General features: G+C 40.6%; 2 protein-coding genes and 1 long non-coding RNA gene across 4 annotated transcripts; 1 reads left to right on the top strand and 2 right to left on the bottom strand.

The window, feature by feature from the left end:
* Positions 1-24,869: 24,869 nt before the first annotated feature.
* LOC122000389 (1,4-dihydroxy-2-naphthoyl-CoA thioesterase 1-like) lies at positions 24,870-25,869 on the bottom strand. Its single transcript, XM_042554800.1, has 3 exons — positions 25,683-25,869; positions 25,391-25,585; positions 24,870-25,181 (listed from the first exon to the last, which is right to left on the bottom strand). Exons 1-3 carry the CDS (start codon positions 25,797-25,799, stop codon positions 25,014-25,016), a joined length of 480 nt encoding a protein of 159 aa, XP_042410734.1. The 5' UTR covers positions 25,800-25,869; the 3' UTR covers positions 24,870-25,013.
* Positions 25,870-26,962: 1,093 nt separating this feature from the next.
* On the bottom strand, positions 26,963-31,136 carry LOC122002085 (hydroxyproline O-galactosyltransferase GALT6-like). 2 transcript variants are annotated; one of them, XR_006117580.1, is made up of 8 exons: positions 30,060-31,136; positions 29,446-29,678; positions 29,063-29,350; positions 28,851-28,979; positions 28,570-28,743; positions 27,759-27,866; positions 27,359-27,625; positions 26,963-27,298 (listed from the first exon to the last, which is right to left on the bottom strand). XR_006117580.1 is itself a non-coding variant. In XM_042557139.1 (8 exons), exons 1-7 carry the CDS (start codon positions 30,937-30,939, stop codon positions 27,419-27,421), a joined length of 2,019 nt encoding a protein of 672 aa, XP_042413073.1. In that variant the 5' UTR covers positions 30,940-31,136; the 3' UTR covers positions 26,963-27,298; positions 27,374-27,418. The 2 variants fall into 2 exon arrangements, 1 of the variants encoding a protein (XP_042413073.1); XM_042557139.1 differs by having other exon boundaries at positions 27,374-27,625.
* A 15,058-nt stretch (positions 31,137-46,194) lies between these two features.
* LOC122000388 lies at positions 46,195-48,773 on the top strand. The gene is made up of 4 exons (XR_006117116.1): positions 46,195-46,678; positions 46,760-46,857; positions 47,348-47,407; positions 48,462-48,773. It is a non-coding gene; the product is annotated as an uncharacterized LOC122000388 (long non-coding RNA).
* Positions 48,774-72,089: the final 23,316 nt, after the last annotated feature.

Here is a 72,089-nt window from a genome sequence, read left to right as displayed (position 1 = left end):
GTGTACATCCGCTCACAAATTTTCTCCGAGAATTCGGGCGAGCGGATGTAGACCTGTCTCAAGGCAGCGACTCGACTCGGCTCGGCATCTTGATATTCTTTGAAAGCCGCCTGGGAGCCAGTGAGGGCCTCGTTCAGATTCTGAAGCTTTTCCGCGTCGGCCGAGCGGCCCGCCCTCTCCCTGTCGAGCTGCTCTGTCAACTCCTCTATCTTCAGCTCCAGGCCCCGAGCCTCCACGTTCTTTTTCTCCAGATCGGAGATAGCTGTATTTTTCTGAGTGGTGGTCAAGGTTATTTTTGTGTCAAGCAACTTGACTTGTCGCTCGGACTCGGCTAGGGCGTGGGCCTGATCGGCTGTCTTCTTCTGCTCGGCCACCAGCAAATTTTGAGTTTTCTTCAGCTCCGTTTGCAGCTCGGAATATGAAGGGCCCTGAGGGCCGGACGGACCAATTGCTGCCTTCAGTTGTCGCAGCTCTTCATCCACCAAGGCTAGGCGGTTGGAGACTGCAATCTCCTCCACCCATCTCTGGCAAAAAATTAGAGTTGTTATCGGCCGATCGGAAAGAATGCATACAAAACTAGAGGAGAGCGAACTTACCCCCGTGGCCTCCCGCATGTGGCTATTGGCCAAGTTTCGGAGAGGGATCAGCGCTGTGCGTGCCCGAGCATCGGCCCACATCTCAGCTCGGGGCCCTTTCAAGGTAATGGTGTGCTCGGGCGCGGTGGGTCGATCGGCCTCTGGCAGCAGCTCTTCAGTCGGGAGATGAAGAGTGACCCGAATCGTGCTGCCATGACCGGGGGTCGTCCGACCGGCAGTAAGAAGGGGATCAGAAGCCGGCGCAGAAAACTGGGAATGAATGGTCGAGCGCTGGACTGAATGACGAGCGGGCAGAAGGGTGCTGATTGGAGTTGCCTCAACTGGAGCAGCTGGCTCGTCCCAGTCAGAAGGCGTCCGGTCGGACGAAATGGTTTCGGCCTCTGGCGCCTTGCCTCGAGCGACTGTAGTGGCCCGGTCGGAGGGTTGGACCGCGGAGGTAGCCGAGCGCAGTGGAGTCTCCACTCGGCGCCTCTTTTGTAGAGGCTGCTCCTCCTCCCGAACGGAACCTTCCTCGGGGGCAGTTGGTTCTCCAGGGGGGTGGCTCCGCTGGCCACGTTTTGCTGAGAAGCTTGAGCGGCCGACGCAGCTTGAGTCCCGCTCTCTCCTTCGTGGGATCCGACCGGCTGGATACCCAACGCTTCCATTTCTCTGGCCGCCACGGCTTCTAGCGCTGCCGCCTTTCTCTTCAAAACGCCGGCCATCACCGAATCCATGACGATATCCACTGCAAGGGAAAGAAAAGAAATCAGTTAGCAATTAAAGCAAATGCCCAAGCAAAGTTCTTACCGAAGCCGGTCAGAAGAGGAGTCCGTATGGGACTCAGGCCGAAGATGTACATCACTCCTTCGTGAAGAAGCTTGTTGATGTCAAGTCGCAGACCGGCTAGTATATTTGCAGCGTGGAGATAGTCCGGTCGGGTCTTGAATTTCTTCAGCTCGGGAGTAGGGGGCAAGTTGACCTGCCACTGGGTTGGGAAGTTGGCCCGATCGGGCATACGGATGTAGAAAAAATAATCCTTCCAATGTTTATTGGAAGTAGGTAGCTTGTTGAAGAAGACTAAGCCGGGTCGAGCTTGGAACATGAAGGTGTCCGGCTCGGCTTGCTTAGGGTAGTAGAAATAAAAGAAGACCTCCGGTCGGAGGGGGATGTTGTGAATCTTGAACAAAACAACAACACCGCAAAGGAGACGAAAGGTGTTGGCACACCGAAATAATTACAAACATCTAGGATGAAAGGATGTACAGGGAACCGCAGACCGGCGGTAAATTGGTCGCGGAAGACACAGAAGGCTCCGCGCGGCGGCCTGTGCGGCAGAGTGGAAGGACCGGCCAAAAGAAGTTCAAAATCTTCGGGGATTTCGAAATTGTCTGTCAGGATATCAGAATCACGCTAGTCGAATCGAGACTGCATGGTGGTGTACCATGGGCCGAGGGACTGGTCTTCAGGGTGTGAAGAGCTAGCCAGGGGCCGATCAAAAGGAATCGAAAAGGCAAAGAGACAAAAGGAGGAAGACAGCGAACGAAAGGATATCCCGAGGATGAAAATATGGAAAAGGAATGTAAGGAAAGCACCGGAAACAAGGAAAGATGGCCTTACGATGAGAAGGAGCGGAAAGAAGGCGCCGGAGGTCGTCGGAAAGCAGAAGCGGAATCGCCGGAGCTCCAAAGCGCTGGAGGCAGGGGTCGAAGTCGTGAAGGCAGATAAGAGAAAGAGAAGAAACGAAGAATTTATAGGGTGGAGGTCGGGCGACCTCCACCGTCGGATCCAGGTCACGGGAATCAAAGCATGCATCGGGCCGTCCATTTCGAATCGCTTCGATCACATCAAAGCACCATGCCACCGCCGCCGTACGATGATGGCATTGCGCCACATGGCATTCGACCATTCGAAGCATTTAATAAACGCATGCTCAGCCTTAATGTCGAAGATTGGCGCAGATTACGAGGAGATCCGATGAAGGCCACTGTTGATTCACTCAAGGCCAACTCTGTAGTAGGCCGATCGGAGGATACTAGCACGAAGGAGCCGCCTGGCCAGACTCGCAGTCCAGTCAGTCGGACTAATCGCCTCCTTCGACTAGACTTGAAGGGGAGGCAAGTGATCCGGCGATAAGAACAGGGGACCCTCGTTGTAAGGGGTCAACGCCACGTGGAAGTCAAAGAGTCGGGCGGTCCATCGAAGAAGGTTGGACCAGCTAGGCCGACCGGGGGAAGGGGTCTGACCGACCGGGCGGTCGCCCAGTGTTTAGCCGATGGCAAAAGGCACCCCTATGGAAGTCGGGGTTCCGACGCTCATTCAGCAAGATCGTAGGGCCGAGTGGACGACACGCTCGGCCGAAGACATGAAGCATACTGCTAACAGTTGTTAGGACCAAAAGTAGCTAGAGGGGGGGTGAATAGCTCGTCGCGTGCTCGTTGCTCGGTGTTGCTTGTTTCTTCAAGAATGCGCAGCGGAAAATACATAAACAAACACAAACACGCTAACACTAGGAGTTTACTTGGTATCCACCTCCAACGGAGATGACTAATCCAAGGATCCACACCACGCACGCACCCTCCACTATGAAAACACTCCTTTTCGGTAACTACCGAGGGCGGAGAAGCCCTACAAGACTCTCAGTACAAGAAGAAGAAAGGGTAGTAAAGAATAAGCAAAAGCTTACAAGAAATGCAGTAAAAACCCTAGCTTCTTCTTCTTCTCGTTGCAACTCGCCTCTTGACTTGGATGAACCTCCAAGAACCTTCAAGAACTGGCGGTGAGGAGCTTAGAGAGTGCTGGGGAGGAGCTGTGTTGAATCTGGAATGAATCGGTGAAGTTCTATCGAAGGAATCGCACGCCAACAGCTATAAACGACGCCAACGGTCGAATCCCAATCGATTGGATTGCTCCCAATCGATCGGAGGTTTGGATCGATCCACGGATCGATCCGGAGCGCCTCTGTCGGGGAAACTTCGGATCGATCCACGGATCGATCCAGCACTGCAGCAGTAGCGTCCCAATCGATCCACCGATCGATTGACCTCTGATCGATCCACGGATCGATCCAAAGGGTTCGGACTCACCGGATCGATCGGTGGATCGATTCAAACCTCTGAATCGATCCACGGATCGATTCAAACTCTCAATCGATCCACGGATCGATTCAAACTCTGGATCAATCCATGGATCAATCCAAACCTGCTGGATCAATCCACGGATCAATCCAAACCTGCTGGATCAATCCACGGATCAATCCAAACCTTGGTTTTTGCCCAAAACCAAGTCCAAAGCCCCCTAAACCAACATCTAGTCAACCATGACTTGTTGGTACATAAGACCTAGCATCCGGTCACCCTTGACCGGCTAGGACTCTCTCACCAAGTGTCTGGTCAATCCCTTTGACCCACTTGGACTTTTCTCTTCTTGCCAAGTATCCGGTCAGTCCCTCTGACCTACTTGGACTTTTCTTTCTCGTGCCAAGTATCCGGTCAATCCCTTTGACCTACTTGGACTCTCACCAGATGTCTGGTCAACCTTGACCCATCTGGATTTCTCATGCCTGGCTTCACTCACCAGGACTTTCCCAATTGCCTAGCTTCACTCACTAGGTCTTTCACCTGGCTTCACTCACCAGGATTTTTCTCCTGCCTAGCTTCACTCACTAGGTCTTTCACCTGGCTTCACTCACCAGGATTTTTCTCCTGGTCAAGTATCCGGTCATCCTTGACCTACTTGACTCTTCTTCAATCCCTTGCATTGTCAAACATCGAAATCCAAACCAAGACTCAAGCTTGGTCAACCAGGTCAACCTTGACCTGAGGAATGTTGCACCAACAATCTCCCCCTTTTTGATGTTTGACAATACCACAATAACACTTACAATCCCACATGTAAGTTAGACTAATCCCATAGCCTTAACCTTCTTCATGCCACTAGGTAATGAATACATAAGTTAAGCCCTTCATTCTCCCCCTAAGAAGGCAAACTCCCTCTAGGTAATGAAAGCCTAACTTACTCCCTTTCATTCTCCCCCTATTGGCACACATCAAACCATCTTTGAGCACACATCAACCCGTGCCTCAATTTTGGGCACTCTTCAACAAATGCCTCACTGTTGAAAACTCTCCCCCTGAAGAGTTGCTCATCGTTGTTCACAACTTCACTCGTTGTGACCAACACGATAATGAAGGTCCCATACCCTTCATTAACCTTAACCCTACATTCTCCCTCAATGTAGGCAAATGCCCATCCTTGAGCATTATCCACTTGAAGCCACTTGACCAATGAGGATATCCACTCCCCATTAAAGTTCAAACGCTCAAACTTGAGCATATTCTTAACGGAAGGTTGACCACCTTCCAAGGTTCATGAAAAATAATTTTCATGTCTTTAAAGAGTCCCTCCCCCTAAAGACATGGTGGTAACTTCTGTCATTGCACCAACAATGACTTGGAATCCCCAAAACTTTAGGAAACCCAATTTTAGAAGTTTTGAGGTTCAAATATTCAAAATTTGAAACAAACCTCAACCTAAACTTCAACTTAGCCTTCCTTAACCAATCCATCCTTGTTTTCACATGAAAACACCCTTTCTATGTATACACATGTATTTTTAGGGGTTTGGAAAGGTTATCTAGACTAAATTAGGTTTAAGGATGCTGAAATCAGGCTTTCCCAGCCAAAATCAGCAACTTGGATCGATTGGAGTTGGGTTCCAATCGATTGAACCTTTCTGAATCGATCCACTGATCGATTCAGTCTTCTTGGATCGATCGGCTGATCGATCCAGCGAGCTTCTGCTCGCGAGAAATGCCTTTTCAATCGATCGGCTGATCGATTGAGGCACTCCAATCGATCCACTGATCGATTGGAGGCCTGAAATTGCTGAAATTCAATTTCAGCCAATTTCAGAAACCCCTAGAGAATTCTACAAAATTCCAAAAATCGTAAAACTTTGTGTAGACATTATTTAGGGTATAATTTATCATGGAAAAATAGTTTTCTATGAAAATACATCATATTTTCAAAGATTTACACAAACTTGAGAACTTGCAAAAACTTTAGTGTTTTCTTCAAGTTTGTGTCTAACTATTCAATGGTGATTACTATCAAAAGATAGCCTTCACCAAGGTTTTCCAAAATTATTTTAAAAACATTTTCAAAACCAATATCCCACCATGTTCCTTGGGCTTAATGCACATGACTTGTACATTAGCTTTCCCAATGATGGAAAAACACATAACTATGTGTTTTGATGAACCTAAAACTCAGAAGAATGCACTAAATCAACATCTTGAGTTTTGTTCATCTTCCTAACATCTCACTTGTATCTAATGTGCACTTAAACACATACAAGTCACCTTATAGTCCTTGTGAGATGTGAGATTTTGGTTTTAACCTATTCTAGGGATCATGCATATCTATATAGGCATTTTAAAGATATTAAACATCCACCTAGGATGTCACTTGTTAATAAGTGATGTTAAATGCCATTTGTCCTTAATTTACAAGGAATTAAACTTAATGCATGATTATGTTATGGCATACATCAAAAGGAAATAATTTTTAAAAGAAAATATCCTATAACTACATGATGTATGTATGGCATGACATGGTATTTTTGTATTTTTCATGATAAGTCATGAATGCAAAATACAAATAAGATAAAATATGATGTCATGGCATATTATGAGCAAACAATCATGGCAAGGTTTAGCATAAATAAAATATACCTAGATTACCTATCTAAGTATCGTTAATCTTAGCTAATCCTAAAACTTAAACCCTAGATTGCCCAAAGTGCTTCAAGAGAGTGCCAAAACCTAAATGGGCATTTCTAATTCTCTTGATTAATTTATGTCAATTGAAATTAAGCTTATCCTCAAATGTTGGCATATTCCATTTTTCCTCAAGAGTAATCACATAAATCAAGGCCGGAGTGCCTTAAAATTTCTAAGAGAATACCAAAATCCCAACTTGGTATTTCTCTAGGTTTTCCCAATTTATGCCTTTTAAGATAAAATCAATTTTCCACCATTAGGCACATTTTACTCTTTCAAGGAGTAAATAATAATTCCATTTCATTTTCAAAGGTTAACAAAAACCTTGAAAATGCTCCTTGAGTGTCAATTTCCTCAAAGTTGGGTTAACTACCCTTCTACTGAGTTGACACTCTCTAACCCATCTATGGGGTAGAGAAGATGCTCCTAGGAACCCAACACCTATTGGTGCTCCTTGGATGCTCTAGGTACTCACTAGGGATAACTTCCCTAGATACCTTCCTAATGACCTTGTTGAGCTTCTTAGAAGCCTTGGTCACATTTTCTAGGTCAACTCTAGGGATAGCCTCTCTTGTGACCTTGTTAGTGACTTTCTTAGACTTCTTAGAAGTCTTAGTCACTTTGGTTGCAAAGATACTTCTAGGGATATCTTCCCTTGTATCTTGGACTTGACCTCTAGACTTAGGGTTTGTTCCATAGCTATATGAAACCCTATGATAACTAGGCACATCCTTTTTAGCTTTGGGTTTGTATCCCAAACCTCTATGACCATTGGATGACCTTTGTGCTCCTAGACCTAGGCTATGCTCATTTTGGCCTAATAGGATATTTTCCATCCTTCTTAGGGTCTTTTCCATTTTATCAAGTCTTGACCTCAAGACTTGATTTTCCATCACTAAGTCCTTAGTTTTTGGTTTTCCATTAAGTCCATGAGCATTTTTGTTTCTAGGCTTGTAGCTACAATCCTTAGAGTTCTTGCCTAGACTTTTACCTACATTCCTAGCCTTAGGTGTAGTAGTTTTGGCATGTAGGGCCACATGCTTCTCCTTAAAGCCCTCATGCTTCCTATTCTTATGGTAAATCGCATTAAAATGATAAAAATTAGAACTATCATGCTTTTTACCATAATGTAAAGGAGTAGGCTCAATAAATGTTACCTTCTTCTTTACCTTGGAGGCTCCCCCTTAACTAATGCCTCCTTGAGCCTTGACCATCTTCTTCCCCTTGAGGCATTGACTCCGGTAATGCCCATTTTGATTGCAAGAGAAGCATATGATATGCTCCTTGCTCTTCTTTGTTCCGGGAATGGTCTCCTCGGGCTTCTCCTTGCCCTTTTGCGTCACTTGACCCTTCTTCTTGGCCAAGTTGGGACACTTGCTCTTGTAGTGCCCACTTTTCCTACACTCAAAACATATTATATGATTTTTATTTTTAATTGAAACATTTATACCTTCTTGTGTAGGGATGGCACTTGCTCCTCCATTTGCTATTTCTTGAATTTCGGAGGTGGCACCATCTTCTTCTTCTTCACTTGACCCGGATGTAGAAGCTTCTCCTTCTTCTTGATCCGGCGTCACCGATTGCTCCCCCTCAATCCTAGAGGTGGAGGCTTCATCATCTTGAACATGAAACAAGGAGTATGCTCCCTCCTTGTTCCCTTCGTTGCATTCCCTTGAGGATGAAGCTTCTTGGATTTCCTCTTCTTCGGAGGTTGAACATCTCTTAACCTCGGAGTCCTCCTCTTGGTCTTGCTCCAAAGAGTCACCCTCTCTGGATTCTTCATGATCTTGTACAGTGGAGGGGATCTCTTCATGAAGCTTGGCCAATTTGCTCCATAGCTCCTTTGCATCTTCAAACTCTCCAATTTTGCAAAGGATGGTGCTTGGCAATAAATTGACCAAAAGCTTGGTCACTTTGTCATTGGCCTCGCACCTTTGGACTTGCTCCGGGCTCCATTTGCTTTTCTTTAGAACTTTGCCCTTTGAATTTCTTGGAGCCTTGAAGCCTTCCATTAGAGCAAACCATTGCTCTATCTCCATCATAAGAAAATTTTCGATTCTTGATTTCCAAGAATCGAAACTCGTAGAAGTGTATGGTGGAGCCACCCTTGTGTCAAATCCAAGCCCATCTTGGAATTGCATCTTGAAGTTGAGCTTGATAAAGTCTTGAACTTGAAGAATTTGCTCCAACTTCTTCACCCTCTAGCTTTTCTTGATATGCTTGACCCTTCCGGCGATGATTCCGGTGAAGAGCGGCCTTGCTCTGATACCACTTGTTAGGACCAAAAGTAGCTAGAGGGGGGTGAATAGCTCGTCGCGTGCTCGTTGCTCGGTGTTGCTTGTTTCTTCAAGAATGCGCAGCGGAAAATACATAAACAAACACAAACACGCTAACACTAGGAGTTTACTTGGTATCCACCTCCAACGGAGATGACTAATCCAAGGATCCACACCACGCACGCACCCTCCACTATGAAAACACTCCTTTTCGGTAACTACCGAGGGCGGAGAAGCCCTACAAGACTCTCAGTACAAGAAGAAGAAAGGGTAGTAAAGAATAAGCAAAAGCTTACAAGAAATGCAGTAAAAACCCTAGCTTCTTCTTCTTCTCGTTGCAACTCGCCTCTTGACTTGGATGAACCTCCAAGAACCTTCAAGAACTGGCGGTGAGGAGCTTAGAGAGTGCTGGGGAGGAGCTGTGTTGAATCTGGAATGAATCGGTGAAGTTCTACCGAAGGAATCGCACGCCAACAGCTATAAACGACGCCAACGGTCGAATCCCAATCGATTGGATTGCTCCCAATCGATCGGGGAGGCTTTGGATCGATCCACGGATCGATCCAGAGCGCCTCTGTGCTCTGGAAACATTTCTGGATCGATCCACGGATCGATCCAGCGCTTATCGCACGAAGTAGCAGCGTCCCAATCGATCCACTGATCGATTGGGACCTCTGGATCGATCCACGGATCGATCCAAAGGGGTTCTGTTCGCGGGGACTCACCGGATCGATCGGTGGATCGATTCAAACCTGCTGAATCGATCCACGGATCGATTCAAACCTGCTAAATCGATCCACGGATCGATTCAAACCTGCTAGATCAATCCATGGATCAATCCAAACCTGCTGGATCAATCCACGGATCAATCCAAACCTGCTGGATCAATCCACGGATCAATCCAAACCTGGTTTTTGCCCAAAACCACGTCCAAAGCTCCCTAAACCAACATCTAGTCAACCATGACTTGTTGGTACATAAGACCTAGCATCCGGTCACCCTTGACCAGCTAGGACTCTCTCACCAAGTGTCTGGTCAATCCCTTTGACCCACTTGGACTTTTCTCTTCTTGCCAAGTATCCGGTCAATCCCTCTGACCTACTTGGACTTTTCTCCAGATGTCAGGTCATCCCTTTGACCTACTTGGACTCTCACCAGATGTCTGGTCAACCTTGACCCATCTGGATTTCTCATGCCTGGCTTCACTCACCAGGACTTTCCCAATTGCCTAGCTTCACTCACTAGGTCTTTCACCTGGCTTCACTCACCAGGATTTTTCTCCTGCCTAGCTTCACTCACTAGGTCTTTCACCTGGCTTCACTCACCAGGATTTTTCTCCTGGTCAAGTATCCGGTCATCCTTGACCTACTTGACTCTTCTTCAATCCCTTGCATTGTCAAACATCGAAATCCAAACCAAGACTCAAGCTTGGTCAACCAGGTCAACCTTGACCTGAGGAATGTTGCACCAACAACAGTCGCCACAAAACACATTACCAATAATTTCCCAAGTGGACCATCATATATGACCGGTCGGACGGAAGGCGGACGTGGGCCGGTCGGATGCCCGGCAGGAGTTCGGGGAAAAAGACAAGTGACATCTTCTGACAGCTGACATGCTTCGTGATATGGTCATACTCCAAATCACGCGACAGGGGGTTCCGCTGTCCCATCGAGGACATGCTTGGACTGTAGCAGTATGGGTCAGGTAAGCTCACTGACAAGCCCTTACTGGGGTATGGGCTACGGACACGTGTACACCTCGATATGTGTGCACTCGCTTCTCCGCTGCCCTATATAAAGGCCCTCATCCTTCGCCGGAGGTACGCGTTGAATACCTTTGGAGCCACTTTTTTCCACTGCTTGCTTGCCTGACTTGAGCGTCAGAGGGTCGCCGCCGGGAACCCCTTCCCGGCCCGACTTCTGTGCAGGTTCCCCGGAGCTTCGTGAGACTAGCCGGAGATCTACATCGGTGACCCGGAGAGCGCCACGTGCCCAGCGTCCGTTGATTCAGCATTCGGACAGGATCACTAAGTATTAAAGAGAATTTTTCTAAAAAAACAAAAAAAAATTCTAAGTTAACAAAAATTATTTTTGAGAAAAAAAATTTTAAGTCTTTGCAAAAATTATTTTAAAAAAAATCCTAACTTAAGATTTTCTAAGTAAGAATTTCACGTAAAAGTATTTTTCTAAGCATAAAAATATTTTGAAAAAAAATGTTTGAAAAACTTTAAAAGCATTAATTAATTCTAATTTTAATGCTTTGATAGAAAGTTAATTAAACATTTATTTCAATATTTTGACTTCCAGGTTGTGGCGATGCACTAGGCCTTCTTAGTTATTACAGCAACAACCACTTCCTTAGACAAACGCTCATAGAGAAATTCATTATTTAATTTTCTCACTGAAAGCGCTAATTTTTATTAATATTTAGACTAGGCAAGATTTAGGAACACAATAAAGGTTCCAGCCTACTGGATTAATTAAAAATTTCTTAGGGACATATTTTCTAGAGATATTCCTAATTTGTCCCTGGTGATATTTATAATACCAATTCAAATTTTTAAATTTTCTAAAATTAGATGAGCATGCATGGTTTTTCAAATTATCTATTTGAATTTTCATATCTTTATTTTCTAATTTTAATTTCTCATTTTCTAATTTTGATTTGTCTAATTCTTCTAAGGGACAAGACTTAGCTAAAATTACTTTTAAATTTTTATTTTTATTTTCTAATTGGCAGCAATCTTTTGTTAAAAGTTTAACGAACTTAAACATTTTGTCAGGAGGAAGAGATTGTACCTGACTTACCTTGTCGATCTCGTTGTCCGTTTCTCCCCCTGAACTGCTGCTTGCTTCCGACGTGGCTCCCCCTTCATCGATGCTCCTGATGCTCATTTCGGAAGAGCTTGATCGCAGTTGTCGTCTTGATGACTTGCCATTATAGCAAATCCAGAGAATGCCTCGACTTCCGACTCCGATGACGTATCGTCCCACGTCTCCTTTAGGGCCTTTCACTTTTGGATAGGCTTCTTACCCTTCTCCTTGTCCTTGTTCTTCAGCTTGGGGCAGTTGTCCTTGACGTGCCCTTCTTTGTCGCAGTGGTAGCAATGGATCGTCCTTTTCTTCTTCCCCTGCGGATGGTTAGTAGATCTAGATTTTCAAAGTTTCTTGAATCTTCTTACCATCATTACCATTTCCTCATCGTCGAGAGAAGATTTCGACTCTGGTTCGTCTCTCGAAGCTTTGAGGGTGACGTTGTTCTTGGGCTCCTTCATTCCTGCACATCTTGACTCATGCACTTCAAATGTTGAAAAGAATTCTTCTAACGAAATTTTTTCTAAATCTTTAGAAATGTAAAAGGCATCTACTAATGATGCCCATTTGGTATTTCTAGGAAAGGAATTCAGTGCGTACCTGAGTGAATTTCGGTTACTTACCTTTTCTCCGAGATTCGAAAGTCCGGTAATAATTTCTTTTATTCTTGAGTGCAGATGCGCGACTGCCTCGTCTTCCCCAAGTCGCAGGCTGGTGAGCTGATTGCGAAACAGATCTCTTCTGGCGAGCTTGGCTTCGGACGTCCCTTCGTGCAGCTCGAGGAACTTCTCCCAAAGTTTCTTTGCCGAGTCGTAGTGCCCGATCCTGTTGACTTCTTGAGGTGGAAGAACGCTTAGCAGATGGTATTCTGCTTTGTCGTTCGCCATGTATTTAGCCTGCTCCTTTTTTGTCTGTTGACATTTTTCCTTACCTTCTGGAGCTACAAAGCCAGATTCCATTGTTAAAACTAATTCAAAATCTGTTGTAAAAAATACATGCATCAATTTTTCCAGGTGGCGAAGTCCCCTTCATATTTCGACGGGTGGATGCTTGGTCCGACCATCTCGTTGCTTCGTTCGGCGGTTAGTCCTCCTGAAATGCCTCGGCTCTGATACCACTTGTAGGACCGTTGTGGCCGGCTAGAAGGGGGATTGAATAGCCCTGTAAAACAAAAACACCCTTCTCGAACTCTTAAACTAACACTTGTAAATTAAAGTAAGCAAAGCAGTAAATTAAAAGTAGAAACGAAGAGGCACAACTATTTACTTGGTTACAACCGATGTGGTTGTTAATCCAAGGAAGATGAAGCACTATCAATCCCCTTTAGGCGGAGAAGCCTCTTTTACAACAGTGTAGGCACAAAAAGAAAGAAGTTAATCTAAACAGTGGAAGCGCACAAGTGTTGTTTACAATTTCTGAGTTAATTGAAAAGCTTCTGGACCAAGGCTATATTTATAGCCTTGGTTGGGGCGCCTGGAAGGGTTCCGGGCACCCTGACGGGGATAAATTTTATCTCCAATGTTCAGATCAAGATAAATCTCGATCTGGTCAACATTCAAGGTTCAAGCGCCCGAAAGCATTCTGGGCGCCCCGGACTGCTCGGGGCGCCCCGGAGCCCAAAGTCAACAGAAGTTGGCTTTTTCATCCAGAACCTCTTCTCCAGTTCAGTCCCGCCTCGGTCTGGTTCTTCTGCTCCGGATCCGCTTGCTTAGGTGATCTCTGTCATCCGGAAAAGGGCTCACCCGAACCCAACTTCCGGTCTTCTCGAGCGAGCTTCCCTCCGGCTTCTCGTCCCTCGGAATCGCCACGTGTTTCCTTCTCGTCCATCGGTGTACTAATCTGCAGTCTTTGTCCCTCGGACGCACCGCGTGCCATCCTTCTTGCTAGCTGCGTCTCTTGCTCCTTGAGCAGTCTTTCGCTCTGGCTTTCGTCCCTCAGAACCACCGCACGCTTCCTTCTCGTCCGCCGGTGTACTCTTCCGCAGCGCCTCGTCCCTCGGACGCATCGCGTGCCGTCCTTCTCGCTAGCTGCGTCTTCCATTCGACTACCTGTGCTCTAAGCTCCTACACACTTAGACACAAGGTTAGAAACATATAGGACCTAACTTAACTTGTTGATCACACCAAAACAACCTTGGGATTCCAACAGTTGTTGGTTCCACTTGTTGATATATTTTGTAGCTCATCCGAGCAGGTGTTTGAAGTCCGTCGAAGGCTTTCTAACGAGGGATCGAAAGAAATCATTATCTGTAAGTCCTTGTGAAAAGACACTTACCATAATTTCCTGTATGGCTGACGGGTCGTCCATGGCCACTTGGTTGAATCTTTTGATGAAGATTTGTAATGCCTCCTTAGGTCCTTGCTTAAGTGAGAACAAATTTACAGTCGTCTTCAGATAGCAACAACTGCTTGCTAAATGTTGGAGGAATGCCTCTCGGAAATCTTTGAAGCTACAAATAGATTCGGTCAGTAGTTATTTGAACCATCTCTATGTCGAGCTAGACAATATAGTGAGAAACACTCGGCATTTGACTCCATCAATGAACTGATGAAGTGCGGCTATATTGTCAAACTTATGTAAATGATCCTCGGGATCAGTTGATCCTCCATACTCTCCAATCGACAAGGGTTGAAAGTGAGTGGGCAGCTTGTCATCCAGGATTTGTTGGAAAAACTGTAGATTTACCCGCTTAGGAGAATCGTCAATTCAGGGTGCTTTTCCATTACGAGCATCCCAAGCAGGCGCCTTCTCAGAGGATGATCCTTGTGTCATTTCCGCTTGGCCATGCTCTTTTTAAGGTGTTCTGAATAGTGCTATGTGGTACGGGATCAGTGCATTGGGCACATGTGGCAAGCTAGCAACAAAACAGGTGTTTGATGGAAAGCGCCTATCGAATGGTTGTTCGGCTGATGTCTGGCGGGGCCTTCCACTCGGGTCCCATGATCAGCGTGTTGGCCCATAGCCGATACAACTGGATCGTTCAGCGTTCGACAGTCAGTTGTTGCTTGTTGTTGTTCCACCTGTAGGACCGTTAGATTCGATAGAGGGGGGTGAATATCGATTCGAAAATACAAAGTATAAGCGTAGCGGAAAAGTAAATGAACACAGTTGTTTTTACTTCGTTCGGAGCCTGTGACGACTCCTACTCGAAGGCCCGTGGTCCTTGACCACTTTCGTTGGGCAATCACTAGCAATTCGAATATAATTACAAGATGAATACAGGAAATGCTAATGAAACAAAGTAATACCGACAAGGAATTTAACTAAAAACCGAAGGAGCACTTTGTCGGAGCTTTGTTGGCGTCGCAGTAGAGCAGCAGGACCAGCAGTAGAAGAGTTCTCAGATTGATGATTGATGCATTGAAGCTCCTGCCTGGGGCTTCTTTTATATGTTGTTCCGGGCGCCTGGATTCCTTCCGGGCGCCTGGATTCCTTCCGGGCGCCTGGAATGTGACGTAGCTGCTCAAACCGTGATGTTCCACGTGGCGACGACTTGGCTGGATATAATTTGCCTTCCGGGCGCCCGGACCACTTTCTTCCAGAAAACTCCCTTTTCCTGCAAAATAAAGTTAGTCCGAGGCAATATATAACCTGCAACATAGATTGTTAGCACATTTTATAATAGTATGAATTAGCACAAATAGTATGACTTAGATTCCGTCTTTCCGAGACCGGAATCTAGTCACGATCTCGACTTAGATATCCGAAATGGATCTAAGTCGGATCGACGCCTAATATTCCCTTCCCGGGAACGCGTCCTCGCAGTCACTCCCCTCCAGTGACTTACCTTACTTACCTGCCAGACGTCCGGTCAGCCCGTCGACCCGTCTGGACTTCTCGCCAGCTATCCGGTCAGCCCGTCGACCTAGCTGGACTTCTCGCCAAGCATCCGGTCAGCCCGTCGACCCGCTTGGACTTCTCGCCAGCTATCCGGTCAGCCCGTCGACCTAGCTGGACTTCGTGCCAGACATCCGGTCAGCCCGTCGACCTGTCTGGACTTCTCCTACACACTCGATCAAAGTGTCAGATAATAACAAAACTAACTTAACCTATTTGTCATTCATCAAAACCTAGGTTAGACCGTTAGTGCTACCCGCACCAACAATCTCCCCCTTTTTGATGGAATGACAACCTGGTTAAGTTAGTGAAAGAACACAAAAAACAGGTACATCGGTTTTAAAGTTGGTTTTAGTGTTTTCAATTTGGTTTATCTAACTTAACCGCCTAACCCTCCCCCTTTGGCATTCATAAAAAAAACAAGGGTAAGCAAAGTGTAGAGTTACTATAAAACAGCTGATCTTGAAAAATATCTGAGTTTGGTTCAACATTCAAAGTAAAAAATCAAAGTAAGTAAAAAAAATCAAGTTGACTTGGGGGAGACAAGTTGAATTTTGAAAAGTATAAATTTAAAGTTGATCAAGTTTTAACTTTTCAAGCGTGTAAAATTTTAAATCAGGTTTTTCAACTTTTCAAAAAAAAATTTTCGGTTTAAGTAACATTTACTTTTCAAAAGGTAAATTTTCAACTTCAATTTTTCAAAACAAAGCAAAAATTAAGTAAGATTAATTTTGCCAAAATAAATTTTTAAGGCTAATTTGATAAAAGCTAAATTTGAAAAGTTTAATTTTCAATAGTCAACTCTTTAAATCAGGTTTGAAAATTAGGTGGAATTAAACTTCCACATTTTTCAAACACTTAGTTAAATTTAACTTTTTGTAAACTAATGTTCAAACATAGATTAATTTTAAAAAGCATTTTTTAAACACACAAAGTTTTAATTAATTTCTCCCCCTGAACTTGATACTTAAATTTAACCAGCTGTCTAACCAATTAGGTACTAACTAACTATCAGAAGATAGTAGCTTTCACTTGGTTAGTCAGATTAAGTTGATTATAATTAGTCAGTGTTTGACTTGACTGATGAACTTAATCTGATTAATATCTGAGTTGTATTTAACGTCCAGACTTATGCTGATGCACTGAAATAAGCATCTTAAGTCCAGACAATTGGCCTATGCATCTCACCCCTTTCTATGTTTGTCAAACACAAGCAAGGTAAACCTGAGGTGTTGGTGAGATGCTCAAAAACTAGTCCTATGGATACATGTTTTCTAAGGATTCAAAACTAGTCTAAGGCCAAAACTGTTTTTGAAAATCTAAAAATGGAAGGTTTTGAAAACAAACAAGTTTAACTTATAATTTGAAAGAATTATTTTTGAAAACAATTTTGAAATTTAAAATTCCTAGTCTATTGAGCACATCCCTAATTTTCGACGTAAGTTGCTAAACTCACTTTCAGGGAGTGATTTTGTGAAAATGTCTGCTAAATTTGATTTGGACTCAATGTATTTGAGTTCAATATCACCTTTAGTAACATGATCCCTGATAAAGTGGTGCCTAATTTCAATATGTTTGGTTCTTGAATGATGCACAGGGTTCTTGGTTAAGTTAATTGAACTTATATTGTCAATTAATACTTTTACATTTGTGATATTTAAGTTGAAATCTTTTAGAGTATGCATCATCCATAATAATTGTGCAACACATTCACCTATAGCTATGTATTCTGACTCAGTTGTAGATAGAGCTACACAATGTTGCTTTCTACTAAACCAGCTAACAAGTGATGAACCTAATAATTGGCATCCACCACTTGTGCTTTTGCGGTCTAATTTACATCCAGCATAATCTGAGTCAGAATACCCTACTAGTTCAAAATTATTGGTCCTAGGATACTAAATTCCTACATTTGTTGTTCCTTTAAGATATCTAAAAATACTTTTAACTCGTGTCAAATGGGATTCCTTAGCACAAGTTTGGTATCTAGCACACATACTAACTGCAAATAAAATATCAGGTCAGCTTGCAGTTAAGTACAGTAGGCTACCTATTGCACTCCTATAATATTTTAAGTCAACTGATTTTCCATTTGGGTCATTATCTAAGATTGTGTTTACTACCATAGGTGTTTTTATTTCTTTTATATTTTCCATTCCGAATTTTTTAAGTAATTCTTTAGTGTATTTGTGTTGATAAATATAATTTCTTTCATTTGTTTGTTTGATTTGTAATCCTAAGAAATAAGTTAATTTTCCTACTAGGCTCATTTCAAATTCTTTTTCCATTAGATTAATAAATTCCTCTAAAAAATCTGAATTCGTTGAACCAAATATTATATCATCTACATATATTTGTGAAATAAATATGCCTGTATTTAATGATTTAACAAACAAGGTTGGGTCAATTTGACCTTGGTTGAATCCTTTAGATGTTAAGTAGGATGTTAGCCTTTCATACCATGCCCTGGGTGCTTGTTTAAGTCCATATAACGCTTTCTTTAACTTAAATACATAATCAGGGTGTTCTAGACTTTCAAACCTAGGAGGTTGACCTACATAAACTTCTTCTTTAATTAGTCCATTAAGAAAGGCAGACTTAACATCCATTTGGTATAGTTTGAATCCCTTATGGGCTGCATAACTTAGTAACATTCTAATGGATTCTAATCTGGCTACTGGGGCATAGGTCTCATCATAGTCAAGTCCTTCAACCTGACTAAACCCTTTGGCAACTAGTCTAGCTTTATTTCTAGTAATTTCCCCAGTTTCACTTAATTTGTTTCTAAATACCCATTTTGTTTCTATTATTTTCTTATTCTTAGGTGGTGGTACTAGGTCCCAAACTTCATTACGCTCAAATTGGGCTAGTTCTTCTTGCATGGCTATAATCCAGTCTGGGTCTAGTAGGGATTCATCCACAGTTTTGGGTTCTATTTTTGAAATTAGGGAGATTTGACTCAAGTTCCTAAAAGATGATCTGGTTTGAACCCTTAGGTCTGGGTCACCAATTATTTGATCAGTTGGATGGTTGGGATTCACTCTTGTAGTTCTAGGGGGTTCATTTTCTTGATGTTGTTCCTCTTCTTCATGACTTAGAGTCTGGTTGGTTTCTGGAACAAATTCAGGTGGTTGTGTAAGTTCTAAGTCTTGTTTAGTTTCTTCAAATTTTACATTAGTTGTTTCTTCAATTTTTAAGGTAATCTTATTGTAAATTCTATAGCCTCTACTATTTAGGGAATATCCTACAAAAATTTCATTTTCAATTTTAGAGGAGAATTTTACTAATTGTTCTCTTGTATTTAAGATAAAAACTGGGCACCCAAATACTTTAAAATATTTTATATTTGGTTGTTTATTATAAAACATTTCGAAAAATGTTTTGTTATGGGTTTTATTTATTGTTGTTCTGTTCTGTACATAGCAGGCTGTACTAACGGCTTCTGCCCAAAAGTATTTAGGTAGGTTATACTCATTTAACATTGTTTTAGAAGTTTCAAGTAAGGTTCTATTTTTTCTTTCTACAATCCCATTTTGTTGGGGGGTTTTAGGGCATGAGAACTCATGATGGTAACCGTTTTCAAGACAAAAACTGTTAAAGTTGTGATTTTTAAATTCTCCCCCGTTGTCACTCCTAATTCTTTTAATTTTAATATCTTTTTCGTTTTCAATTTGTTTGCAAAAATTAGTAAAAATTTCAAAAGTTTCATCTTTATGTTTTAAGAATTTTACCCAAGTAAACCTAGAATAATCATCTATAATTACTAAACAATATAAGTTTCTATTTATAGATTTGACTCCATGGGAGTCAAAAAGGTCTAAATGTAGAAGTTCTAATATTGAGTTAACTTGCGGCTGATTTGTTTGTTTGTGAGTGGATTTAGTTTGTTTGCCTTGTTGACAAGCATTACATATGGTTGAATCTAAGTTAGGTAATTTTGGTAAGCCTCTCACAAGTCCATTTAGTTTACTTATATTTCTGAAGTTGGTGTGAGACATCCGCCTATGCCATAGCCAAGTTTCTTCTTTTTGTGTTAAATAACATTTAATGGACGAAATGGTTAAGTTGATGGCATAGATGTTGTCTTTTCTAAAACCTTTTAGGCTTATGGTAGGATTATCTAGATGTTTGATTAAACACTCTGTGGATAGAAATTTAACCTTATACCTAGTATCACACAATTGACTTATACTCAGAAGATTATATTTAAAATTTTCAACAAGTAAAACATTTGTAATTATAAAGTCTAATTTTAATTCAATATTACCTATACCAATTACCTTGAGTTTGCCGTTGTTTCCAAAGGCAACTGTTCCTAAGCTTTTGTAAGTGAGTTGAGTGAACTTGGTGTGATCTCCAGTCATATGTTTGGAGCAACCACTGTCCAAAATCCACTTGGTTTCCTACAGTAAGTAGGATTTAAAGTTAGTCTTTTTGAGCAGACATTATTTAAGTTAAGTTTTAAAATTTTGAAATTAATTTTTAAGTTTAAAATTTAAAATTTTGAAATTAATTTTTAAGTTTAAAATTAAAATTTTGAAATTAATTTTTAAGTTTAAAATTAAAATTTTGAAATTAACTTTTAAGTTTAAAATTTTGAAATTAATTTTTAAGTTTAAAATTAAAATTTTGAAATTAATTTTTAAGTTTAAAATTTTGAAATTAACTTTTAAGTTTAAAATTTTGAAATTAATTTTTAAGTTTAAAATTAAAATTTTGAAATTAATTTTTAAGTTTTAAAATTAAAATTTTGAAATTAACTTTTAAGTTTAAAATTTTGAAATTAATTTTTAAGTTTTAAAATTAAAATTTGAAATTAATTTTTAAGTTTTAAAATTAAAATTTTGAAATTAACTTTTAAGTTTAAAATTTTGAAATTAATTTTTAAGTTTTAAAATTAAATTTTGAAATTAATTTTTAAGTTTTAAAATTAAAATTTTGAAATTAACTTTTAAGTTTAAAACTAAAATTTTGAAATTAACTTTTAAGTTTAAAATTTTGAAATTAATTTTTAAGTTTAAAATTAAAATTTTGAAATTAATTTTTAAGTTTTAAAATTAAAATTTTGAATCTTATTCATCTCACCCGATCTATATTATCAATCAGGGAATCCTATGATTTTGTGAGATGAAATTAGATTTTTATTTTTTTACTTATGGAGTTTTGGTTTAACTTGTGTTAGATTCAGATTTAGCTTTGGTCTCCACAAATAGGCATTCTTCGGATAAATTTCTAAGCTTGGTGAGTCACATGGACGTCATTAGAAGTAACCAACCTTTCGAGATTTTCCGAATAGTCCTATCCACGGAGCTTAGTACTAAATCTTGGTCTAACTGATTAGGATCCATTTGAGAGTAGCTTCGGTCAGTTCCACTTGGCCAAATGCACCAGATCGAAGCCATATCTTTCTAGACATCCGATGCCCAAGCTTCCCTAACGTACTATCATCCAAAAATTTCACTAGTACCATGATTCAAGTTAAATTTGGTCTCTAATCCTAATTACCCTGCCGGGTTAGTTTGTTTTGGGTTAACCTGTCGGGTAAGTTAGTTTTGGAGGTGCCAGCTATTCTGGAGCCTCCCCCTGAATTATTGGCCATTAATTTAAATTTTGGTTTTAGGTTTGTGTCGATTCTTTTTATAGTTATGGTTAACTTGGTGATAATTTTGTTGATTTTTAAAGTGTTTAGATTTTGAATTTGATTTAGGTTTGTATTTTGGATTTTGGTTTGGTTTATTCGATTTTATATAATGTATTTTTTCTTTAGGTATATAATATTGATTAAGTCCTACTTGCGTGGTCAGACACACTTTTGGAATCCAAGCTTGATTAGTTGATTTGTATTGAGTTATTAATGACTTAAAAGTTTTATTTGAGTTTGACTTGTATCCGAGTCCGGTTTTATTATAACATGCTTTTTTATTGTTCAGTATTAAGTCAAGATTTTTTGATCTTGTTGTGAATTTTTCTAACATTTCTTTTAAATTGTTAATCTCATTTTTTAGTGATAAATTCTCCTCCTCAAGTGTTAGATCTTGAGTTGGATTTGAATTTTTGATTTGTTCCTTGAGGTTTTGATTTTCCTCAAGAAGTGATTTGTTTTTATTTTCTATTTTAGTTAATTTACTATTTAAACAGGAAATAATTCTAAAAATTTTTTTGTTTAAATTAAAATTTACCTCATTCGGGCCTTCGGAAACGAGTACGGACTCGTGGCTTGTTTTGGGTTCAGACTCGTCTTCATCTTCCGACTCGTCTTCTGTTTCGTCTTCGCGGGTCATCAGTGCGAGGTGGCTTTGATGTTTCTGCTCTTCTTCCTCCGATTCGTCCGAGGAGTCGTCTCACGTTGCTTGGAGTGCCTTCTTTTTGGTTGGCTTTGATTTGTCGAACTTCAGTTTTGGGCATTCGTTCTTGTAATGTCCCTTTTTATTGCAGCCGTAGCAAGTCACGTTCTTTTGTTCTGAGGGAGAACTGATATTTTGAAGATCCTTTTTGCTGAAGCTCCTTTTTCTCCTGGTGAATATTTTTCTTACCAAGTTCACCAGGTGTTCTTCGTCTTCAGAATCTTGGTCGGAATCTTCTTCAAATTCAGGCTTGCTTTTCTTTTCTTTGGTGGAACCTGCAAATAAGGCTATACCTTTCTCGGCTCCAGCATTAATTTGTTCATGTAATTCTAATTCACAGAAAAGCTCATCTAACTTTAACTTGGAAAGATTTTTAGAAATTTTGTAGGCATCTACTATTGATGCCCACAAACTATTACGTGGAAAAGCATTTAATGCGTACCTTATTAAGTCTCTATTTTCCATCTAGTGGCCTATCGCATGAAGCCCGTTGAGGATATCCTTGATCCTCGCGTGGAGCTGATTCGCCGTTTCACCTTCCTGCATTTTTATATTAAAAATTTTATTTAAGAGCAAGTCTCGTTTGGTTACCTTGGCGTCGCTCGTTCCCTCGTGCAGCTCGATCAATTTGTCCCACAGCTCTTTAGCGTTTTTGTGTGGACCGACTCTGTTTAGTTCTTCTCTTGTTAATCCGCACTGTAGAGTGTTGATTGCTTTATTTTCTGTTAACGCTTTCTTTTTCAAATCAGCTGTCCAGTCTTCAGGATCCAGTATATTCCCGGAAGTGTCTGCTGGAATTTTGTAGGGTCTCGTAACGCTCATCCACTGGTCGAAGTCTGTTTTGAGGTAGACCTCCATGCGCTTCTTCCAGTACGGAAAATCGTCCCCGTTGAAGAGTGGAGGTCGTACTGTGCTGAAGCCTTCTTGTTGGGACATCCTGTACACAGATAAATAACCGAAAAAGAATCCCAAGACTTGGTCTTGGATTAGTAGTGCGGGAAGAGAGAATAGAAGAAAAATCTAGATTGGTGTTGCACCAATTTAGATTTAATTGCAATAAAAAATATTTAAAAAAATGATAAACCAGTTTTGAGTTTAAGTGTAAAACTGAAGACCGAGGAAAAAAAAGGAAACAAAAAATTTCACCCCCAGTCTGATTGGTGGTTGCACCAAATCAGAGCGGTACCTGCTCTGATACCACTTGTAGGGCCGTTAGATTCGATAGAGGGGGGGTGAATATCGATTCGAAAATACAAAGTATAAGCGCAGCGGAAAAGTAAATGAACACAGTTGTTTTTACTTCGTTCGGAGCCTGTGACGACTCCTACTCGAAGGCCCGTGGTCCTTGACCACATTCGTTGGGCAATCACTAGCAATTCGAATATAATTACAAGATGAATACAGGAAATGCTAATGAAACAAAGTAATACCGACAAGGAATTTAACTAAAAACCGAAGGAGCACTTTGTCGGAGCTTTGTTGGCGTCGCAGCAGAGCAGCAGGACCAGCAGTAGAAGAGTTCTCAGATTGATGATTGATGCATTGAAGCTCCTGCCTGGGGCTTCTTTTATATGTTGTTCCGGGCGCCTGGATTCCTTCCGGGCGCCTGGAATGTGACGTAGCTGCTCAAACCGTGATGCTCCACGTGGCGACGACTTGGCTGGATATAATTTGCCTTTAGGGCGCCCGGATCCCTTCCGGGTGCCCGGACCACTTTGTTCCAGAAAACTCCCTTTTCCTGCAAAACAAAGTTAGTCCGAGGCAATATATAACCTGCAACATAGATTGTTAGCACATTTTATAATAGTATGAATTAGCACAAATAGTATGACTTAGATTCCGTCTTTCCGAGACCGAAATCTAGTCACGATCTCGACTTAGATATCCGAAATGGATCTAAGTCGGATCGACGCTTAATATTCCCTTCCCGGGAACGCGTCCTCGCAGTCACTCCCCTCCAGTGACTTACCTTACTTACCTGCCAGACGTCCGGTCAGCCCGTCGACCCGTCTGGACTTCTCGCCAAGCGTCCGGTCAGCCCGTCGACCCGCTTGGACTTCTCGCCAGCTATCCGGTCAGCCCGTCGACCTAGCTGGACTTCGTGCCAGACATCCGGTCAGCCCGTCGACCTGTCTGGACTTCTCCTGCACACTCGATTAAAGTGTCAGATAACAACAAAACTAACTTAACCTATTTGTCATTCATCAAAACCTAGGTTAGACCGTTAGTGCTACCCGCACCAACACCACCATCTTTGCAGCTCGAGTGTTTATCAGCATCTTCAACTCTTCTGGGGGTTAACATCACTATGGTGAGCTGTCCAGCGTCCTCCATCTCCACGTCTCGGATGCAAGTGAGATTCCCATAGATGGCGCCAAATATGATCGTGTTTGAAATCGGTGAAGGCAATGAGTTGGGGGCGTGGCTCTGCTACTGACTTGGTGAAGACTTCGCACTGTCCTACAACACATAGAGCGTTAGTGTCGGCCCAAGGAAGGGGTCCCCGGCGTTGTCCCTCCGATGCACATGTCAATACTCGATTTTAGAGAAGAAAGTAGTAGCTGCGAACGGTAGCAAATAGTGTGAAGTAGCATCGGATACCTTCACCTATAGATGGAGACCCCTTTTATAGTATCACTATTGCATTATGCACACATCTCAAAGCATTAACACATTTTCTAAAGCTTTCCTAAGAAAGGACATGCTATAAAATGTCTCTGACATCTTTCCTTAAATAAGCTCGTCAATCTCTATGACTTGACAGGCTGGAAGTTTCTAAAAGACAATTTACCAACAGGATATTCTTTATCCTTTTCGGCACAAACTTTAGTACGATATGACAGGTAGATGGGTCCTGGCAGAGGTCGACTGGCCGTCGCTCGGCTAATCGATCGTCAGCTCGGTCTGACAGAATACAGTCAATAACTCGTTCTTCACTCAGCCTCTCATTTCACCAAGCAGGTCTACTATATCCGATCGGCTGTTAGGCCTAATAGGATGGAATGGTGGGCCGAGTGCATAGCTCCAAACTAATCTGCGATGGATGATCACTTTGGTGGTCCAATCAACATTTCACGTCTGATCGACAATGTGAGATCTGCTTGACCAAGATAGATGAGTCAGCGATTCTTTGCCCATCCACGTAGCTTTTACAGCTTGATTTTAACCTTCGCACTAACTAATCCTCCTTACTTAGACCCACGGTTTTTGGGGAACATCTTTATCCCCGCATCACTTGTAAAGAATCCAAGAGAGAGTTTTTTTATTTCAATCAGACAAATACAGAAAACTGTTATTATAAACGTGGGAAAGTAATCAGGAAACAAACAAACCGACAAATTTAAATTCGACTATAGATATTTCATCCTACGCATTTTAGCGTAATTTTACAATTTAGAAATTTTATTTTTGGTCGCGTGACGCTGATAAATTTTGGCAACTTCAGGTGGCACTTCGCGCGTCTTTTCGAGAATCGTGACCGTTGAAGAGGCAACTAAAACTCCTTTGGCTGACGTGGACTCATCATCCACCTTCCACATACGCCCATCCCAAATCTATTCGTGACATTTCATCATAATTAATCACTGATAAGTGATAACAAACATCAATTAGAGAAAAAAAATATTTTTAGTAGATATTAATTATGGAATGCTCGGTAATATAATCACGTTTAGTAAAAATTTCTGACATGCTATTTATATATTATATATATATATAACGAAAATAATTTTTTGAAATTGCAGAAAGTAATTAACAGACGTACCTGAAGAAGGCTGCCGGTCTGCGCCGGCGTGGCCTCGGCAAGGAGGCAGTCACCGGTGCGGGCGCTTCGGTGGTGGTTGATGGAGAGCTGAACTCCCACGATGCGTCTGTCCTCTCCGGCAGCGAGTTGGGCGCCGATGCTAGCCAGCGCCTCTGCTATCAGCGCCGACACACCGCCGTGGAGCATTCCGTACGGCTGCCGGCAGATCACTCCGACGACTCATTACTTTCGCTCATCCGAAAATTCTCTCCACAACAAGAACAGAGACTGAGCTAATATGATTGGTAAGTACCTGGCAACATATGTCGGAGACGGTGAGGAGGCCGGCGACGTAGTCGCCGGAGACGACATCGAACCGGAAGCCAATTGCTTGGAGCGGCGCGTCGAGCGGCGGATCCTCGTCCGACATCGCCGCCGAGTCCTCTGTTTCGGATCAAAGAGGGGAGAGGAGAAGAGGATATGACCTTCCCAAGTAATAAATGGACGGAGTGAACGATATGCGAAAATAGATTTTTAATTTTTAGTTTTTCGTATAATAAACAAAAACATATACGACCAATCTACTGTTTAATAAATTTCGTTTTGATTACGGCATTTTAGAATAATAATTTCCTATATTTATGATGATTCTCGACCACGTGGTAGCCTAGTTGTATGGGCCTTCTTATAATTATGGGCGAATTACATTTTTACGCTTGAGGTTTGGTTAAAGTATAAAATGATCTTCGTGGTTTCAAAAATAACAAAAAAACCCTTGAAGTTTGGCTAAACTAACAAAAAACCCCTTGACCGGTCGGTGATAATAGTCAACCGGCAAAGATAAGAAAAAGACATATATACCCTTGTATTTCAGCGGGGAAAAAAGTAAAAAATTACCTTAAGCAGTTGAAAATTAATTAAAGTAAAAAATTACTGTAGCTTGAGAGTCATTTCATTGATATATTGTATAATCCTAAATTCACAAAGCCAGAATATCTTTGATTACAAATTTTTTATCGAAATGTATCTATTGCAAAAATTCATTCTCCTCGTCTTATGCTCCAAACCACAACCAGCCGTTCTTCTCGTCTTATGCTCCCAACCAGACTCCTCTTTCTCACGTTTTGTTTCTTTCACTGTAAAGAGTAATCGATTACATTTCGGTAAGGAATTTGTAATCAAAGATATTCTGACTTTGTGGGTTTAGGGTTTACACAATCGATCGGTGGGATGACTCTCTTAAGCTGCAGTAATTTTTTACTTTAGTGAATTTTCAACTACTTAAGGTAATTTTTTACTTTTTTTCCCCGCTGAAACACAGGAGTATATATATCTTTTTCTTATCTTTGCCGATTGACTACTATCGTTGATCAGTCAAGGAATTTTTTTTGTTATTTTAGCCAAACCTTAGAAGCTTTTTTGTTACTTTTAAAATCACGAGCATCGTTTCATATTTTAAGTAAACCTCAGGGGGTAAAATATAATTCACCCTATAATTATTTGTCTGCCCACGTTAATTTACATATATTAGCTACGTCGTTGATTAATGCTCCCGAATACGCCAAAACCTTCATAAAGAACAATCGCTCTAAATAAATGAAACAAACCCGAAGTCGTAGATTATTCACAAAATTAGGATCTTCAGCAAGATGCTAAAGATTACATTAGCAACTCATAGGAATAAGAAGGTGGTAGTTATCAGAGGTAATCAAAATATGATACAAGTTCAACCATATAGAAGAACATGTTGATTCTGTGTCATGGCAGTGTGCCTGGTGCTACCGAGTTTAAACTACAAAATCTGAGAAGAACATGTTGATTCTAAAGCTGCCGCAACTTCATCAAGGCATTACAACGTCGACGATGCAGTTTCGGTTGTAACTCAGCTCGGCAGGGCTGCTTTTCCATGACTAGCCTTTAACTGCCTACCTGAAAATAAAAGAAACAATGAATGAATACTTAAGCAGTATCGAACCAGAGTGAGCTTACCGAAGTGGATCAAACCGTTAATGAACTTTTTTGCATCATTGCGGCTCATTCATGCCATCCTCATCTCATGTTACAGCATTGAGGCTTTCCTGCTTGCAATTTATCCCACATGCAGGTCATTTGTCTTGGGGACTGGTAATGTGCAGTGTAGTAGTCATCTATGCATCCAAACTGGCAAAACTTGAGACTATGAATGTATTCGACAGTTCGGGATTTATTAAACTGCTCAACCCACATGCCCATGCTCACATCTTCCATTTTGAACAACTGCATCGAATTAGAAAACTACACATCATATCAGGGTTTTCATATAAATAAGAAAGTAAAATATCTTCAAAACAAGAACATAACAAAGTAACCATTCTAGTTAACAAAGGATCATAAGAAATATAAATGTTACCCTTAATTTATGTTTCTCAAAATCAGATATTATAAAACGAGCAATGTCGGACGATACAACGTATCCAGGACCATTGGCGTACGGTGGATAATCCTCTTCAGGCCATTCCTGTATTACAAGGATCATACTCAGAAAAGTGTCTTCATGTAATATTAACATTTCCCTTGTAAGAGGAACAAGAACTTTATGTAATCATTAGCATTCTACGTAGCTAAAGCAGATTGGGTTGTGTAAGATTATCAGTTTGAAAAATGGATCACATCACAAAGTAAACTAGAGATGTATATCATAGTACAAATACATATGCATCATATCAATAACCAAATCGAGTGTTAATTGCAATAGTAAGTGATACTGCTCCCAACCATAAAGAACGATTAGCACACTGATATACTAAAAACTTAGTCTACCAGCTCTGAATTGGACCTGAACTGTTTTCTAGGCACTTCTCATCTTTACCATTATCAAGAAAGATAAGCACACTAACACACTACAAATTAGTCTGACGGCTCTGAATTAGACCTGAAGTGTTTGTTAGGCAATTCCCACTTGTACTAAAATTTAATGTTCTTTCCTCAAACCACATAAACAGAACATATACTTTAAAATGAGTTACCTCTAATATAGCTTTTATAATCAAGATATCATTATTGGTGGCAAGCGAATGTGCATATATATTATTAGACATCAATTACAAATAAACTTCTGCTATAGTTTCTTCTACCTCCACTCCGGTTTGATATTATCTTTGAATTTCCCTTGTGCACTAAAACAATACATAAACCAAAACATGACTGTGATCTGAATTTACCTCATATGTAACCGCCCATTTCCCTTCTCGTAGGGGCTTGTGGTGGTAGTTTATGTTACCAATATACAGACTTTTCTCAATGGGAACTGTCTTGACTTTGTTCATCACAGGATCAATTCTAACAAAGGTATCATCATCGCATTTCATTATATAGCGAGCAGAAACAATGCGAACCTATTGGAGAAAGGGAGAGAGAACACCCAAAAAGACATTGGTAATTAAAATAGTATCGGAAGTGGAGCAACAAATCCATAATAGGAACAATTATAGTCAATACAAACCCCGTATTCGCATATGGCAACGGTCTTGAGAACGACAAGATCATAGCTATCTAGAAAAGGCACGATTACAATGTCACCGAAGAACTCAGCCTCTTTCTTCAATTCAAAGTTCACTTCCTTCCTTCCATGCTGTTTGACCAAAGTCTGTAAGTTAGTACACATCTGAAAGGAAAAGGATGGGGAATGAAAGGAATACTAGCTTGAGAATTTACCAGAGCAACAAAAAACCGAGCCACCATATCAGAAGACTTACTAACTGCACGCATCCATGATTTCCTGACAGCCATCCGTTCTGCAAAATGATTGCCTGCAGAAAGTATGCCAATGAATAGTTCAACAGGCCCATCCGGAAGTGGTGGCGCTTGCCATTCAGATGACATTTCTAGGTTCTTCTGTGGAGCAAAGCTAGGATGAGATGTTGGCAATGAGCCAGCAAAAATATTATGCACATGAAGATCGCCATTCACTGACAGACCAGTTGCATCCTCAAGAACATAAGCCTACAGAGGACACGAACACCATGGTTTGTTAACTCTCGATTCCAATATCAAGTACAAACCAAATCCAATTTGGGGAATTTACAATTGAAACTTACAGTGCGATACGGGAATGACGTCACATGTCTACCGTCAACGTTGACATGATAACCTTCCAACCCAGCACTGAGAGTGAGAACAAACAGCTTGTCTTCCACAAATGGATATGGCCAGTCCATAGATATCTTTTTTGTGCGACCAATTAATCTGTTTAACCACCATGTTGCTGTTGACTCTTCCATCCGGTTGTCATCATCACGTATCCACTTTTCGCACTTCACGAGCCCATCAACTGTGAGCAAACAAGAGAGTCAAGGAAAACCATTATATAAACCAAAGCAATCACGTCTTGGTGCAAAATACGAGAAATGTGCGTTGCGAGAATCCAATGCTGATTGGAAAAGAGGCTCTTTCTCGTTCATAGTATTGAATTCCAAAGGAAGTTTTTTTAAAAAAAACAAAATAATGAAAAAAAGGGGGCAGGATGCAGAATTGAACATCCATTGTCAGATATCCGAAGAATAAAACGAACCAGAAACAAGAAAAAATGAAGTATGTTTTCAGCAATACAAATAATGGTGTTTCAGGTTTAGAAGGATGTTTGATAGCACGGCGCATTTGAAAGTTGAATAATATGTAGTAGATCATCAGAAGCATATTCAAAATGACCTACCAGTTTCATCATTGAACAAGGATTTCCATCCCTCGCACCGTTGGGCAGATCCCCACTGCATTCGGTAGCAAGTATTCTGCTCAATAACTGGCTTTCCGCTCCAATCGCCCTTCAGCCGAGGATTGAAATGGAGGATCCTAGGCGGATCCTCCCCATCCACCGTCTTAAGCCCCTGCAGCTCCATCATGAACTGAGACACCATAACCTGCTTCTCCCCTTCGTTCAAAATCGCAATTTTAGGGTCGTACTCCGCGTGGGCTTGGTACGGCTTCCCAACGAGGGTGATGTGAGAACCCAACGTCAACCCACAGGGGAGAACCATCACCTTCCCCCGTTGAAGAAACTCTTCCCCGGAGAGTATTATCGAGTGCGGGCACTTCTCCTGAGTTCGATTCTCCTTGGCGGCCACAGACCACGCCAAAGGCACCGCTTTAAGCTCCTTGAGCAGCTTCTGCCCAACCTCCCACGCGTCCCACGCGGCCTTGTGAAGTCCAGAGAATGGCCCTCTGCCAACGGAGGAACTGTCGAAGAGGAAATCGAGTCCCGAGACCGACATCGTCCTCCTCCGCTCCGACGGGAGGCGGATGCCTGCAGGTCCCCCGGCGGAGCCACCCAGGCGGCGGGTTCCGTGCAAAGGACGAAACGGCGCGGCACGATCCTCGGCGCCGAGGTTCAGAGGGATGCTCAGTCCGTCTCCACCGAAGATCCCGGCGGCAGCATACCCAGCGGAAGAGAGGGCGGGGGGAATCCCGTGGGAGAGGAAAGGAAGCTCGAAGATGAAAACAAGTGCGACATAAAGTAGGAAGGCGACGAGCATGACCTGCAGCGACCGCTTCCGGCCGAGGGATAGCGCCGCTTCCACCTTGGGCGACCTCCTCATCCTAACCCCACAGCCGGCCCACCGGTCGCCGGCGACCCCCTGGATCAGGAACCTACGGCGGAAACGAAAGCCACCCCCGGATTCCCGATCGCTTGCGCCGATCGCGGTTAGCGCAAGAACTAATCAAAGACGAGGCAGAGGAGGAGATCGTGCGGAGCGAAAAGGACGCTCCGCTCCTTTGGAGGTCGGTCGAAACGATGCGTTTTTATCCCATTTATTTCATTGTTTTTTCTGATTATTATTATTATTATCATTATTATTTCAATCAAAAAATTTTCATTTAGTTCCCAAAATTAATTCATAATATTCAATATATATATATATATAAACCTAATTTTGCAGCCTCCATAATCATTATTTAAAATTTTAATTCTAATAAACAGGAATTTTTGTGAACTTTAATGACCAAAATAATTTTTAAATTTTATTGTATGCGACGAGTCGCTATCCGGAACATTAATTCCTCGACCCTTTCATCTCGCTAGTGAAAGAGACACCGGTCCCATCCGTTACAGCCATGCAAGGCCTATTCAAGAAGAAGGTACACAAATGGGCCTATAAGAAACAACTGTGTTATATAAATTCAGGAAAAAAATGGATAAATGAAAAACAAAATGGTCCTTTATTATAATAATGTGGTTCGTGGAAGAGCTGCATGGACAAATGTGGAGTCTAGCTTGGTGGAACACCAACTAAATTTTGTCTCCAATTTAAATTTCAAAAAAAAAAAAAAAATAGAACAACCAAATAGAAAGAAAAACAAAAATATTTTTATTAAAATTACAAAATTAAGTGAAGTCCTTAGACTATATTTGAGATATTGAGTTGAGTATGTTCATATTCAAATTCAACTGCCACTAGTTTTTAATTTGTATAATTAAGATGTTGAATGACATATTTTATATGTTGGAAGGCTGTCAAAGGGAATGACCCTTCTGTCAAATTGATTCCGAGAATAATTTTATATGTTAGGCATGTTGTTTTATGGCCTAAACTTTGTCTTTTTAAAACCTTCTCTGATTGGTCGTCAAATTTTCTTTTGCTTTTTCTTTTAAAAAATATTATATTACTATTTTTCGAATAATTTTGCTGGTGGAGTTCAACCACCAGCTTCATTGGCGTGTCGGCCTCAGAGATTAACTAATATTAATCATAATATGCCATTGCCTCTTAATTTATCATTAACATGAAATTAGCTATTTTACGAGTCATTAGTCCTCTATAATTTGGTTGTCTCTATTAGTCGACGAGCCTTTTCAAAGTCTTGTTGTGCCTTAAATTAGATATTTTTTATTAGGATTTGCTAGATTTGTTTTAGGGTGGATTTAATGGCCTGCCTGAGACCCCAAATTTATTGGAGCCTAATATTTTTAATTTTTATTTTGTTTATTTTTTTTTAAAGAACCGTCATCTCAATTTTTAATAAAAAGTAATAAAAAGATATTAGTGTTCTTCATTTTATTCAATTATTGATATCGATTAATTTTTAATATTAAATTATATCATAGATTTTTTTAATTATTATTTTAAAAATATGCGCTATAAGACTTAACTAATTTTCTTTTCCAATATCTCTCAAAATTCCTAGCAATAGATGATGATGTAATTTTTCCTCACTTATCGATATTCTATGTCCTTTTTCTCTCATCAACTATTCTATAACTTTCTCCTCCCTCGCTAGTAATATTAGCGAGTAATATTAGCTGAGAATATTTTTATCCTCCCATTCTTTCTTCTTATTATTTGATAAGAACATGAATTAGAGATTTTTTTTATCGCAAAGTAGAATGCTAATTATTTGTATTTTTTTGTTTCATTTGTCCGTTTTTTATTTTTTATTTTCTTACATGTCTATTGTCATTTTTATTTCAAAGTTCAACTTATACTTGTCGTAAAAATTTAATTAATAATTTTACATCCTAACCATCGAGAAAACTAAATTTTATATAAAACTAGTTTTTTTAAATTAATATTTTATTTTTTATTATTTTTTTAACCCGTGATCCTACATCCCAATAAAAAATGATGAGAAAAAATTAGGATGCATTTGGTTTGTTTGTATTTTTATTTTATTTTTCAAAAAATAATATTTTCTTATTTTTCAAAAAATGATTTTTCTGTAATTTTTTAAAATAAACGTGTAAAATACAAATCAAACATGTTTTTTTTTTAATTTTTTTAGAAAATAAAAATAAAGAACAAAGACAATGTAAACCAAAGTACCAAACGCCCTTAAATTTAAATTTGAGACGTCCTGACTTGTTTAGATCAGAGAATTAAAATGTCACCTTTGGGTTGTAAATATTTCTGTTTAAATTAATAATAAAAAATAGCTTATCTAAGCTTTATTTGATCTTAAATTCCAAGTCTTAGTTAAATATGAGCACCTACAATGATCTAGAGGAAGTAATGATCTTATTATGGCATATTCAAGAGTCTTTTGTGATTCTGTCCTACTTCGTGTACATTAATTGTTTCTTTTATTAAAAAAAGAAGTTATATAATCAGGTTTAAGCATCCAAAGACTAACGTCCGAGAAGACGACTAATTAGTTATAAATTCAGTTAATCTTATTAACTAGTCTTGATATTTAGTCTCGTCCTATAAAATTTTTTTATCAGTCATTAGAATAAATAAGGAAACGCTCACGAAAGAAATCTAGCATCTTTTTGATTGGACAGTTTTGTTGTGATTTTGTGGCTCCATTTGACTGCATCGATACATTTAAGTCTCGTTTGTGGTCCCTTAATGGGCCAGCAATTTAAGAGGCCGTACTCTTCATGGGCTTGAACAATTGATGAACTAATGGGGAAGATGTTTCCATTTGATTTTGTTTTGTGCAGAAGAAAGCAATTGAGTCCTTTGGCGTAGACCCGACCATGATACAAGTCTGAACAAGATCCAGTCCATTTAGGTTTTACATAGGGATGATATTGGATCAGATTTGAATTGAATTCTATGTCTTTCGTATCATCCCTATTTATTATATACATCTTTATACCCATCAAATTTTAACTTTCATCCGTATCCCATCCTTATCTCCATATCTATATGAGGATCAGATATTCATATTTTATTTATCATCTTATTATTATATACCATTCCCCTTAATAAAAAAAATTATTAGATCTCTTGTTGAACAATGAACACAGAGTACTTGTAAGGAAGTTGAAAATGGAATTGATCTTGCGCTGTTTGATTCTTCAGTTTTTGGTGATTGTGATTGGACTACTATTAGGAATAAGTCTAAAGTTGCACCACTCGCATGCACTTTAATAATATGACTTATAATTTTGTACGTGAGACCTAAATTTAATTGCAATATGAAAATTGTAAATAATCCAAACACAAAATTTAAATTAATATGTACCTTATTTTGCTCATTCTCCTGACATCTTTCATAATAAATATAAGATCAAATCTAGATTTATTCCCTCTGGAATTTTGTAGGGCCGGAGCCAAGGGACTGTTAGGGTGGCGATACCATCTTTTTGCCAATAAGATCAAATCTAGATAGAATGGTGGCTGTAAATCAATATTATGCTAGGTAGAAAATAGGAAATCGTTTAAGCAATTAAACATCCTTTATACTTGATCCTGTCGAAAAGCAAAAAGATAAAAAATTAGGATCAAAGCGAAAAGATAAAAAATTAAGATGTGACAGTTTCACTGACTAATTATATACCTTGTTTTATTATATAAAATAAGTAATGTCAGTATTGAATCAGGAAAGAGGTCTCCGACGTTGGTCCTCCGACACTCAAGTCAGTTATCAGAATAGTGGAAGAAAATGGAGCAATAGTAATCCTAGCATAAACAGTGAGTAACGCGTACCTCCGTCGATGATGGATCCCTTTTATATAGAACCCTGGTGGATGATGTGCATGATCTTCGAGGCGTGAGCACACTCGAATATGTTCTATGAAAGGACCTATCAGGAAAGTACTTCTGACACCATACCTTAACAGGACATGCAAATCCCCGATAAGACAGTAGAAGCTTCCGTCGTACAATCCGCCTATCGACCGTGTCTCGTGTCAACGACACTATCTCCCAGAAGGATATCGAGAGATACGACCATAGCCTTGCTGCTTGGCCAAGCGGGATAGCCGCTCAGCTGGGACTCCACCGTGTCGATGGCTCGGTCCCGCTGCTTAGCCTAGCGAGATAGCATCTTAGCCGGGACTCCTCCGCTCTGTCAATCTCCGTTGCTCTTCCCTGCAGTAATTGTGTAGTGGCGTGACCTCCCCATTCAGACAAGCTCTCCGACCTCCTTGACGTCCTATTGCTCCACATTGAGCATTCGATTATCTTATGACATTATCCTGATGTGAACAGGTAGTCCTCTCAGACATGTCTCCCGCCGGTTGAGCACTAACTGTCTCAACCGGCCGTTGCAAACGTCCTCCGTTCGGTCCTTTGACATCCTATCATTGATCATTTTGACTTTGACCTCTATCTTGATAGTTAACTTCGTACCAAGTGGACCTCCCTATTTCGCCGTATCAATACTAATTAATGAACTAAAATAACTAAGTTCTGTTGGCAAATTTAAAATGTTCAGCCCACTTACCTTGAGATCATCATACCATCCAAATGGAGGATTGGTGGCATCAAGCATTGATGTTCTATAATTGAGTGGTGGTCATTCTTGCTTTAGTGATAGAAATAGTTTGTTATTCTATGGTTTCATTAGGGATGGTAATGGGGTGGGGTGGGGGCAGATTTGTCATTCTAATCCCCGTATTGTTCTTATTTTTTCAGATTCGGAGATTCCCCGAATTCGAACCCATGAGGGATCAAATCTCCATCCCCACCACCATCCCCGCCTCATTCCCAAATTTAATTTATATTATTATTATTATTATTTAATAATGATTATTAATGATAATATTAATATTAATATCAATAATAATATTATTATTATTAATAATATTTTTCAAAAATTTTAATATTAATATTAACACTATTAATAATACTTTTTAAAAAAAATCATATTATTATTTATTAATATTAATAATAATAATATTCGGGACGGGTTCAGGGATGGGGATAATATTTTCATACCCGTCCTATTCCCGAAAAATCGAGGATCCCCATCCTCATTTCGAATTTCTCCGCGAAGCCCCAAACCCACAGAAAAAATTTCATCCCTAGGTTTCATGAATAGCAACCCTACAAAACCCTAAACCCTACAGTACGAATAAAAGAATGTAGTGTATAGAACAAGGTTCCAAACAAGAATTCAGAATATATATAAAAGAACCCTTAAAAAATGAGACTAAAACTGAATACCATAGACTTTTATCTATCTTCAGGCCTCATATTGTTAAATTCATCAACTACCATATGCTAAAATCATGGCACCCCTTCCAGACAAAATTCATGCTGAGAACAGAAGTTCCAAGTTTTAATTAGAAGAGAAGATTTTACTAGCATGTTTTAATCCCACATAATTCAAGATATGTAAAACCAATACTAATCTAAAATTTCAATGGTATAAAGTTTTTTTTGTTAATAATATACTCAACTTCACTTAAATACATCTGAATAAGTGGAGAAGAGAACAAGAGAAGAAAAAAAAACAAGGGCACATAACACAAAGAATAAGGTGAGTTTAGGGAGACCAAACTCACAAAGCTACTATCACAAATCACTAATGTGGTTAGACCGGAAGCAAATGAATCTTTTCATGATAAATAACTCTAGTTAACAATTGGTGGGTTGATAAATAATTCAAAAAAAAAGGAAGAGAAACATTCTCAATTTCCTTGTTTGAATAGTAAAAAGTAAAACAACAGTCCTTTTAAAATATATTGTTGTCCGCTCATCAAACAAATGAAAATCAATTCTCAATAAGTGCAATGTAGCAGTAACCTAACAAAAAATAGAGTACAACTGTTTGATTTTAGTTCAGCCCAAAGTGGCAAGGGTAAAGGTGCAGGTGAGGAATCCACCAAACTTGGAGCTTTGTGATCAAACAGTCAGGAACATTATCGAAGAAATAATAAAATATTAAAAATAATTTATTTAACATTATTAATAAATTTATTTAACTATTATCGTTTAACAAAAGTATATTAAAATTTACATAATATCTCTAAAAAATATAATTAAAAAAATAGATTAATCATATATATGCTACACTTGATTTAATCATATTTAAACATCATTCAAAAAGCAAAATAGATAAGTTTCAACTCTGAATTAATCAAAAATTTCTTCATCACTTGATATTGTAGTGTCATATAAAAAAAAAATAATGAGAAATATAAATAATTGACCCAATAGTATTAAATTTAACAAAATTAAATTGTATTAAAAACTTTCCTCATCAACATCAATAGTATCCTCATCATATTCGATTGAAGAGTAATATGCTTTTGTTTCTTGTGAACTTGTAGTTGCAAAATTCAATGAAAAAGATACACCATTATTGGAGATTATAAAAGAAGAATATTTTCATAAAAAAATAATAAAAATTATTTTGCAACTTATATTACCTTGTTTCTCATTTGATAACCAATTTTGAGTGCACATCAATGTTTCTATGTTTTTGGATGAACCTTGCTTTTATGAGATCTCACCAATCTACCACTTGTACTAAATGTAGATTCTTAAACCATAGTCAATATTGGAATGGCAAGTATATCCCGTGTCATTCTCATCAAGGTGGAATATTTGATTCCATTAGTCTTCCACCACTCCAATATGTCAAAATCTACATTTCTTGGCAACACTTTGTCTTCTAAATACTGTTCTAGCTCGATCTTTAGATCAGTATTAATGTCACACTCAAGTGCTACTTCTTTATCAAAACTATCCAAAAAATCATCGATACTTGTATTCAATCTAGTCACCATTGATCTTCTTTTAACACTAGCATGACCATTATTGTTTGTGTATTCCTAAAGTAAATAATACCATATTTTTTGAATCCTTCTAAGAGGTTCTTTAAAGCCAATCTCTCCCTGTGTTCTTTTGAAATAATACTCTACCAACTTTGACTTATATCTTGGATTTAATATAGTAATTATTCCCATAATTCCATGAATACCAGACCAATATTTCTCAAATTTGGAAAGTATTTGTTCAACCATAGAAGAAATAACTGTAGGACCGTTGCAGCCGGTTAGAAGGGGGGTTGAATAGTCCTGCAAAAATAAACAAAGACCCTTCCCGACTTTTCAAACTAACACTTGTATAAATAAAGTAAAGCAGTAAATGAAAAGCAGAAAAGAAAGAGGCACAATTGTTTACTTGGTTACAACCGACGTGGTTGTTAATCCAAGGAAAGGATGAAGCGCACTATCAATCTCCTTCAGGCGGAGAAGCCTCTTACAACGTTGAAGCACAGAAACAGAAGCTTCACCACAACTAAAGCGTACAAGTGTTTGGAAATGAAATGCTTGTGATCGATTTCAAGCTTCTGGACCAAGGCTATATTTATAGCCTTGGTCGGGGCGCCTAGAAGGGGTTCTGGGCGCCCTGGGGGGGATAAAACTTTATCCCCCAACGTTCAGAACGCATTAGACGCGTTCTGGTCAAAATTCAAGTTCCGGGCGCCCTGGGCTGGTCAGGGCGCCCCGGACTGCTCCGGGCGTCCCGGGCTGGTCCAGGCGCCCCGGACAGTTCCAGGCGCCCTGGACAGTTCCAGGCGCCCCGGACCCTAAGTCAACTCCGGTTGGCTTCTTTCGCCTCGGTCCGGGTCTTCAACTCCGGTTCCGCTCGCTTGGGTGATCTCTACCATCTGGAATAGGGCTCACCCGAACCCAACTTCCGGTCTTCTCGAGCGGGCTTTCCTCCGGCTTCTCGTCCCTCGGAATCGCCGCGTGTTTCCTTCTCGTCCGTCAGCGTACTCATCCGCAGTCTTCGTCCATCGGACGCACCGCGTGCCGTTCTTCTCGCTAGCTGCGTCTCTTCATGCTCCCCGAGCAATCTTCCGGTTCGGCTTTCGTCCCTCGGAACCACCGCACGCTTCATTCTCGTCCGTCGGTGTACTCTTCTGCATCACCTCGTCCCTCGGACTGCCGTCCTTCTCGCTAGCTGCGTCTTCCGCTCGACTACCTATGCTCCTAAGCTCCTGCACACTTAGACACAAGGTTAGAAACACACAGAACCTAACTTAACATGTTGATCACACCAAAATAACCTTAGGGTTCCAACAATCTCCCCCTTTTTGGTGTGATCAACCCAAGTTAAGCTAGAGTTAAAATAAACATTAAATAAAATTAAGTAAATTAACTTAATTTGCAATTTAAGGGCAAAAAGATAGATAAGATAAAAAAAATTTAAATCTATCTACCTCCCCCTAGACTTATACTTTCCCTTCTCCCCCCTTTGATCACAAAAAAAATGGGGTTTCAAGAAAAACAATCTAAGGGTTAAAGACTTAGAAAATATATTTCTAAAAAAGTTCTAAGTTTTTAAGAAATTTAGAAAATTTTTTCTAAGTAATTTAAGCTGAGATTTCTAGTTTCAGAAAAAAGTTTTTAACTTAGGAAAAAATGATTTTCGATAATTTTTCTAAAAAAAACATCCTAAATAACAAATTTTTTAAATTAAAAAAATTCTAACTTGATTTTTTTAGCACATTTTGAAAAAATGACTTAGCCAATTAAAAAAGTTTCTAAGTAAATTTCTAAATTGAAATAAAGTGTTTTGAATAACCTTTTTAAAGCACTAATTAATTCTTGTATTAATGCTTCATTACAAGTTAATTAAACATTTATTTCAATATTTTAGCTTCCTGGTCATGGCGAGGCACTAGGTCTTCTTAGTTATTAGAGCAACAACCACTTCCTTGACAAAGCCTCATAAAGAAATTCTTTGTTTAATTTTCTCACCTAAAGCGCTAATTTTAATTTTAAAATTAATTTAAGCATGACTTCGGAATCCAATATAGGTTCCAGCCTACTGGATTAACAAAAAAATTTTTAGGGACATATTTTCTTGAAATGCTCTTAATTTGTCCCGGGTGATAAAAAGTACCAATTTAAATTATTAAATCTTCTAAAATTGGTTTTAGATGAACATGCATAGTTTTTCAAGTTATCTACTTGAATTTTCAAATCATCATTTTCAAGTTTCAATTTTTCATTTGCTAGTTTTAATTTATCTAATTCTTCTAAGGGACAAGACTTAGCTAGAATTACTTTTAAATTTTTATTTTCACTTTCTAATTTGCAGCAATCTTTTGTTAAAAGTTTAACGAACTTAAACATTTTATCGAGAGGAAGAGATCGTACCTGACTTACCTTGTCGATCTCGTTGTCCGTTTCTCCCCTTGAGCTGCTGCTTTCTTTTGACGTGTCTCCCCCTTCATCGATGCTCTCGATGCTCATTTCGGAAGAGCTTGAATCGCAGTCGTCGTCTTGATGACTCGCCATCAGTGCGAGTCTGGAGAATGCTTCGACTTCCGATTCGGACGACGTATCGTCCCACATCACCTTCAGGGCCTTTCGTTTTTGGATAGACTTCTTACCCTTCTCCTTATCTTTGTTCTTCAACTTGAGGCAGTTGTCCTTGATATGCCCTTTTTTGTCGCAGTGGTAGCAGCGGATTGTCCTTTTCTTTTTCCCCTACAGATGGTTAGTAGATCTAGATTTACAAAGTTTCTTGAATCTTCTTACCATCATTACCATTTCCTCGTCGTCGAGAGAAGATTCCGACTCAGGTTCGTCTCTCGAAGCTTTGAGGGCGACGTTGTTCTTGGGCTCCTTCATTCCTGCACATCTTGACTCATGCACTTCAAATGTTGAAAAAAATTCTTCTAATGAAATTTTTTCTAAGTCCTTCGAAATGTAAAATGCATCTACTAGTGATGCCCATTTTGAATTTCTCGAAAATGAATTTAACGCGTATCTGAGCGAATCTCGGTTACTTACCTTTTCTCCGAGATTCGTGAGTCCGGTGATTATTTCTTTTATTCTAGAGTGCAGATATGCGACTGTCTCGTCATCCCCAAGTCGCAGGCTAGTGAGCTGATTGCGAAGTAGATCTCATCTAGCGAGCTTGGCTTCGGACGTTCCTTCGTGCAACTCGAGGAACTTCTCCCAAAGTTCCTTTGCGGCGTTATAGTTCTCGATCTGGTTGACTTCTTGAGGCGGAAGAACGCTTAGCAGATGGTATTCTGCCTTACCGTTCGCCACGAAGTCGACCTGCTCCTTTTTTGTCCATTGATATATTTCCTTGTTCTTTGGAGCTTCAAAGCCAAGTTTCATTGTTAAAGTTAATTTAATATCAGTGGTAAAGAATACCTGCATATGCTTTTTCCAAGTGGCGAAATCCCATTCGAATTTCGGTGGGTGGATGCCTGGTCCAACCATCTCTTTGTTGCTTCAGACGATGGTTAGTCCTTCTGAGACGTCTCAGTTCTGATACCACTTGTAGGACCATTGCGGCCGGCTAGAAGGGGGGGGGTTGAATAGCCCTACAAAAATAAACAAAGACCCTTCCCGAATTTTCAAACTAACACTTGTATAAATAAAGTAAAGCAGTAAATGAAAAGCAGAAAAGAAAGAAGCACAATTGTTTACTTGGTTACAACCGATGTGGTTGTTAATCCAAGGAAAGGATGAAGCGCACTATCAATCTCCTTCAAGCGGAGAAGCCTCTTACAACGTTGAAGCGCAGAAACAAAAGCTTCACTACAACTAAAGCGTACAAGTGTTTGGAAATGAAATGCTTGTGATCGATTTCAAGCTTCTGGACCAAGGCTATATTTATAGCCTTGGTCAGGGCGCCTGGAAGAGGTTCCGGGCGCCCGGGGGGGGGGGGGGATAAAATTTTATCCCCCAACATTTAGAACGCATTAGACGCATTCTGGTCAAAATTCAAGTTCCGGGCGCCCTGGGCTGCTCAGGGCGCCCCAGACTGCTCGGGGCGCCCTGGGCTGGTCCGGGCGCCCCGGACAGTTCCAGGCGCCCTGGACCCTAAGTCAACTCCGGTTGACTTCTTTCACCTTGGTTCGGGTCTTCAACTCCGATTCCGCTCACTTGGGTGATCTCTGCCATCCGGAATAGGGCTCACCCGAACCCAACTTCCGGTCTTCTCGAGCGGGCTTCCCTCCGGCTTCTCATCCCTTGGAATCGCCGCGTGTTTCCTTCTCATCCGCCGACGTACTCAACCGCAGTCTTAACCCTCGGACGCACCACGTGCCGTCCTTCTCGCTAGCTGTGTCTCTTGCTCCTCGAACAATCTTCCGCTTCAGCTTTCATCCCTCGGAACCACCGCACACTTCCTTCTCGTCCGCCGGTGTACTCTTCCGCAGTACCTCGTCCCTCGGGCTGCCGTCCTTCTCGCTAGCTGCGTCTTCCGCTCGACTACCTGTGCTCCTAAGCTCCCTGCACACTTAGACACAAGGTTAGAAACACACAGGACCTAACTTAACTTGTTGATCACACCAAAACAACCTTGGGGTTACAACAATAACCTTATTAGGAAATGTGACAATGAAGCTTTAATTTCACAAACCTTAGGAAAAAAGATATTTGTTATGGAATACTTTCTTCTAGAAAATATTTTAGTCACAGAATAAAAGACTTTCAATATTTGAGATACCTCTTCTGATAACAACCACTCCTCTATTGGGAAACATTTATACGATGAATTATAAAATCTCAAACGAGCAAACACATCTTTAAAAGATATAGCAGTTATGAGCATCAAATATGTTGAGTTCCAACAAGATTTACAGTCAAGCACCAATTTTTTATCATTCATGTTGTGTACTAAAATCCATGCAACATCATCAAACTTTTGCTCTCTTTTAGGAGATGCTCTCCAATATGTGATACTTTCATAAATTTTCTCAACACTAGGTGCAATGACATCCAAGCCATCTTGGACAACTAAATTTAAAATATGAACAGCACAACCCATATGAAATAAAGACCCTCCTAGCATAAGTGTAGAATGATCAAGTTTATGTAACACATAGTTTATAAAAGAAACATTCGTGGAGAAATTATCAATAGTAATTATGGATATGTTCCTATCAATATTCCAATTCATCATTTACTTAACTATCACATTAGCAAGGACTTCTGAAGTATGTGAAAATAACATAAGCAAACCTATATAATGCAAACACAATAATGTATATATATTTAAGTATCTATTTAATTTAAAACATGAAAAAGTGTGAAAAATATTATATATTTGAGTCACAAATAGAAATTATACCTCAAAATATGACTTTGCAAATTCTAATTATCATCTATAGAATGAGCTATCAAAGTCAAAAATCCCTTCCTTTGATTAGATGCATTCAACATGTTGGTGGTTAAAGTAATCATACCTTTATTATATTCTAATAAGCTTAATAATTTTGTCTTTTCAAAGTCATAAATTTTAAATATATCACTCTTAATGGTATTATGAGATGGAACCTTGAACAAAGGTTGAAGACTTGCTAAAAACCTACGAAATCCATGATGCTCCAATATTGTTAATGGATACATATGTTAAATTATCATTTAAGTAAGAATGCACCTTAAGGTTATTGGGGCCTTGATGCCCGGCTAAAGGGGGTGAATTGCCAATCACCCACACTTTGCTTTCAATATTCGTTAGCATGCAATGGAAGTACAAAATACAAACTAATAAGAATAGAAAGCTAACCCTAAGCTCTACAATGACAAGAAATAACAAAGCCAATGACATGTTTATGTAACGTGGTTCGGAGATCGCTTACTCCTACTCTATGACTGTTCGTAAGGTGGACGATCTTGATTCGTCAGTGGATAATTGCCTGGAAAACCTTCGGCTAGCTTACGTAGCTTCTTGTGGGTGGAGAAATCTCATCACAACTCTTACAAGAATACTTGGGATGCTAGGACACTTGGAAGACTATTAATAAGGGTTAACCACCTCTATTTCATTAACCATGGTCAGTCATCCTGAGCTCTATTAAATAGAGCTTGGAATGAAATACTTAGCTGTGTTTCCCACCGCCAGTCGACTGGTAAGTGTCACGCCCCAGGTAGTCTCTGCCAGAAGAAATTTCAGCAGCATCTCCCCTGTACGGGTGACAATCTGAGACTTATATACATAGCCCTCAGGGCTCACTAACCTCGGCCAATACGGCTGGAACAATAACAATAATAATACTAAACACACCACGTAGTTTATATCAAAATCAGCCTCCGGCTGTCACCACAATACAAAAGAAAATAAAACAACATCTAAACTTACCTCTTCTGTCGATCGACAGGCGCGTAGCAAAACACATCAAATAAAACTCCACTAAGAAAACATAAACCCAACCAGTACATTACGTAAAGATAAACCACACAAAATCCAGAGTACAAACCAATCCAAGTCTAGATCCTAGTTTCATGGCAAATAAATGGAACACCAAAAGACTAAAACGTATACTCCTGTGACAAGGGGACTAGCAATTGGAATCTCTTGACGGCTTCAACCTGAAATAAAAATAATCAATGAGGTGAGTTCAACAACTCAGAGGATACTAGATAGACATGCATAATAAGATATAACTAATGGTAATTATCATGTGGTACAGCTTTCTGAATAAAGGCAGGAAATGCAAACTGAAAAGGCTGAAGAAAACTATACTCATCAGGACCTCCTATCTGAATATAAGGGTCGTCAAACCAGATACAAAATGTCACCTGTATGTATGTCAAACATATGCAACCCAAGCAATGCAACATCCAAAATGCAACAATCACAAATAATAAATGCAATCTATGCATATGGTGCAAAAATGACATGTGTCACCCCTGACGCCAGTTAGCCATCTCACACACGATGGTAAGACCGAGTGGGTAGGGATATGACAACTATGCACTCTGCCATCACTGCTCCTGAGTGATCGAGTGGACAGGATGCTGTTAGAGTACACCTATCTTCCTACCCCAAACATAATGGGGGAGCCTAAGCTCTCATCTCCCTGTATCATAGGGGAGGGATCCCCTGCCCACTACACGCTATAGTCATCGCTACCTAGGAGCAAACCAGCGGAGCCATGACAGAGCAAGTTGCACACACCCTGCCTGATATACCACTAACTCATGAGTGATTGTATGTGCAGACCATGTAACTGGTGATGCGCTCAACAATAGTAGAGTTGACCATCGCCAGCATGTAATTATGCAAAACAGTGCATAACACTAAACATGTAGATATAGACCGTATAACCTCTATATAAAATGCACTAAAAGAAAATAAATCATACGATGGTCTAGGTATCAAAACCTAAGTACATAAATCAGATATGACCAACAACAAGACTACTACACAGTAAGCAATGTAAGTCACTATTTCTACGAACAGGGATACATATGGTGGCAATCAAAGAAAGTATAAGTAGGAATGCATAACAAATAGGAATATAGGAAGGCAACAGGAACCAGATAGTGGCATATCCAATCAGATGCAAACATAATCATTACCACTAGAAATATACTATTATGCATATCTAACATGACTATATCAAGAGATAAGTCATAAGTATCCGCCTTAAAAAGAAGATCGAATTAAACAATCTGAAGTCAAGACACTCGTCTCGAATAAAGGTCCTGCATTAATCAAAATATATATTTTATTTAGCTAAATTTATATGAATTAAATAGCTAATTAAAATCCTCAAAACTAGTTAGGGAAAACCCTAATCAATCCACCATTCAATTAGATTTAAATCTACACCTAATCATACATAACCAATTTGTATTGAATTCCTACACCTTACCTCAATTCACAGCCACTACTGCTGCTGTGACAAGGTGAACTACTGGATGTAATTGATGTCAGAACCAAGAACACCCCGCAGAGCACAATCTCCCTGTTGGAATCTTTCCCACTGGTCAGATCAAGTTGAGATCAAGAAGTGTAGATAACAAATCCAGCAACAACTAAATTCCAACCCAAATCTTACCTTCAATCGGGACCTCAATCAATAGCAAGGAAGAACCGGTGAAGGCAAGCTAGGGAAGAGGGCCAAACTAACTCGGCGTCGGCGATCACACTCGCAGTTGTTGGCGTCGGAGCTCTATGGTCGGCGATGTAAAATATCAGAAAAAAGGACAAATAATTATAAGAGAATTTTTCAGAATTTTTAGAAATTTTCTGAAAATTTTTCAGAGCTCGTATGATGAGTTTATGGGGGATAAAAATTGAGTCCCGGGAAAATCTGTTTAGGCTATCCCAATTTAATGAGGAAAAGTTGATTTTTTTTTTTTTTTTTATATTCTTCTTTTCTCTCCCCGTTTCTTTTTCCCGACCCGCGCCCCATGCCCGACGCCGTCCTTTTCTTCTTCCCTTCACGAACGGACGCGCCGCCGCTGCCCTTCCCTGCCATTTCTCCTCCCTCCGGTACAAAAGCCCAAAGGGAAGCCCCAAAGCCCTATTGTTGTCTTCCTTCTCACCCGATCTCCGCCGATCTCCTCCCTTGCCCGGTGCTCTAGGGTTTTTTCCCTCTTCCTCTCTTCTGCCGAGCCTCCTTCCCTCTCCTCGTGGACACCAGGAGCCGCTAGAAATTGAGCATCCAAGCCCATTTTTGTTTCGTGCCCTAGTTCTCCATCGCCGCCACACCCTCTTTATCGCCTCTCGACCCTAGCAGCGCCGTTGCTGCCCTAGCGCCGGCAGCCGGTCCACTCCCACCTCCGGCTACAACAAGAGCAAACCTAGCAGTGCGGAGCCTCCTTCTCGCGTCTCTGCTCGACAATGCCGAAGCCGTCATCGCTGTGCCCTAATCGTTGTTTGTTGCTACCAGGTTCTGCCGAGCCATCCATTTTGACTTAGCAGCGTTGATTTCCTCTTCTGTTAACTCTCTACTTTGGTCGATGGGGATCAGTTCCGGCAGGAACTCACTGTGAATAGGTGTCTGACCTAGTGCCACCACCAGCATCTGACTTCTTGCTGTGCTGCCATCACCAAAGAAGAGGAGGTTAGGTAAGGATTTTGTTAACTTAAATAGCAATGTGGATTTAGGAAAAATTATGGTTTGGATTCCTAACTGGTTGGTATTATGGATTGTTTGATTTCTAAATGGTAGTGGGGAATTGAGCGCAGTGGTTTGATCACAACTATTTCTTTTGATTTTGAATCGACAGGGCATATCTGGATTTTGGGTGAGTGTTGACAGTGATTTATGTTTAGTTAAACTATTGGATTGTGGAATGGTTAGTAATTAAACATGAATTGCCCTAGAATTTATTTAAATCTAAATGGAATAGTTAGGGTTAATGGAGCTAACTCTAAATTAACTTGTGAGTTATGTTCAATTAGGGATTAAATAATGGATTTAAACTAAGCTCGCATTATACTCGTTTAGAAAGCTAACCGAGGTTAATGAATGAATTAGGGTTCTTGGTAAAAAGGAATTTTGGTTTAGCTATGTTGTTTATAATAAAACTTAGTTAAATTGTACGATTTATTACAGGATTCGGATTCGGGACGAGCACTTCGACATAGAGGTTGATTAGCTCGATCTACATTGGAGGTGGATACCTTGACCTATCTACCTTGATACATCTTGTTGATATATTAAGTAAATTTTTAACAAATAGTAATAATTATGTTTATATCTACATCGACATGCCACTATTTATTTCTGAGCATGTTTTGTTTGTTGCCTGATTAGCATTCATGCCCCTGTTTATTATTTATGTTATAGAAGTAGTGGCATGTCATGCTTTATGATATACTGGACTGGTTAGATACCCTAATTGACATGTGTACCTAGATCATATTATTTGATCCAGATATTTTGGTACACATTATATGGAGAGAGATAGGATCAGGTTATTTCCCGGCTTAGTGACATGTATCATCATGCATCATCTTGCATGATTGCATGCTAAGCGGTTGACAACTCCATTATTGTTGAGCGCATCGCCAGTTACATGGATCTGCACACATAACCACTCATGGGTTAGTGGTTTTTATTCAGGCAGGGTGTGTTGCAGCAGGTTGCTCTGTTTGGCTCCGTTGGTCCACTCATGGGTAGTGTGATGCAGCGTGGTAGCCGGTAGGGATCCCTCCCTGTCATCGTGTACCGGGAGATGAGAGCATTGCGCTCCCTCACTATGTTTGAGGTAGGAGGTTAGGTGTACTCCGATAGCATCCCGTCCACTCGATCACTCATCAGGAGCAGTGACGATAAAGTGCACGATTATCACAACCCTACCCACTCGGTCTCACCATCGTGTGTGAGATGGCTGACTGACAGTAAGGGTGACCAGTACATGTTATTGGCATCATATGCATTATTTGCACTTATTTCTTGTGTTTGTTGCACTTTATATGCTGCATATTGGATGTATGCATTATTTGACATGCATACAGGATTTATGATGCTTTGGGTCTGACAGCCTTGATATCCCTATATCAGGTTCTGGTTAGTACAGTTACTCATTATCTTACAGTTTTGCACTTTCTATAGGTTATATTAGGAGACTGTACACATAGTTATTGCTATTTGTTATAGTTTACTATGCATGTCAACTAGGTATTCACTGGGTGTTGGACTCACACCCCGTTATTACTCTTTTCAGGTTGAGGCTGTTTGGAGGAGTTCCAGTCGCTAGTCCCCCCTCCAGGTTGCGTGGATTTCCACTTTAGATCCTTGCTTTGGTTTTTCTTATTATATTAGACTATGTTTCAGACTTATATATGTTGGAAATTTGGATTTTTTACCATCCCTTGTTATTGATGGGTTTTTGTTTGGATGATATCAAATTTGCGTTTTATGGGTGTAGTTGAGTAGGAATTTTGCGATGATTTCCTTATCTTTGCTTTAGTTTAGTTGTTACTATTAAACTACGTGGATGCTTGCTTATTGTACTTTTATTTTTAGTGTTATTATTCCGGTCATGTTGGTTGATGTATGTGGCCCTGAGGGTATTGTAGAAAGTTTCAGATTGTCACCCGTACTGAGGAGATGTTGTCGAAATTTCTTCTGGCAGGGACTACCTGGGGCGTGACAGGCGGCGCTGAAGAGGGCCGACACTAGGAACTAGGGCACGAGGTGGAATGGATTGAGCTAGGGCTGCTGGCGCTAGGGAAGAGGGACAGCAGACGACTGACGCTAGGGCACAAGGAAAGGGTCGGCAGCCGGTGCTAGGGCAGAGGAGGTGGAGACGACGTCGGGTGTGGGACTGCGGTGGCTTCGGCGTCACACGAGGGAGAGGCTAGGGCATAAAACCTCTCCCTGGCCGAAGGTGACTCTGAGGGAGGAAGAAGCTCGGCCGGCGGCGAGAAGAGGAGAGGTGTTGGCGGCAGCGTGCGGTTCGGAACAGAAGAGGAGAAGGATCGGAGGCGGCGGCGCGAGATGAGGAGAGGAATTCGGCGAGGAGAAGAGGGGAGGAAGGTTCGGCGAGGAGAAGAGCACGGGTAGGGGAAATAAGAAAAGGTAGGGGAGTATAAGGAAATCATTAAACAAACTTACGGTTTCTTTTTATCAAAACCTAGGTTATTTCCTTAATCAACTCCCATCATTGGGTATTTCTAAATAGGCCTTTCCCATGCCTATTAATTCATCCCCGCAAATTATCTCATATGAACTTCCAAAAATCTCTAGAAAATTTCTAAAAATTTCGTTAAGGCTTTTATTTTGCCTATTAAACTTTATTATTTAATTTTTATTTGTTGTCATATTTTACATTCTCTCACACTAATAAAAATTTGGTCCATAAATTTCGTTATTTATCATCAGCAAGAACTAACAATAAATAGATAGTATAAATGCTGAACAGAAATTAACCCACATACCTCAAGTGAAATGATGGGGGTATCGAGCTCGGATCATATCCTCGAGTTCCCAGGTAGCCTCTTCGTCAGAATGATGCTGTCATCCGACTTTAATCAGCCAGATAGTCTTGTTCCGTTGCTGATGCTCCTTCTGATCCAGAATTTGTATCGGAACCTCCTCGTAAGTAACGTCAGCTAAATAGGAACTGGTATATCTAACAGAACATGTGTTAGGTCGACTACGTATCTTCTCAGCATAGACACATGGAACACATCGTGAACGCCTGCCAGCGCCGGTGGTAGCGCCAGACGATAAGCTACCGCTCTAATCCTCTCCAAAATTTGGAAAGGTCCAATGTATCGTGGAGCTAGCTTCCCTCGGAGGCCAAATCTCTTCACCCTTTTTGTGGGTGAAACTCTCAAGAATACATGGTCACCAGTAGAGAACTCCAGGGGTCTGCGTCTCTGATCAACATAACTCTTCTGACGATCCTGCGCTTCAGACATCCTCCATCTAATAGTATAGACCAACTCTGCCTCCTTCTGAGCTCTATGAGGTCCTAACAGCCGGGCCTCCCCAACCTCCTCCCAAAGGGTGGGTGTCCGACAAGGTCTGCCATACAATGCTTCAAACGGTGGTATCTGGATAGCCGAGTGATAGCTGTTGTTGTAGGCGAACTCTACTAATGGCAAATGGTCCTTCCAACTGTCTCCAAAATCCATAACACAAGACCTCAACAAGTCCTCTAGAGTCTGAATGGTCCGCTCTGACTGCCCATCTGTTTGCGGATGGAAAGCTGTATTGGAATAGAGCTGTGTGCCCAAGGTCTGCTGCATATTCTACTAGAACTGAGACGTGAACCATGGGTCTCTATCCGATATGATGCTCAAAGGAACACCATGCAATTTGATGATCTCTCGGCAATACAGCTCTGCCAATCGATCTAGCGAATTAGTCCTCTGAATCACTAAGAAATGTACGGATTTGGTTAATTGGTCAACGACTACCCAAATCGCGTCATGACCTCTTCGTGTCCTAGGCAATCCCACCATAAAATCCATAGTGATGTGCTCCCATTACCACTATGGAATCGGAATCCTATGAAGTAATCTGGCAGGTCTCTGGTGCTCAGTCTTCACCTGTTGACAGACTAGACATCTAGCTACAAACTCTGCGATGTCTTTCTTCAGTTGTTCCACCAATAGGAATGCTTCAAATCTCGATGCATGCATGTTCCGCCTGGGTGGATCGTAAATCGAGAACAATGTACCTCTTGAAGTAGCTCCTCCAAGACCGGGTGAGACTGAGGTATGCATAACCCGCCTCGGAAATAAATGATGCCCTCTTCATCTCGGGTGAACTCGGTCTGCTGCCCAAAAGCTATCTGGCTACCAATGGACTGTAAGTACTGATCCCCGACATGGGCCTTTCGAATCCTCGTCCTGATCGACGACTGAGCAACCATGGTAACTAGAATACCCTACTCTGTCTGTCTCTGCTCCTGAAGGCTCAACTCGGAGAAACCCTGAATCAAGTCCATGACCAAAACACGGTGGCCAGCTAACGTCCCTCTGGACTTTCGGCTAAGTGCATTGGCAACCATATTAGCTTTCCCCGGGTGGTAGCTAATAGTACAATTATAATCCTTCAATAACTCCATCTATCTCCTCTGTCGGAGATTGAGTTCCTTCTAAGTGAAAATATATTTGAGACTCTTATGATCAGTGAGAATCTCAAATGTAATACCATATAGATGATGCCACCAAATCATCAAAGCAAATATAATAGTGGCTAGCTCCAAATCATGTACTGGATAGTTCTTCTCATGCTCCTTCAACTGACGAGAGGCATAAGAGACTACCCTACCGTGTTGCATCAAAACAGTGCCCAAATCCTATAGAGAAGCGTCGGTATAGAGCACGAATCCATCCTCTCCAGAAGGTAAAATCAAAACTGGTGCCGACACTAATATCCTCTTCAGCTCCTGGAAGCTGGTCTCGCATGCTTCTGACCGCGTGACCTTCACGCCTTTCCTGGTCAGGCGTGTCAGCGGCATAACAATGGTAGAGAAACCCTCGACGAACCGTCTGTAATATCTGACCAGTCCCAAGAAACTACGGATCTCTTGAACTGACTTTGGCTGCTCCCAGCTGGTGACAGCCTCGATCTTCTGAGGATCTACGGAAATACCTCGGCTAGATACCACGTGTCCCAGAAAACCGACTGAGAATAGCCAGAAAGCACACTTGCTGAACTTTGCATATAGACGATGTTGTTGAAGAATCTCCATGACTATGCAAAGATGCTGAGCATGTTCCTCCTCGGAACATGAGTAGATCAGAATGTCGTCGATGAAAATGATAATGAACTGATCTAGGTACTCTAGAAAGATGTGGTTCATCAAATCCATAAACACCGCTGGAGCATTAGTAAGCCCAAATGACATTACCAAGAACTCATAATGTCCGTATTTGGTGCAGAATACTATCTTCTGAATATCAAAATCTTTGACTCTCAACTGATGATATCTGGACCGCAGATCAGTCTTAGAATACACTGATGTACCTCTGAGCTGATCAAACAAATCTTCAATTCGTGGTAAGGGATACTTATTTCAGACGGTCACAACGTTCAGCTGTCTATAATCGATGCACAACCTCAAAGTACCATCATTGTTCTTGACGAACAATACCGGAGAACCCCACGGAGATACACTAGGGCAAATAAATAGTCTGTCCAATAACTCCTGGAGTTAGACCTTTAGCTCGTCCAACTCTTTCGGTGTCATATGGTAAGATGCTTTCGATGACGGTGCGGTCCCCGAAATTAGCTCAATAGTAAACTCCACTTGCCTTCAGGGAGGCAAGCCTGGTAGCTCATCTAGAAATACATTCGGATACTCTCGAACCACTGGAATGTCTAAGAGCTGCGATCTACTGCTGCCATTAGCATTAATTAATGATAATAGAAATCCCTAACAGCCATGTGACAACAGCTTCTAAGCCTGAATCGCAGAAATGGTAGATATACTGTCATCCCTGATACCAGTGAAATCCCATGAGGGTTGGTTCGGAGGTCAGAATGTGACCACCCTCATCTGGTAATCAACCGTGGCATGGTATGCTGATAGCCAATCCATGCCAAGGATAATGTCGAACTCGACCATTTCCAGTACCAATAAATCTACAGTGAGTATATGGTTGCCGAAGTCCAATGGGCATTCTCTGACCTCCTGAGTGACATCCAATGTATCACCGAACGGTAGGGAGACGGTAAGTCATTGCGGCTTAAGAATAGGTAGTCTACCAATCTCCCTCATAAATACCCGAGAAATAAAGGAATGCAAACTACCAATGTCAATCAGTATATCAGCAGAAAATGCATAAATTAAAATCGTACCGTGAAAAATGGATCCGTCGGCCCGCTGTGTATCCTCTCTAGTAACCGCGTGAATTCGTCTAGTCTCTAGTGGGGGTGGAGGTGGTAGCACTACCAGAGGTGGCTGCGCCTAAGCCTGCCACTGAGGCGGTACTAGATACTGAGCCAAAGATGGATATGAGGGCTGTGACTGATACTGGACCGGTGGCTGGGGCCGGGGCTGTGATTGTTGCTGAGCTTGTGGCTGTAGTTGCAGCTGATACTGGACTAGTGGCTGAGGTTGCGACTGGTACTGGACCAGTGGCTGAGGCTGTAGCTGATACTGCACCAGTGGCTGAGGCTGTGACTAATACTGAGGTCCCAAAATAGAACCCTACTATATCGTGTGAGCACTGGAATGCTCCTGTCCGTGCATGCCATATGCAGCTATTGCCAGAGGGGTTGCCCTCTGCGGATGATGCAAAGATTGGCCTTTCTGCCCCCCTCGCTGAGTCTCTATTTGACCGAACTGTCCTCCCTGAACAGAAACCCCGGAAGCTACATCCCGAGCCTTCAATGAGCAATCTTGACTTATATGCCCAAGCAGTTTACAATAATAGCAAACTGACAGTTCCAAAGAGAAGGCTGATGTGATGTGATCTCTGGATCCACATCGGGTCTAGTGCAGGTTACTAGAGGACTATTTCTGATTTTGCTGAGAAGACCTGAAATGTCCGGTGGAAGTCTGCCTCGATTTTTGAGGTCGGCCCGATGCCCCAGAAGTACCTTGACCCGACTGATTATGACCACTTTGCCGCTGTCCGATAGCTTATGGTTGTTGGGTCTGTCCTGAAGTCCACTCTGTCTACTTCCTTTTCTTGTCCACATTTGTTCTCTACTGAGCCGCCTTAATCATAAGAGCTCTATCCAACGCCTCTATATACGATGAGTTACCAAAACCTGCAATCTTTATTTGGAGATGCCCATCCGGTCCCTGGACAAACTGAAGCATACGAAACCTGTCCTCAACAACTAACTCTGGACAAAATCTGGCCAACCAATTAAATTCGACATTGTATTTTGTCATAGTACGGTTGTTCTGCCGAAAACTCAGAAAATCCTATCGACGTGTCATCTGATATGACCGTGGAAAGTACTGTCTCTCAAAAGCCTCTCTAAATTTTGCCCAGGTGATGTGCTGCTCACCTATAATCTAGCGTTACATATCCCACCAGATGTCGGCCTCATCTCGTAAATGGTAAGCAACCAACTCTGCCTTCACCCATTCAGAGCAAGCCATATAGAAGAAAGTCCGCTCCAATGTCTCTATCCAAGACTGAGTCACATTTTCGGATCGGCCTCTCCGCGAAATAGCGTGAATATACTCTTCATCGACTCTGCCAAAGTTGGGATCCGAGCTCGTGCTGCAACCATATCAGTAGGGTGAGTAGGGATCACCACGGGAACTGGCTGAACCACTGGAGCTGGTACTATTAGTGGTACCGCTGGATAGGCCGGGGGAGGTAGTCCTGGTGCTGCTGCATAAGCCAATGCATGTACCGCTAGTGGTACTACAGGGTTAATATGTGTAGGAGCGGCAGGAGGTATGATAGGTGGTGGTACCGGACAAGGGGCTACTGGTACTACTGTGCGGGTGCCGAGTATGTAGTAGGCACAGGTGTAACTGGTGTTGCTGGTGCCAGATACGTCGTAGCAGGCAAAGGTGGCGGTGGTGTCAGGTACGTAGTAGCAGGCACTACTAGTGGAGGGGCCGAGTATGTCGCAGATGGTACTGCTGGTGGTACAGTGGATACTATAGGTGTGGGTAACTCTGGAGAATGAATCGTCGGGATCCTAGAGACTGACGCGTCCGTAGTACCATGGGGAGTCTGTCCTTGACTGACATGCTCAATTCCAGCAGACCTCTTTGGCGACTCCAGAGATTCCAACGTCCTCTTGCGTGGTCGTCCTGCACCATGTCTTGGCATGGGACCACGTGTACCTCGCCTCATATCTGTTAAATTTATTACCCAGGTATTAATACAAGTACTAAAGTAATCAACATACCTATTTGCCGCCTGGAGATGTTCCGTCGCTGCCAAGCCCCCAATTATGTCTTTGTCAAAGAATACATCGGAATTCCGAAACATAAATATCGACGAAAATCCTTACAAATCTGAAACAAAATTCCGAAACATGAAGATAACGAAAATCCATACAAATTCAAAAAATACCCAGATTAACTCACAAAAACCTGAACACGAAAAAAAATAGGCATCCTAAACTTGGCTCTGATACCAAAAGAATTGTCACGCCTCAGGTAGTCCATGCCAGAAGAAATTTCGGCAGCATCTCCCCTGTACGGGTGACAACCTGAGACTTATATACATAGCTCTCAAGGCTCACTAACCTCGGCCAACACGACCGGAACAATAAAAATAATAATACCAAACACACCACACAATTTATATCAAAACTAGCCTTCGACTGTCACCACAATACAAAAGAAAATAAAACAACATCTAAACTTACCTCTTCTGTCGATCGACAGGTGTGTAGCAAAACACACCAAATAAAACTCCAAGCAAACATAAACCCAACAAGTACATTATGTAAAGACAAACCACACAAAATCTAGAGTACAAACCAATCCAAGTCTAGGTCCTAGTTTCAAGGCATATAAATGGAAAACCAAAAGACTAAAACGTATACTCCTGTGACAAGGGGACTGACAATTGGAATCTCCTGACGACTTCAACCTAAAATAAGAATAATCAACGGGGTGAGTTCAACAACTCAGCGGATACTAGATAGACATGCATAATAAGATATAACTAATGGTAATCATGTTAGAGTGTATACTAAAAGTCTAGCTTTTTGTAAACATTTATTTTGAAATAAGAATCACATTGGTCAAATGTCTATATTTATGCTAAGTGTAGTTGTCTATTTAATTTATATTGAAGATAACATGATGTGAGGAGACACATAGAAGTTCATGTTATCAGTTCCTTATAAATTATAAATAGTTGCTTACAACCAAGATGGAATGGGACAAACCATTGGAATGGTTGCAGTGTAATTTGATATTAGTTTATCTTGACTATAAAATTATACTAGTACACTCTGAGTGTATTGAGCAGGACCATTTGAGGTAGTTTTTTTTATACTGACTACATAAAAGAACAAGACCTCTGTTATTATGGAAGTGTGTACTCTTAATCATAATATAATAATAAGCACGTATACTTAATATTTATTTCTTTAATTTATCAAAGGGTGCGATTTAGTTCGTTAAATCAATAGGCCCAATAAGTTGGAAAATGATATTATTTATATGGTATGTTGTTGATTATAGAATGAAACTGTGTCCTAGTAATCTAGGTTGATGATGCCCCCTTGAGGAGCTCATAAGGTTATCATGTAAACCCTGCAGGTGGACTTAGTCTGACATGATAATAAGGTTGAGCAGTACTACTCTTGAAACTAGACATTAATTAAGTGAGTTGTCAGTAACTCATTTAATTAGTGGGCATTCAATATCTTAAACACAGGGAGACTAACGTACTCATAATAAGAAGGGGCCCATATTGTAATATGGGATTGGTACGGTAGTGTAATAATAACTCTTTAGTGGTATAAGTTATTATTGATGAACTTGAGTTGGTTGTTCGAGGCGAACACGGGAAGCTCAAGCTCATCGGGAGACCAAAACTAATTCCTCCTCTAGGTCCCTATTGTAGCCTCTTATTTATAAAGTCTTATATCCACCAAAACCCAACTTCTTACCCACCTCTTGGTGGTCGGCCAAGCCTAGCTTGGAGCCAAAGCTAGGGCTGACCAAACCAAACCAAGAAGGGAGCCAAGTTGTGGCCGGCCCTAGCTTGGATCCCAAGCAAGGGTGGCCGGCCAAATAAAATTAAAAGGAGGTTTTAAATTTTAAATCTTTCCTTATGTGGAAATCATGGTTTTAAAAGAGAGTTTTAAAATTTTAAATCTTTCCTTTTATAGCTTTCTACAAAGGATTTAGAGAAATGTTTGATATCTTTCCTTATTTGTAGTTAAAAGGAAGATTTTAATTTTTAATAAAACTTTCCTTTTTTGCAACCATCCACATGTTTTAAAAGAAATATTTTAATTTATATAATTTTCCTTTTACAACCAACAAGGGATTTAAAGAAAGAAATTTTTTAGTTAAAATTTCTTACAAAAAACAAATAAGGAAGTTTTAATTTTATGTTTAAAACTTTCCTTGTTTGAGAGCAATAGGGGTGGCCGACCATGACAAGAAGAAAAGGAAGTTTTAATTTTTGTTTTAAAACTTTCCTTTTTAGTCATTGGCAAGGAATATAAGAAAGTTTTAATTATGTTTAAAACTTTCCTTTTTTCCATGACCAAGGAATATAAAAGAGAGGGTAGAGGTGCCTCACCTTAGAACAATATATCTTCTATTCCTCTTCTCTTATTCATTGTGGCCGGCCCTTCCTATTCTCTTTCTCTTCCTCTTTGGTGGCCGGCGACATCATCTATTGGAGGTTGTTTGGTGGTCGGATTTTGCTTGAAGAAGAAGGGAGAAAGGAGGCATTGTTTCCTAGCATCCCTTGGAGATTGGTTGGTGGCCGAAACTCATCATCCTTTGGAGGTTGTTGGTGGCCGAAACTTAGAAGCAAGAAGAGAAGGCTTGGGTGGATATCATCTTGGTAGATCTTTGCCCACACGACGTCCAAGAGAAGGAGAGGAATATAATAGAAGATCAAGAGGTCTATAAGCTATAAAAGGTATAACTAGTTATTAGTTTCTACATCATAACTAGTTCATCTTTTGTATAGATCTTGAAAAACCAAACACAAGACGTTATCGGTTTTTAAGTTATCATTTTTGTTATCGATTTTATTTTTTGATTTTATGTTTCGATATTGTGTTTCTATTGAGGTCTCTATAGTTAAACCTAGTTTACTGTAATAAGTTGAATATCCAATTTCTTTGAAAGACTTTGTCTAGACAGTGGTGGATGATCCCATAACCAAGAAGGCCTAGTGCCTCGCCACGTTTGACCTAGAAGCCGATCTTTAAAATAGATATTTAATAATTTCTGTAATTTAGTTTAACTTAGGAAAATCACATCTGTTAAACTTGAAGTAAGAATGTTAAGTTTCGTTCTCAATTCAAGTTTAACTTTTGAAGGACAATTTGGGTTAATAATGTTAAGCATCGTTTGCAATCCAAATTTAACTTCAGTAGAGCACATGGGTAGCTAGGATAGTTCTATGCTTGTACAAATTTTTGTAAGGGGAACTAGGACGGTATTCCGAGTAGCAACCAACAAATCATCATGTGGTACAGTTTTCTGAACAAAGGTAGGAAATGCAAACTGAAAAGGTTGAAGAAAATTGTGCTCACCAGGACCTCCTATCTGGATATAAGGGTCGTCAAACCAGATACAAAATGTCACCTGTATGCATGTCAAACATATGTAACCCAAGCAATGCAACATCCAAAATGCAGCAATCACAAACAATAAATGAAATCTATACATATGGTGCAAAAATGACATGTGTCACCCCTGACTCTAGTCAACCATCTCACACGCGATGGTGAGACCGAGTGGGTAGGGCTATGATAACTGTGCACTTTGCCATCACTACTCCTGAGTGACCGAGTGGACAGGATGCTGTCGGAGTATACCTATCCTTCTACCCCAAACATAGTAGGGGAGCCTGAGCTCTCATCTCCCTGTAGCATAGGGGAGGAATCCATGCCCGCTACACGCTGCAGTCATCGCTACCTAGGAGCGAACCAGCAGAGCCTTGACAGAGCAAACTGTACACACCCTTCCTGATGTACCACTAACTCATGAGTGGTGTGTGAAAACCATGTATCTAGCGATGCGCTCAACAATAATGGAGCCGACCATCGCCAGCATGCAATCATGCAAGATGGTGCATGACACTAAACATGTAGATACAAACCGTATAACCTCCATATAAAATGCACTAAAAGAAAATAAATCATATGATGGTCTAGGTATCAAAACTTGTTGGAACTCCAAGATTATTTTGGTGTGATCAACAAGTTAAGTTAGGTCCTGTGCGTTTTGAACCTTGTGCCTAAGTGTGCAGGAGCTTAGGAGCAGAGGTAGTCGAGCGGAAGACGCAACTAGTGAGAAGGACAACACACGGTGCGTCCGAGGGACGAGGCGCTGCGGAAGAGTACATCGACGGACGAGAAGAAAACGTGCGGTGGTTCTGAGGGATGAGAAGTCGGAGCGGAAGACTGCTCGGGGAGCAAGAGACGCAGCTAGCGAGAAGGTCGGCACGGGGTGCGACCGAGAGACGAAGACTGTGGATGAGTACGCTGGCGGACGAGAAAGAAGCATGCGATGATTCCGAGAAACGAGAAGCTGGATCGGAAGTCTGCTTGAGAAGACCGGAAGTTGGATTCGGGTGAACCCTATTCCGGATGGTCGAGATCACCTAAGTAAGCGGAAGACCCGGACCGAGGCGAACAAAGCCGGAGCAGAAGACCGAGGCTGAAAAGTCAACGATGTTGACTTTCCCCACCCGGGGCGCCCGGAACAGTCCGGGGCGCTCGGAACCCTTCTGGGTGCCCGAACCAAAAATATATCCAGATCTCGGTCAAATCGATATCCGTGCATTGGGGATAAAGTTTTATCCCCTCAGGGTGCCCAGAAACCTTACAGGTGCCCCGACCAAGGCTATAAATACAGCCTTGGTCCAGAAGCTTCAAATCATAACAACAAATTCATTTCCAACACTTGTACGCTTTCATTTAGAGTTAAGCTTCTATTTGTTGTGCGTCAACGTTGTAAGAGGCTTCTCCGCCTAGAGGAGATTTTCTTTTAGTACGCTTTTCATCTACCTTGGATTAACAATCTCCCCGGTTGTAACCAAGTAAATTGTGAGCCTCGTTTTTTCTGTCCTAGCTTGTTTAATTATTTTATACAAGTGTTAATTTGAAAAGTTCGAGAAGCGTTGTGTCTTATTTTTTTAGGGCTATTCAACCCCCCTTCTAGCCGGCCGCAGCGGTCCAACAAGTGGTATTAGAGCCAAGGCACTTCAGGAGGACTAACCGCTGAACGAAGCAATGAAATAATGGTCGGACCAAGCATCGACCCGCCGAAGTTCAAAGGGGAATTCACTAGCTGGAAAAAGCGAATGCAGGTATTTTTTAAGACTAATTTCAATTTATTATTAATTATGAAATTTGGTTTTACAACACCAGAAGGCAAAGAAAAGTACCAATGGACGAAAAAGGAACAGGCCGACTACGTGGCGAACGACAAGGCAGAATTCCATCTGCTAAGCGTTCTCCCACCACAAGAAGTCAACCGGATCGGCAACTACGACTCCGCGAATGAACTTTGGGAGAAGTTCCTTGAGCTGCACGAAAGAACGTCCGAAGCCAAGCTTACAAAATGAGATTTACTCTGGAACCAGCTCACCAGCCTGCGACTTGGGGAAGACGAGATAGTTGCACATCTGCACTCAAGAATTAAGGAAATTATCACCAAACTCTCGAATCTTGAAGAAAAGGTAAGTAACCGAGATTCGCTAAGGTACGCCCTCAATTCATTTCCTAGAAATACAAAATGGGCATCACTAGTAGATGCCTTTTATATTTCGAAAGATTTAGAAAACATTACATTAGAAGAATTCTTTTCCACATTTGAACTGCATGAACCAAGATGTGCAGGTACAAGGGAGCCTAAGCACAACATCGCCCTCAAAGTATCGAGAGACGAACCTGAGTCAGAATCCTCTCTCAACGACGAGGAAATGGTAATGATGGTAAGGCGATTTAAGAAGTTATGTAATTCTAGAAAACTAACCATCCACAGGGTAGAAAGAAAAGGAGCATCTGCTGCTACCACTACGATGAAGAAGGGCACGTCAAGGACAACTGCCCCAAGCTAAAGAACAAGGACAAGGATAAAGGTAAGAAACCTATTCAAAAACGCAAGGCATTAAAAGCAACGTGGGACGATACGTTGTCCGAATCGGAAGTCGAAGCCTTCTCCGGACTTGCACTAATGGCAAGTCATCAAGACGACGACTGCGAGTCAAGCTCTTCTGAAATGAGCATCAAGAGCATCGATGAAGGGGGAGTCATGTCGGAAGATAGCAGAAGTTCAAGGGGAGAAACAGACAACGAGATCGACAAGGTAGATCAGGTATGATCTCTTCCTCCCGATAAATTGTTTAAGTTCGTTAAACTGTTAACAAAAGATTGCTGCAAATTAGAAAAAGAAAATAAAAATTTAAAAGTAATACTAGCAAAATCTTGCCCTTTAGGGGATCTAGACAAATTAAAATTAGAAAATGAAAAATTGAAATTAGAGAATAAAAATATGAAAATTCAAGTAGATAACTTAAAAAACCGTGCATGCTCATCTAATACACATTTTAGAAGATTTAATAATTTAAATTGATATTTTAGATATCACCAGGGACAAATTAGGAATATCTCAAAAGGTATGTCTCTAAAAAATTTTTAGTTAATCCAGTAGGCTGAAACCTTTATTGGGTTCCAAAGTCATGTTTAAATTAAACTTTTAATCGGATTTAGCGCTTTCAGTGAGAAAATTAAACAGTCAGTTTCTTTATGAGGCTTTATATAAGAAAGTGGTTGTTGCTCCAATAACCAAAAAGGCCTAGTTCCTCGCCACGACCTGGAAGTCAAAATATTGAAATAAAATATTTAATTAACTTTCTAGTAAAACATTAAAATTTAATAATGCTTTAAAAAATTTTTCAAACATTTTTTAGAAATCTTTCTAAAATATTTTTATACTTAGAAAAATTTTCGTGCGTAAAATTTTTTACTTAGAAAAATTCTCAAAAATGATTTTTGCATAAATTAAAATTTATTTTGAAAATTAGAAATTATTGCTTAAATTTTTTTTTTCTTAGAAATTTTCTCACGTAAAGCTTTTACTTAGAAAATTCAAAGATTTAAGTTAGAAATTTTAAAATATTTCTTTTGCAAATTTTGTAACTTAGAATTTGTTTAACAAAGAATTTTTTTTAAGAAACTTCGAAACATTGTTAAAAATTATTTTCAAAATTTTCTAAGCTTCAACCCTTAGATTTTTTCTCGGAACCCCAATGTTTTTTATGTGATCAAAGGGGGAGAAGGAAAAGTATACGTCTAGGGGGAGGTAGACCAAAATTTTTTAATCTTTTTGCACGTTATTGCAATATTGGTTAGTTTATTTTTGTCTATTTACCCTAACTTAACTTGGGTTGCTCACATCAAAAAGGGAGAGATTGTTGAAATCCCAAGGTTATTTTGGTGCAATCAACAAGTTAAGTTAGGTCCTGTGTGTTTTTAACCTTGTGTTTAAGTGTGCAAGAGCTTAGGAGCACAAGTAGTCGAGCAGAAGATGCAGTTAGTGAGAAGGATTGCACACGGTGCGTCTGAGTGGCGAGGCGCTGTGGAAGAGTACACCGGCGGACGAGAAGGAAACGTGCGGTGGTTTTGAGGGACGAGAAGCCAGAGCGGAAGACTGCTCGGGGAGCAAGAGACGCAGTTAGCGAGAAGGTCGGCATAGGGTGTGACCGAGGGATGAAGACTGCAGATGAGTACACTGGCGGACGAGAAGGAAGCACACGACGATTCCGAGGAACGAGAAGCCGGAGCGGAAGCCTTCTCGAGAAGACCGGAAGTTGGGTTCGGGTGAGCCCTATTCCGGATGGCCGAGATCACCTAAGTAAGCGGAAGACCCGGACCGAGGCGAACGGAGCCAGAGCAGAAGACCCGGGCTAAAAAAATCAACGAGGTTGACTTTCCCCACCCAGGGCGCTCGGAACAGTCTAGGGCGCTCGGAACCCTTCCGGGCGCCCGGAATAGTCTAGGGCGCTCAGAACCCTTCCGGGCGCCCGGACCAAAAATATATCTACATCTCGGTCAAATCGAGATTTGTGCATTGGGGATAAAGTTATAAATACAACCTTGGTCCAGAAGCTTCAAATCATAACAAGAAATTCATTTCCAACACTTGTACGCTTTCATTTAGAGTTAAGCTTCTATTTCTTGTGCGTCAACATTGTAAGAGGCTTCTCCGCCTAGAGGAGATTTTCTTTTAGTACGCTTTTCATCTACCTTGGATTAATAACCTCCCTGGTTGTAACCAAGTAAATTGTGAGCCTCGTTTTTCCTATTCTAGCTTGTTTAATTATTTTATACAAGTGTTAGTTTGAAAAGTTCGAGAAGGGTTGTGTCTTATTTTTTTAGGGCTATTCAACCCCCCTTCTAGCCGGCCGTAGCGGTCCAACAAAACCTGAGTACACAATTCAGATATGACCAACAACAAGACTACTATACAGTAGGCAATGTAAGTCACTATTTCTATGAACAGGGATACACACGATGACTATCAAAGAAAGTATAAGTAGGAATGCATAACAGATAGGAATATAGGAAGACAACATGAACCAAATAGTGGCATATCCTAGCAGATGCAAACATAATCATTACCACTAGAAATATACTATTATACATATATAACATGACTATATCAAAAGATAAGTCAAAAGTATCCGCCTTAAAAAGAAGATCGAATCAAACAATCTGAAGTCAAGACACTCGTCTCGAATCAAGGTCCTACATCAATCAAAATATATATTTTATTTAGCTAAATTCATATGAATTAAATAGATAATTAAAATCCCCAAAACTAGTTAGGGAAAACCTTAATCAATCCACCATTCAATTAGATTTAAATCTAAATCTAATCATACTTAACCAATTTGTATCAAATTCCTACACCTTACCTCAATTCACAGTCGTTGTTGCTGCTGGGACAAGGTGAGCTACTGGATGGAATTGATGTCGGAACCAAGAACACCCCACAAAGCACAATCTCCCTACTGGAATCTTTCCCACTGGTCAGATCAGGTTGAGATCAAGAAGTGTAGATAACAAATCCAGCAACAACCAAATTCCAACCCAAATCTTACCTTCAATTGGGACCTTAATCAACAGCAAGGAAGAACCGGTGAAACCAAGCTAGGGAAGAGGGCCAAGGTAACTCAGTGTCGGTGATCACGCTCGCAGCTGTCGGCGTAAGAGCTCTATGGTCGGTGGCGCCGAAGAGGGTCGGCACCAGGAACTAGGGCACGAGGTGGAATGGATCGAGCTAGGGCTACCACCGCTAGGGCAGAGGGATAGCAGACGACCGACGCTAGGGCACAAGGAAAGGGTCGGCAAGTGGCGCTAGGGCAGAGGAGGCGGAGACGTCAGGTGTGGGACAACGGTGGCTTCGGCATCGTACGAGGGAGAGGCTAGGGCACAGAACCTCTCCCTGGCCGAAGGTGACTCCGAGGGAGGAAGAAGCTCGGCCGGCAGTGAGAAGAGGAGAGGTGTTGGCGGTGGCGTGCGGCTCGGAATAGAAGAGGAGAAGGATCAGAGGTGGCAGCGTGAGATGAGGAGAGGAATTCGGTGAGGAGAAGAGGGGAGGAAGGTTCGGCGAGGAGTAGAGCACGAGTAGGGGAAATAAGAAAAGATAGGGGAGAATAAGGAAATAATTAAAAAAACTTAGGGTTTCTTTTTTTATCAAAACCTAGGTTATTTCCTTAATCAACTCCCATCATTGGGTATTTCTAAACAGATCTTTCCCGTGCCTATTAATTCATTCCTGCAAACTATCTCATATGAACTTCGAAAAATTCCTTGAAAATTTCTAAAAATTCCTAAAAATTCCGTTAAGTTTTTTTTTACTATTAAACCTTATTATTTAATTTTTATTTGTTGTTGTATTTTACAGTAAGTATACCAGTCGATGGCCCTTTGTGAAAATTTAATTATTATACTCCAACGACTCGATACCCGGCTGGTGACTTTACCAGTTAACTGCTCCACATTGGCTGAGTGAACAAAGGTATTTTGTTCGCTCCCAGTCAACTGCGTAGTATAACAGTCGACTGCTATACTAACTGCTATAGTAAATACTGACTGGTTTTCACAGCCGTCGGATACAGAAATATTCTGCGCCTTGACCCAGCCTATTGGTCCAATTGCCAGTTGACTGGTAAAATCCTAAACTTAGGATTTTACCCTGAGTATAATCTCCCATGCACTCGTCCTTGCCCACACAATCTCGACCTTGCCTTCTAACTTCTTCCATCAGCCTTGCATCCCTCGGATGCTTACTCATCATTCACGTCTTGCCTTCAAGAGCTTTCGTCAATCTTATACTTTATTGTTGGGTCTTCCATTGCCAAGAGACTCCTCACCTCTGAGATTTCATCCTTGCCAAGTCATACTTATATTTACATTGTCAAAACTACATAATTGGACTTACACCGCCAAGACTCCACTTGGACTTTGCCTTTACCAAGATCACATTTGGACTTTGCCTTTGTTGTACCTACATTCTACATACTCACAACGCATATCAAATACAATAATAAACCTAACTTAAACCTTTACCCAAACATCAAAATCTAGAGCACCAAATTACTCTAACAATCTCTCTCTTTTTGATGTTTGACAACCCATTTAATTTAGGGAAATAATAATACAATACATATGCAAATAAACATGCAATTTACTCATGCATAAGTCATGGAATCTAACCCTAGGCTCCCTCTTTACCTAAGCTCCCCCTTGAGCTAGAATTTTCCTGCAAAGATAAACTTCTCCCACTTTGTCAATAAATGAGCAATTGCTCCCCCTTTACCTAAGCTTTCCCCTTGAGCTAGGATTTCTTGCAAAGGTGTGTAGGTTTTCCATTTAAACTCAACACTTCTTCCCCTTTTCCATACATCAAAAAGAGCTCCAACAATATCCCAATTATTGAACTCTTTAACCTCTAATGACCATAAACATCATGTATTAATCCATTATAAGATTACATACATGTTCACCACTCTTTTGGTTATGTTCTAATGCTGAAAGCCATTTTTACACTGTATCAGTCGACTGCCCTATTCAAAACGAGTTATGTGCTTGTGAACATTGTTACCAGCCGATTGGTAACTGTATCAGTCAACTAGTATACTATTTTAGCACCAAACAACATTTCTGACTTACTTTCAGAAATACACCAAAAATTTCATAGACCTTCAAAAATCTTTAAATTTTGTGAAGAGATTTATTTTACCAGTGTCTAATTGGAAAAAATGCATCTAAAAATGTACATATCTCAAATCCCAAGATTAACATAAAATCCAAAATTCACTAAATGATTCAATTGAATCTTTACCTAAAGTCCTAGTTTTGTTTTCCTATTGATATATCTACCCATACTAAATTATAATGCATTCCTAGAATTAGTTTATATAGCATCCATACATAAAAAACTAATTTTCATGTAATATGAATCCAATTCATATTTCTATGCATGAAACTCAATCTAATTATGCCAATTTCTTAGATCTGAGACTAAAGTCTATATCCAAACCACTTCGACACATTTGATGACCCATCTTGAGTCCCAAGAATGGTTCACTTGAGATTCATTTACCATATGTCTCAAAGACTCTTTGATCTCACCTTATAGCTCTTAACCTTAGCCACCTCTCTAGGTGACTCATCCACTATGGCTAGGCCACTTTGGTGCACCCGGGTGACACTTGGCCTACAAACTTGACTTTCTTAAACTTAAACACTTTATCATTGCTTAATTTCTCTTTATCCTCATGATGACTTTCCCTTGCCATAATCATATGTCACCCTAGCATATTTATTTTCATGGGCTTTGGATGTCACTCTCTTGCCCTTAGTCACTCCTCCCTTACCAATGTTATGCGCCACCCTAGCACTTGACCTCCTTTTGATCTTGAAGGGACCCAAATTGATATTTTTGGGTCTTTGACCACCCAAACACATATCAAGTCCTCTAGATTCAATAATGAACCTATCTAGGACTTTCTCCGTTTCCTCAAGCATTGCTTTCAAGGCTTGATTTTCTAATTTTAGGGTTCTAACTCTAGAATCAACATGTCCACCATGGACATTCCTAACTTACCCTTCCTAGGCATATGTTTCCCCTTCTTGGGATTAATGCCTAGATTTTCAACCACCTTCCTCTCCTTAGGCAAGGTAGGTTGTTTCTTTTTAGGTCTAACCTTAGTGTTCGATTTCCTAGGATTATCAACCATGTTAACCCTATTTCTATCATTATATCTAAATCCATTATTATGCATGGGTAAATAATCTACATTATTTTTTGCATGCATAAACCTAGTGCTTGAATTAAAATTTGAATTGAAATTCAAGTTAGGGTTTACCTTTCTACTTACTATTAGAGCTTCCCCTTGACATGAGCATCCACATGGCTTCTTCCACTTTCTCAATTGCATCTTCTTGATTTCCACTTCCTTGGGCACTTCGTGTGGTAGTGACTCCGCTCACCACATGTGAAGCAAATGATGTACATCTTCTTCTTGGTACCATCGTACAACACACATTAATTTTCAAAAGAACTTAACCGAGTTTAGGGTTTACCTCCTTTACCATCTTGAGCGATGGATATATACTCTTGTAGTGTCTCATCTCCCCGCACTCAAAACACTTAATGTGGACTTTAGTGCTCTTCTTGGTAGTTGAAGTTGAGGGTTGAGCTTCCAAGATTTCCCCTATCTCGGACTCTTCTTCCTCCTTCGAAGATGTGGACAATTCCAGTTCTTCCTCCTTGTCAGATGTTGAACATGTATAAACATCTAATTGGTCATTCTCCTTCTCTTGGACCAATGAGCCCTTCTCCTTGGGCTCCTCCACTTCTTGGACTTGTGTAGGGTATTTATAAAGTGCAATCACTTTTCTCCATAGCACATGAGCACACTCATACTCACCTACACGTGACACAATATTAGAATGTAATAAATTTAATATAATTTAAGTACCTCCGTATCCTTCTTTGATTGCTCTCTTTGCTCCTTGGTCCAATACCGAGATTGGAGATGCTTCCCGTTCTTGTCCGTTGGAGTTCGAAATCCAAAGCAGTCCAATGGTCCCAATCCATTTGAAACCACGTCTCCAACTGCTTTGTAACGACCAACCTTCTTACTACTACTACTCTCTAAGGATGACCGTTACTTACTACTAACTCTACTTAACCGGTATGATTAAAATTCTCGAAGAAACCCTACCGAAAAATTTCGGCAGAGTCTCCCCTGTACCGGTGACCTTAAACTGACATACATAACATAATATACACAGCCACAGGCGGCTGGAACACATATCAAACATACGAAAGGAATAACATCACCACACAGTTTAATGAAATCAAATCATGCAAGTAATAAATAGCGGAAACAAAATAAAAATATACAATTAACTAACAGCGGAAGACTAAATGACTCGTCTAATACATTCTTAATAAATTCTTAAGCTAAGTCCCAAGGCTTCCATAGTCCTGGCATCACACATCCCTCAAACACCTCCTTGTCGCCTTCCTTTCTATATCTTTTCCTTTCCTGTATCTGCAGTAAGAGGAAGTGTAGTCTATAAGCAAAATTTGCTTAGTAAGCACTATCTAACTCACAAAAACTCGATATGCATGTATATAAATAAAAACATGCTAAAACTGAATGCTAACATGTAAAGCTACTCATGCTCATAAATAGCAAATAACAGTAAGCTAACTCATGCTCTTCTAATAGTAAAGAAACATACTGAAAGGCTAAACATGTAAGACAAGTCTATACTATCATGCTAGCATAAAGAATTTAACTTACTGAATTCTAAACACTTTCTGATTCTTATTAAACTTACTTAAAAACTTATTCTTTTATTTCACTTATTTAAAACTTATCCTTTAATACTTGTAAACTTTTGTAAACACATTGTTTTATTAGTTCAAAAGCTTATACTTATAATACTTCAAAATAATAATCAACTTCTTCTTGGGCCCAGGCATAGTACCATCTTATGCGCGTTCCCTAATAGGTTGGGGTAGCGAGCCACCAATCCTAAAAGAGCAGACCTCGGTCTACCAAGGCCAAGACCTCGGAATTGGACACCTAGATTTGTTTAACGACAACCTCGGAAGTCGGGTACTAGCCTCTTCTTAAAAGTAAAATACTTATAATCTTAATTACTTCTTCTTTAAATGCCTCGGCATTTTAATAGGCACCTTGTGTGCCAAAAATCCCTAAAGTCTCGACTTTGGGATCTACTTAAGGCCTCGGCCTTTTCTTTTCTTTTCTTTATCTCTCTTATATTTTTCTTATAAAAGAATGCTTCTTACAAAACTGAAATGTTTAACCAAACTCTAACACTGAAATGCTTAAACAAAAATCTGCATACAAGTTTAAACAGAAATATGCATATTAAGCTTATCTGAAATCTGCATACTATATAAAAAATCTGCATACTATTCTGCAAACAAACTTAACAAGATTCTGCATATAAACTTTAACAAAATCTTTAACATGCTACAATGGAAATCAGAAGAAAGGAAAGCAAATCACGCATGCTATTCTTAACCTCTTCCAAATCCTCACGGAATCAGATTAATCATGCTTGACCTTTCTGTTCATTCTATCAAGCTACAGAACAGATCACGGTTTGATCATACAACTCAAGCAAAGCTCAGTTCACAGTATTGCTAATAGCAAGAAAATATGAACCCAAAGCTACACTTCCACCAGCAACTATACTTATCCAACAAACATCCCTAACTGTTCATTTGCTGTTTACTTGGCCACAAAGGGTTTAAAACTGCATATTTAACGAAATGAACAGAACTGTACCAATCCTAATACATAGCAAACCTCAAGGCTGTTCTTATTCGTCTCAGCAAGGAAGAATCTAAACTAAGGTGTTACTCAATACAACTAAACTGCATGCTCCAATTTTAACCATTTCATGCTCCAATAACCCAACAAATGATCAACCACAGAATTTGGAAACTATAAAACTCCACATGAACCGAGCATGCATATCAAGGTTCCAACCAATTTCAAAACCTGAAGGGATCAACCCACTTGCTGGAACTTAACTAATCCATCTCGTAGCAAGAGAATTCACAACCTACCAATTTTCATCCACCGAATCTAACTACAATAGAGACAAACACACAATAAAACATCCCCCAAATCCCTCTAGTCTACACTAGAAATAGCTCGGCATCATCACCAGGGAATGAGAAACTCATCACGTTCATCAATGTTCGTATGGCCAACAAAACAAATCGGGACTGAGTCTTCCATGAAGAACTAGGGCGTCCTTATCCAACAAATCCATCAAGAGTATAGTTTCAAAACTCAATTCATCAGGAAAAAGAAAACTTGAACAAAACAAGATCTTACACTAACAAGCGGAAATCCAGAAAACATCACAAGATGAAATCTCGGAACTACTCTTATGCAGGTGAGGAGCGACTTACCTCTTGTTCTTTGACTCACAACCGGAACAACTTCTAGGGTTTCGGCGAGCTCGAGGTCCCAGCTCTTCCTTGCACTCACGAGCTCTCCTTGACGAGAGGGACTCGGGTCCGAGAAGAGCTCGCGGAAATCCTCTTTGGCCGGCCGCCGGAGAAGCCCCAACTCCCTGCTGCGTCTTCGCCCGAGAAGAGGAGTGTCGACGCGCCGCGCGTGAGAGAAAGGGGAGGAAGTTAGGTCACGGGTAATCAATCAAGCCCTAAGTTCTCCTTTTTTATAACTTCAATATTCGGTTAACTTCTTTAAATAAATTTGCTATCAATTCTAAACAGAACCGACGGCCTGAATACTTGGTCAGCAGTGGTTTGGCGCGAGTTAAAGGTCGCGTGTTCGAACTCTGCTCGGCTCCCTTTTATTTTGGTATTTCTGTTTCCAAAAAAAACTGCTTATATAGATTTTATTCCATATTTTATTAACAAAACTCTCGTAGACCAGCTGGTTGGCTGAGTCCGGTTAACATCTGGTTCGGGTCCGAGGTCTTGGGTTTAAAACCCAGCTTTAACACTTTTATTTCTTCTCTTTTTTTTTTAAACTTCTTCCTCTTGGTAAAAATACCAAACGAACTCCAAAAATTACATAAAAATACTCTATAAATTCCTAAAAATCTCTAGAATATTTTAAAGGTATTTCTAAATATTTTTAAGAACTTTTAGAATTCCTAATGAGGAAAATTGGGTCGTTACATGCTTCCTCCAATACTTGAAATAATCTCGATCGTATGGAGATGGGATTCGGATATCCCATCCTAGTGGACCTTCTTGTAGGACCGTTGGCGGCCGACTAGAAGGGGGGATTGGATATCCTACAATCACAAAAATAAACAACCCTTCTCGAACTCTTAAACTAATACTTGCATAAAGAATACGCAGAAAGTAAATAGAATATTAAAAGAAGAGGCACAAGTATTTACTTAGTTACAACTGATGTGGTTGTTAATCCAAGGAAGTTGAAGCACTAAATACTCCTTCAGGTAGAGACCCCTCTTACAACGTTGAAGCGCAGAAAATAGTAGCTTAACTCTAAATTATAGCACACAAGTGTTGGAAGTGAATTTCTTGAGTTCGTTGAAAAGCTTCTGGACCAAGGCTATATTTATAGTCTTGATCGGGGTGCCCCGAAGGGTTCCGGGCTCCCTGGGAGGATACAACTTTATCCCCAACGTTTAGATTGCGTCAAAGGTGATCCAGTCAAATATTGACTTCCGGGCGCCCGGAATGGTTCCGGGCGACTGGATGTCCGGGCACCCGGACCCCTAAGTCAACTCCAGTTGACTTTTAGTCCGGGCCCTCTGCTTCGGTTCAGTTCACCTCGGTCTGGGGTCTTCCGCTCCAGCTCCGCTAGCTTGGGTGATCTCGACCATCCAAAAAATGGCTCACTCGAACTCAAGTTCCGGTCTTCTCGAGCAGCCTTCCGCTCCGGCTTCTCGTCCCTCGGAATCGCCGAATGTTTCCTTCTCATCCACCAGCGTACTCATCCGCAGTCTTCGTCCCTCGGTCGCACCCCGTGCTGACCTTCTCGCTAGCTGCGTCTCTTTCTCCCCGAGCAATCTTCTGCTCTGGCTTTCGTCCCTCGGAACCACCGCATGCTTCTTTCTCATCCGCTGGCGTACTCTTCCGCAATCTTCGTCCCTCGGATGCACCGCATGTTGTCCTTCTCGCTAGCCGCAT

The sequence above is a fragment of the Zingiber officinale genome, chromosome 7A (genome assembly GCF_018446385.1).
Source record: "Zingiber officinale cultivar Zhangliang chromosome 7A, Zo_v1.1, whole genome shotgun sequence".
In the NCBI taxonomy this organism is placed as follows: Eukaryota; Viridiplantae; Streptophyta; class Magnoliopsida; order Zingiberales; family Zingiberaceae; genus Zingiber; species Zingiber officinale.
This window is presented reverse-complemented; position numbering and strand designations above follow the sequence as displayed.

What these genes read in the sequence shown, in the direction of transcription:
- LOC122002085 (XM_042557139.1), bottom strand. Translation starts at nt 30,939, where the DNA reads ATGAGGAGGTCGCCCAAGGTGGAAGCGGCGCTATCCCTCGGCCGGAAG. An exon ending in CTTGTTCAATGATGAAACTG is followed by an intron (nt 29,679 to 30,059) that starts GTAGGTCATTTT and finishes GTTTGCTCACAG; the next exon opens with TTGATGGGCTCGTGAAGTGC. An exon ending in CTCGGTTTTTTGTTGCTCTG is followed by an intron (nt 28,980 to 29,062) that starts GTAAATTCTCAA and finishes TTGGTCAAACAG; the next exon opens with CATGGAAGGAAGGAAGTGAA.
- LOC122000389 (XM_042554800.1), bottom strand. Translation starts at nt 25,799, where the DNA reads ATGTCGGACGAGGATCCGCCGCTCGACGCGCCGCTCCAAGCAATTGGC. An exon ending in TCTCCGACATATGTTGCCAG is followed by an intron (nt 25,586 to 25,682) that starts GTACTTACCAAT and finishes ATCTGCCGGCAG; the next exon opens with CCGTACGGAATGCTCCACGG. An exon ending in AGACCGGCAGCCTTCTTCAG is followed by an intron (nt 25,182 to 25,390) that starts GTACGTCTGTTA and finishes TGTCACGAATAG; the next exon opens with ATTTGGGATGGGCGTATGTG.